Genomic DNA, 72,089 nt, shown 5'->3' on the forward strand with positions numbered 1-72,089 from the left:
ACAACAGTGTTTCCATCATATAACAGGAATAATTTCGACCAGTTTGAAAGTGATGGCCAATTCTACGGTCCGGGCAACCTAGACTTCACTCCAGGGCGTTGCTCCACCAGACCGAATAGTTACGGCCTAAGAAGTGAACGCCAGAAGCATAAAATACGATATAAATACAACAGCTTTTCCATCGTATAAAACGAATAATTGCAACCAGTGTGAAAGTAATGATCATTTCTACGTTCCGAGCACCCTAGACCTCACTCTAGGGCGTTGTTCCACCACATCTAATAGCTACGGCCTTAGAAGTCAACGCCAGAGGCATAAAGTACAATATAAATACAACAGCGTTTCCATCGTATAAAACGAATAATTGCAACCAGTGTGAATGTTATGGTCAGTTCTCCATTCCGTACAACCTAGGATTCACTCTAGGGCGTTGCTGCACCAGATCGAATAGTTAGGTCCTCAGAAGTAAACGCCAGAAGCATAAAATACGATATAAATACAACAGCGTTTGCATCGTATAAAACGAATATTTGCAACCAGTGTGAAAGTTATGGTCATTTCTACATTCCGAGCAACCTAGGCTTCACTCTAGGGCGTGGCTCCACTAGATCGAACAGCTAGGGCCTTAGAAGTCAACGCCAGAAGCATAAAATACAATATAAATACAACAGTTTGTCCATCGTATAAAACGAATAATTGCAACCAGTATGAAACTTATGGTCATTTCTACTTTCCGAGCAACCTAGGCTTCACCCTAGGGCGTTGCTCCAACAGATTGAATAGTTAGGGCCTTAGAAGTCAACGCCCGAAGCATAAAATGCAATAAAAATACAACAGTGTTTCCATAATATAACAGGAATAATTGCAACCAGTGTGAAAGTTATGGTCATTTCCATATTCCGAGCAACCTAGGCTTCACTCTAGGGCGTTGCTCCACCAGATCGAATAGTTAGGTCCTTAGAAGTAAACGCCAGAAGCATAAAATACGATATAAATACGACAGCTTTTCCATGGTATAAAAGGATTAATTGCAACCAGTATGAAACTTATGGTCATTTCTACTTTCCAAGCAACCTAGGCTTCACCCTAGGGCGTTGCTCCAACAGATTGAATAGTTAGGGCCTTAGAAGTCTACGCCCGAACCATAAAATGCAAAAAAAATACAACAGTGTTTCAATCATATAACAGGAATAATTGCGACCAGTTTGAAAGTGATGGCCAATTCTACGTTCCGGGCAACCTTGGCTTCACTCTATGGCGTTGCTCCACTAGATCGAATAGTTAGTGCCTTAGAAGTCAACGCCAGAAGCATAAAATACAATATAAATACAACAGTTTCTCCATCGTATAAAACGAATAATTGCAACCAGTATGAAACTTATGGTCATTTCTATTTTCCGAGCAACCTAGTCTTCACCCTAGGGCGTTGCTCCAACAGATTGAATAGTTAGGACCTTAGAAGTCAACGCCCGAAGCATAAAATGCAATAAAAATACAGCAGTGTATCCATCATATAACAGGAATAATTGCAACCAGTTTGAAAGTGATGGCCAATTCTACGTTCCGGGCAACCGAGGCTTCACTCTAGGGCGTTGCTCCACCAGATCGAATAGTTAGTGCCTTACAAGTCAACGCCAGAAGCATAAAATACAATACAAGTACAACAGTTTTTCCATCGTATAAAACGAATAATTGCAACCAGTATGAAACTTATGGTCATTCCTATTTTCCGAGCAACGTAGGCTTCACCCTAGGGCGTTGCTCCAACAGATTGAATAGTTAGGGCCTTAGAAGTCTACGCCCGAACCATAAAATGCAAGAAAAATACAACAGTGTTTCCATCATATAACAGGAATAATTGCAACCAGATTGAAAGTGATGGCCAATTCTACGTTCCGGGCAACCTAGGCTTCACCCTAGGGCGTTGCTCCACCAGATCGAATAGTTAGTGCCTTAGAAGTCTACGCCAGAAGCATAAAATGCAATATAAATACAACAGTTCTTCCATCGCATAAAACGAATAATTGCAACCAGTTTGAAAGTGATGGCCAATTCTACCTTCCGGGCAACCTAGGCTTCACTCTACGGCGTTGCTCCACTAGATCGAACAGCTAGGGCCTTAGAAGCCAACGCCAGAAGCATAAAATACAATATAAATACAACAGTTTTTCCATCGTATAAAACGAATAATTGCGACCAGTATGAAACTTATGGTCATTTCTACTTTCGGAGCAACCTAGGCTTCACCCTAGGGCGTTGCTCCAACAGATTGAATAGTTAGGGCCTTAGAAGTCTACGCCCGAACCATAAAATGCAAAAAAAATACAACAGTGTTTCCATCATATAACAGGAATAATTTCGACCAGTTTGAAAGTGATGGCCAATTCTACGGTCCGGGCAACCTAGACTTCACTCCAGGGCGTTGCTCCACCAGATCGAATAGTTAGTGCCTTAGAAGTCTACGCCAGAAGCATAAAATGCAATATAAATACAACAGTTCTTCCATCGCATTAAACGAATAATTGCAACCAGTTTGAAAGTGATGGCCAATTCTACCTTCCGGGCAACCTAGGCTTCACTCTACGGCGTTGCTCCACTAGATCGAACAGCTAGGGCCTTAGAAGTCAACGCCAGAAGCATAAAATACAATATAAATACAACAGTTTTTCCATCGTATAAAACGAATAATTGCAACCAGTATGAAACTTATGGTCATTTCTACTTTCGGAGCAACCTAGGCTTCACCCTAGGGCGTTGCTCCAACAGATTGAATAGTTAGGGCCTTAGAAGTCTACGCCCGAACCATAAAATGCAAAAAAAATACAACAGTGTTTCCATCATATAACAGGAATAATTTCGACCAGTTTGAAAGTGATGGCCAATTCTACGGTCCGGGCAACCTAGACTTCACTCTAGGGCGTTGCTCCACCAGATCGAATAGTTAGTGCCTTAGAAGTCAACGCCAGAAGCATAAAATACAATATAAATACAACAGTTTTTCCATCGTATGAAACAAATAATTGCAACCAGTATGAAGCATATGGTCATTTCTACTTTCCGAGCAACCTAGGTTTCACCCTAGGGCGTTGCTCCAACGGATTGAATAGTTGGGGCCTTAGAAGTCAACGCCCGAACCATAAAATGCAAAAAAAATACAACAGTGTTTCCATCATATAACAGGAATAATTGCAACCAGTTTGAAAGTGATGGCCAATTCTACGATCCGGGCAACCTAGGTTTCACTCCAGGGCGTTGCTCCACCAGACCGAATAGTTACGGCCTAAGAAGTGAACGCCAGAAGCATAAAATACGATATAAATACAACAGGTTTTCCATGGTATAAAAGGATTAATTGCAACCAGTATGAAACTTATGGTCATTCCTATTTTCCGAGCAACCTAGGCTTCACCCTAGGGCGTTGCTCCAACAGATTGAATAGTTAGGGCCTTAGAAGTCAACGCCCGAACCATAAAATGCAAGAAAAATACAACAGTGTTTCCATCATATAACAGGAATAATTGCAACCAGATTGAAAGTGATGGCCAATTCTACGTTCCGGGCAACCTAGGCTTCACCCTAGGGCGTTGCTCCACCAGATCGAATAGTTAGTGCCTTAGAAGTCTACGCCAGAAGCATAAAATGCAATATAAATACAACAGTTCTTCCATCGCATTAAACGAATAATTGCAACCAGTTTGAAAGTGATGGCCAATTCTACCTTCCGGGCAACCTAGGCTTCACTCTACGGCGTTGCTCCACTAGATCGAACAGCTAGGGCCTTAGAAGTCAACGCCAGAAGCATAAAATACAATATAAATACAACAGTTTTTCCATCGTATAAAACGAATAATTGCAACCAGTATGAAACTTATGGTCATTCCTATTTTCCGAGCAACCTAGGCTTCACCCTAGGGCGTTGCTCCAACAGATTGAATAGTTAGGGCCTTAGAAGTCAACGCCCGAACCATAAAATGCAAGAAAAATACAACAGTGTTTCCATCATATAACAGGAATAATTGCAACCAGATTGAAAGTGATGGCCAATTCTACGGTCCGGGCAACCTAGACTTCACTCTAGGGCGTTGCTCCACCAGATCGAATAGTTAGTGCCTTAGAAGTCAACGCCAGAAGCATAAAATACAATATAAATACAACAGTTTTTCCATCGTATGAAACAAATAATTGCAACCAGTATGAAGCATATGGTCATTTCTACTTTCCGAGCAACCTAGGTTTCACCCTAGGGCGTTGCTCCAACGGATTGAATAGTTGGGGCCTTAGAAGTCAACGCCCGAACCATAAAAGGCAAAAAAAATACAACAGTGTTTCCATCATATAACAGGAATAATTGCAACCAGTTTGAAAGTGATGGCCAATTCTACGATCCGGGCAACCTAGGTTTCACTCCAGGGCGTTGCTCCACCAGACCGAATAGTTACGGCCTAAGAAGTGAACGCCAGAAGCATAAAATACGATATAAATACAACAGCTTTTCCATCGTATAAAACGAATAATTGCAACCAGTGTGAAAGTAATGGTCATTTCTACGTTCCGAGCACCCTAGGCCTCACTCTAGGGCGTTGTTCCACCACATCTAATAGCTACGGCCTTAGAAGTCAACGCCAGAGGCATAAAGTACAATATAAATACAACAGCGTTTCCATCGTATAAAACGAATAATTGCAACCAGTGTGAATGTTATGGTCAGTTCTACATTCCGAGCAACCTAGGATTCACTCTAGGGCGTTGCTGCACCAGATCGAATAGTTAGGTCCTCAGAAGTAAACGCCAGAAGCATAAAATGCGATATAAATACAACAGCGTTTGCATCGTATAAAACGAATATTTGCAACCAGTGTGAAAGTTATGGTCATTTCTACATTCCGGGCAACCTAGGCTTCACTCTAGGGCGTGGCTCCACTAGATCGAACAGCTAGGGCCTTAGAAGTCAACGCCAGAAGCATAAAATACAATATAAATACAACAGTTTGTCCATCGTATAAAACGAATAATTGCAACCAGTATGAAACTTATGGTCATTTCTACTTTCCGAGCAACCTAGGCTTCACCCTAGAGCGTTGCTCCAACAGATTGAATAGTTAGGGCCTTAGAAGTCAACGCCCGAAGCATAAAATGCAATAAAAATACAACAGTGTTTCCATAATATAACAGGAATAATTGCAACCAGTGTGAAAGTTATGGTCATTTCCATATTCCGAGCAACCTAGGCTTCACTCTAGGGCGTTGCTCCACCAGATCGAATAGTTAGGTCCTTAGAAGTAAACGCCAGAAGCATAAAATACGATATAAATACAACAGCTTTTCCATGGTATAAAAGGATTAATTGCAACCAGTATGAAACTTATGGTCATTTCTACTTTCCAAGCAACCTAGGCTTCACCCTAGGGCGTTGCTCCAACAGATTGAATAGTTAGGGCCTTAGAAGTCTACGCCCGAACCATAAAATGCAAAAAAAGTACAACAGTGTTTCAATCATATAACAGGAATAATTGCGACCAGTTTGAAAGTGATGGCCAATTCTACGTTCCGGGCAACCTTGGCTTCACTCTAGGGCGTTGCTCCACTAGATCGAATAGTTAGTGCCTTAGAAGTCAACGCCAGAAGCATAAAATACAATATAAATACAACAGTTTTCCATCGTATAAGACGAATAATTGCAACCAGTATGAAACTTATGGTCATTTCTACTTTCCGAGCAACCTAGGCTTGACCCTAGGGCGTTGCTCCACCAGATCGGATAGTTAGTGCCTTAGAAGTCAGCGCCAGAAGCATAAAATACAATATAAATACAACAGTTTCTCCATCGTATAAAACGAATAATTGCAACCAGTATGAAACTTATGGTCATTTCTATTTTCCGAGCAACCTAGTCTTCACCCTAGGGCGTTGCTCCAACAGATTGTATAGTTAGGACCTTAGAAGTCAACGCCCGAAGCATAAAATGCAATAAAAATACAGCAGTGTATCCATCATATAACAGGAATAATTGCAACCAGTTTGAAAGTGATGGCCAATTCTACGTTCCGGGCAACCGAGGCTTCACTCTAGGGCGTTGCTCCACCAGATCGAATAGTTAGTGCCTTACAAGTCAACGCCAGAAGCATAAAATACAATACAAGTACAACAGTTTTTCCATCGTATAAAACGAATAATTGCAACCAGTATGAAACTTATGGTCATTCCTATTTTCCGAGCAACCTAGGCTTCACCCTAGGGCGTTGCTCCAACAGATTGAATAGTTAGGACCATAGAAGTCAACGCCCGAACCATAAAATGCAAAAAAAATACCACAGTGTTTCCATCATATAACAGGAATAATTGCAACCAGTTTGAAAGTGATGGCCAATTCTACGTTCCGGGCAACCTAGGCTTCACTCTATTGCGTTGCTCCACCAGATCGAATAGTTAGTGCCTTAGAAGTCAACGCCAGAAGCATAAAATACAATATAAATACAACAGTTTTTCCATCGTATGAAACAAATAATTGCAACCAGTATGAAGCATATGGTCATTTCTACTTTCCGAGCAACCTAGGTTTCACCCTAGGGCGTTGCTCCAACGGATTGAATAGTTGGGGCCTTAGAAGTCAACGCCCGAACCATAAAATGCAAGAAAAATACAACAGTGTTTCCATCGTATATCAGGAATAATTGCAACCAGTTTGAAAGTGATAGCCTATTCTACGTTCCGGGCAACCTAGGTTTCACTCCAGGGCGTTGCTCCACCAGACCGAATAGTTACGGCCTAAGAAGTCAACGCCAGAAGCATAAAATACGATATAAATACAACAGCTTTTCCATCGTATAAAACGAATAATTGCAACCAGTATGAAACTTATGGTCATTTCTACTTTCCGAGCAAGCTGGGCTTCACCCTAGGGCGTTGGTCCAACAGATTGAATAGTTAGGGCCTTAGAAGTCAACGCCCCAAGCATAAAATGCAATAAAAATACAACAGTGTATCCATCATATAACAGGAATAATTGCAACCAGTTTGAACGTGATGGTCACTTCTCGTTTCCGGGCAACCTAGGCTTCACTCTACGGCGTTGCTCCACCAGATCGAATAGTTAGTGCCTTAGAAGTCAACGCCAGAAGCATAAAATACAATATAAATACAACAGCTTTTCCAGCGTATAAAACGAATAATTGCAACCAGTATGAAACTTATGGTCATTTCTACTTTCCGAGCAACCTAGGCTTCACCCTAGGGCGTTGCTCCAACAGATTGAGTAGTTAGGGCCTTAGATGTCAACGCCCGAACCATAAAATGCAAAAAAAAATACAACAGTGTTTCCATCATATCTCAGGAATAATTGCAACCAGTTTGAAAGTGATGGCCAATTCTACGTTCCGGGCAACCTAGGCTTCAGTCTAGGGCGTTGCTTCACCAGATCGAATAGTTAGTGCCTTAGAAGTCTACGCCAGAAGCATAAAATGCAATATAAATACAACAGTTCTTCCATCGCATAAAACGAATAATTGCAACCAGTTTGAAAGTGATGGCCAATTCTACCTTCCGGGCAACCTAGGCTTCACTCTACGGCGTTGCTCCACTAGATCGAACAGCTAGGGCCTTAGAAGTCAACGCCAGAAGCATAAAATACAATATAAATACAACAGTTTTTCCATCGTATAAAACGAATAATTGCAACCAGTATTAAACTTATGGTCATTTCTACTTGCGGAGCAACCTAGGCTTCACCCTAGAGCGTTGCTCCAACAGATTGAATAGTTAGGGCCTTAGAAGTCTACGCCCGAACCATAAAATGCAAGAAAAATACAACAGTGTTTCCATCATATAACAGGAATAATTTCGACCAGTTTGAAAGTGATGGCCAATTCTACGTTCCGGGCAACCTAGGCTTCACTCTAGGGCGTTGCTCCACCAGATCGAATAGTTAGTGCCTTAGAAGTCAACGCCAGAAGCATAAAATACAATATAAATACAACAGTTTCTCCATCGTATGAAACAAATAATTGCAACCAGTATGAAGCATATGGTCATTTCTACTTTCCGAGCAACCTAGGCTTCACCCTAGGGCGTTGCTCCAACGGATTGAATAGTTAGGGCCTTAGAAGTCAACGCCCGAACCATAAAATGCAAAAAAAATACAACAGTGTTTCCATCATATAACAGGAATAATTGCAACCAGTTTGAAAGTGATGGCCAATTCTACGTTCCGGGCAACCTAGGTTTCACTCCAGGGCGTTGCTCCACCAGACCGAATAGTTACGGCCTAAGAAGTCAACGCCAGAAGCATAAAATACGATATAAATACAACAGCTTTTCCATCGTATGAAACGAATAATTGCAACCAGTGTGAAAGTAATGGTCATTTCTACGTTCCGAGCACCCTAGGCCTCACTCTAGGGCGTTGCTCCACCACATCTAATAGCTACGGCCTTAGAAGTCAACGCCAAAGGCATAAAGTACAATATAAATACAACAGCGTTTCCATCGTATAAAACGAATAATTGCAACCAGTGTGAATGTTATGGTCAGTTCTACATTCCGAGCAACCTAGGATTCACTCTAGGGCGTTGCTGCACCAGATCGAATAGTTAGGTCCTCAGAAGTAAACGCCAGAAGCATAAAATACGATATAAATACAACAGCGTTTGCATCGTATAAAACGAATATTTGCAACCAGTGTGAAAGTTATGGTCATTTCTACATTCCGGGCAACCTAGGCTTCACTCTAGGGCGTGGCTCCACTAGATCGAACAGCTAGGGCCTTAGAAGTCAACGCCAGAAGCATAAAATACAATATAAATACAACAGTTTGTCCATCGTATAAAACGAATAATTGCAACCAGTATGAAACTTATGGTCATTTCTACTTTCCGAGCAACCTAGGCTTCACCCTAGGGCGTTGCTCCAACATATTGAATAGTTAGGGCCTTAGAAGTCAACGCCCGAAGCATAAAATGCAATAAAAATACAACAGTGTTTCCATAATATAACAGGAATAATTGCCACCAGTTTGAAAGTGATGGCCAATTCTACGTTCCGGGCAACCTAGGCTTCACTCTAGGGCGTAGCTCCTCCAGATCGTATAGTTAGTGCCTTAGAAGTCAACGACAGACACATAAAATACAATATAAATACAACAGCTTTTCCATCGTATAAAACGAATAATTGCAACCAGTATGAAACTTATGGACATTTCTACTTTCCGAGCAACCTAGGCTTCACCCTAGGGCGTTGCTCTAACAGATTGAATAGTTAGGGCCTTAGAAGTCAACGCCCGAACCATAAAATGCAAGAAAAATACAACAGTGTTTCCATCGTATATCAGGAATAATTGCAACCAGTTTGAAAGTGATGGCCAATTCTACGTTCCGGGCAACCTAGGTTTCACTCCAGGGCGTTGCTCCACCAGACCGAATAGTTACGGCCTAAGAAGTCAAAGCCAGAAGCATAAAATACGATATAAATACAACAGCTTTTCCATCGTATAAAACGAATAATTGCAACCAGTATGAAACTTATGGTCATTTCTACTTTCCGAGCAAGCTAGGCTTCACCCTAGGGCGTTGGTCCAACAGATTGAATAGTTAGGGCCTTAGAAGTCAACGCCCCAAGCATAAAATGCAATAAAAATACAACAGTGTATCCATCATATAACAGGAATAATTGCAACCAGTTTGAACGTGATGGTCACTTCTCGTTTCCGGGCAACCTAGGCTTGACCCTAGGGCGTTGCTCCACCAGATCGGATAGTTAGTGCCTTAGAAGTCAACGCCAGAAGCATAAAATACAATATAAATACAACAGTTTTTCCATCGTATAAAATGAATAATTGCAACCAGTATGAAACTTATGGTCATTTCTATTTTCCGAGCAACCTAGTCTTCACCCTAGGGCGTTGCTCCAACAGATTGAATAGTTAGGACCTTAGAAGTCAACGCCCGAAGCATAAAATGCAATAAAAATACAGCAGTGTATCCATCATATAACAGGAATAATTGCAACCAGTTTGAAAGTGATGGCCAATTCTACGTTCCGGGCAACCTAGGCTTCACTCTATTGCGTTGCTCCACCAGATCGAATAGTTAGTGCCTTAGAAGTCAACGCCAGAAGCATAAAATACAATATAAATACAACAGTTTTTCCATCGTATAAAACGAATAATTGCAACCAGTATGAAACTTATGGACATTTCTACTTTCCGAGCAACCTAGGCTTCACCCTAGGGCGTTGCTCTAACAGATTGAATAGTTAGGGCCTTAGAAGTCAACGCCCGAACCATAAAATGCAAGAAAAATACAACAGTGTTTCCATCGTATATCAGGAATAATTGCAACCAGTTTGAAAGTGATGGCCAATTCTACGTTCCGGGCAACCTAGGTTTCACTCCAGGGCGTTGCTCCACCAGACCGAATAGTTACGGCCTAAGAAGTCAACGCCAGAAGCATAAAATACGATATAAATACAACAGCTTTTCCATCGTATAAAACGAATAATTGCAACCAGTATGAAACTTATGGTCATTTCTACTTTCCGAGCAAGCTAGGCTTCACCCTAGGGCGTTGGTCCAACAGATTGAATAGTTAGGGCCTTAGAAGTCAACGCCCCAAGCATAAAATGCAATAAAAATACAACAGTGTATCCATCATATAACAGGAATAATTGCAACCAGTTTGAACGTGATGGTCACTTCTCGTTTCCGGGCAACCTAGGCTTCACTCTAGGGCGTTGCTCCACTAGATCGAACAGCTAGGGCCTTAGAAGTCAACGCCAGATGCATAAAATACAATATAAATACAACAGTTTTTCCATCGTATAAAACGAATAATTGCAACCAGTATGAAACTTATGGTCATTTCTACTTTCCGAGCAACCTAGGCTTCACCCTAGGGCATTGCTCCAACAGATTCAATAGTTAGGGCCTTAGAGGTCAACGCCCGAAGCATAAAATGCAATAAAAATACAACAGTGTTTCCACAATATAACAGGAATAATTGCGACCAGTTTGAAAGTGATGGCCAATTCTACGTCCCGGGCAACCTAGGCTTCACTCTAGGGCGTTGCTCAACCAGATCGAATAGTTAGTGCCTTAGAAGTCAACGCCAGAAGCATAAAATACAATATAAATACAACAGCTTTTCCAGCGTATAAAACGAATAATTGCAACCAGTATGAAACTTATGGTCATTTCTACTTTCCAAGCAACCTAGGCTTCACCCTAGGGCGTTGCTCCAACAGATTGAATAGTTAGGGCCTTATAAGTCTACGCCCGAACCATAAAATGCAAAAAAAATACAACAGTGTTTCAATCATATAACAGGAATAATTGCGACCAGTTTGAAAGTGATGGCCAATTCTACGTTCCGGGCAACCTAGACTTCACTCTAGGGCAATGCTCCACCAGGCCGAATAGTTACGGCCTAAGAAGTCAACGCCAGAAGCATAAAATACGATATAAATACAACAGCTTTTCCATCGGATAAAACGAATAATTGCAACCAGTATGAAACTTATGGTCATTTCTACTTTCCGAACAAGCTAGGCTTCACCCTAGGGCGTTGCTGCAACAGATTGAATAGTTGGGGCCTTAGAAGTCAACGCCCGAAGCATAAAATGCAATAAAAATACTACAGTGTTTCCATCATATAACAGGAGTAATTGCAACCAGATTGAAAGTGATGGCCAATTCTACGTTCCGGGCAACCTAGGCTTCAGTCTAGGGCGTTGCTCCACCAGATCGAATAGTTAGTGCCTTAGAAGTCTACGCCAGAAGCATAAAATGCAATATAAATACAACAGTTCTTCCATCGCATAAAACGAATAATTGCAACCAGTTTGAAAGTGATGGCCAATTCTACCTTCCGGGCAACCTAGGCTTCACTCTACGGCGTTGCTCCACTAGATCGAACAGCTAGGGCCTTAGAAGTCAACGCCAGAAGCATAAAATACAATATAAATACAACAGTTTTTCCATCGTATAAAACGAATAATTGCAACCAGTATTAAACTTATGGTCATTTCTACTTGCGGAGCAACCTAGGCTTCACCCTAGAGCGTTGCTCCAACAGATTGAATAGTTAGGGCCTTAGAAGTCTACGCCCGAACCATAAAATGCAAGAAAAATACAACAGTGTTTCCATCATATAACAGGAATAATTTCGACCAGTTTGAAAGTGATGGCCAATTCTACGTTCCGGGCAACCTAGGCTTCACTCTAGGGCGTTGCTCCACCAGATCGAATAGTTAGTACCTTAGAAGTCAACGCCAGAAGCATAAAATACAATATAAATACAGCAGTTTTTCCATCGTATGAAACAAATAATTGCAACCAGTATGAAGCATATGGTCATTTCTACTTTCCGAGCAACCTAGGCTTCACCCTAGGGCGTTGCTCCAACGGATTGAATAGTTAGGGCCTTAGAAGTCAACGCCCGAACCATAAAATGCAAAAAAAATACAACAGTGTTTCCATCATATAACAGGAATAATTGCAACCAGTTTGAAAGTGATGGCCAATTCTACGTTCCGGGCAACCTAGGTTTCACTCCAGGGCGTTGCTCCACCAGACCGAATAGTTACGGCCTAAGAAGTCAACGCCAGAAGCATAAAATACGATATAAATACAACAGCTTTTCCATCGTATGAAACGAATAATTGCAACCAGTGTGAAAGTAATGGTCATTTCTACGTTCCGAGCACCCTAGGCCTCACTCTAGGGCGTTGCTCCACCACATCTAATAGCTACGGCCTTAGAAGTCAACGCCAGAGGCATAAAGTACAATATAAATGCAACAGCGTTTCCATCGTATAAAACGAATAATTGCAACCAGTGTGAATGTTATGGTCAGTTCTACATTCCGAGCAACCTAGGATTCACTCTAGGGCGTTGCTCCAACAGATTGAGTAGTTAGGGCCTTAGATGTCAACGCCCGAACCATAAAATGCAAAAAAAAATACAACAGTGTTTCCATCATATATCAGGAATAATTGCAACCAGTTTGAAAGTGATGGCCAATTCTACGTTCCGTGCAACCTAGGTTTCACTCCAGGGCGTTGCTCCACCAGACCGAATAGTTACGGCCTAAGAAGTCAACGCCAGAAGCATAAAATACGATATAAATACAACAGCTTTTCCATCGTATAAAACGAATAATTGCAACCAGTATGAAACTTATGGTCATTTCTACTTTCCGAGCAAGCTAGGCTTCACCCTAGGGCGTTGGTCCAACAGATTGAATAGTTAGGGCCTTAGAAGTCAACGCCCCAAGCATAAAATGCAATAAAAATACAACAGTGTATCCATCATATAACAGGAATAATTGCAACCAGTTTGAACGTGATGGTCACTTCTCGTTTCCGGGCAACCTAGGCTTCACTCTAGGGCGTTGCTCCACCAGATCGAATAGTTAGTGCCTTAGAAGTCAACGCCAGAAGCATAAAATACAATATAAATTCAACAGCTTTTCCAGCGTATAAAACGAATAATTGCAACCAGTATGAAACTTATGGTCATTTCTACTTTCCGAGCAACCTAGGCTTCACCCTAGGGCGTTGCTCCAACAGATTGAGTAGTTAGGGCCTTAGATGTCAACGCCCGAACCATAAAATGCAAAAAAAAATACAACAGTGTTTCCATCATATATCAGGAATAATTGCAACCAGTTTGAAAGTGATGGCCAATTCTACGTTCCGGGCAACCTAGACTTCACTCTAGGGCAATGCTCCACCAGGCCGAATAGTTACGGCCTAAGAAGTCAACGCCAGAAGCATAAAATACGATATAAATACAACAGCTTTTCCATCGGATAAAACGAATAATTGCAACCAGTATGAAACTTATGGTCATTTCTACTTTCCGAACAAGCTAGGCTTCACCCTAGGGCGTTGCTCCAACAGATTGAATAGTTGGGGCCTTAGAAGTCAACGCCCGAAGCATAAAATGCAATAAAAATACTACAGTGTTTCCATCATATAACAGGAGTAATTGCAACCAGATTGAAAGTGATGGCCAATTCTACGTTCCGGGCAACCTAGGCTTCAGTCTAGGGCGTTGCTCCACCAGATCGAATAGTTAGTGCCTTAGCAGTCTACGCCAGAAGCATAAAATGCAATATAAATACAACAGTTCTTCCATCGCATAAAACGAATAATTGCAACCAGTTTGAAAGTGATGGCCAATTCTACCTTCCGGGCAACCTAGGCTTCACTCTACGGCGTTGCTCCACTAGATCGAACAGCTAGGGCCTTAGAAGTCAACGCCAGAAGCATAAAATACAATATAAATACAACAGTTTTTCCATCGTATAAAACGAATAATTGCAACCAGTATTAAACTTATGGTCATTTCTACTTGCGGAGCAACCTAGGCTTCACCCTAGAGCGTTGCTCCAACAGATTGAATAGTTAGGGCCTTAGAAGTCTACGCCCGAACCATAAAATGCAAGAAAAATACAACAGTGTTTCCATCATATAACAGGAATAATTTCGACCAGTTTGAAAGTGATGGCCAATTCTACGTTCCGGGCAACCTAGGCTTCACTCTAGGGCGTTGCTCCACCAGATCGAATAGTTAGTGCCTTAGAAGTCAACGCCAGAAGCATAAAATACAATATAAATACAACAGTTTTTCCATCGTATGAAGCAAATAATTGCAACCAGTATGAAGCATATGGTCATTTCTACTTTCCGAGCAACCTAGGCTTCACCCTAGGGCGTTGCTCCAACGGATTGAATAGTTAGGGCCTTAGAAGTCAACGCCCGAACCATAAAATGCAAAAAAAATACAACAGTGTTTCCATCATATAACAGGAATAATTGCAACCAGTTTGAAAGTGATGGCCAATTCTACGTTCCGGGCAACCTAGGTTTCACTCCAGGGCGTTGCTCCACCAGACCGAATAGTTACGGCCTAAGAAGTCAACGCCAGAAGCATAAAATACGATATAAATACAACAGCTTTTCCATCGTATGAAACGAATAATTGCAACCAGTGTGAAAGTAATGGTCATTTCTACGTTCCGAGCACCCTAGGCCTCACTCTAGGGCGTTGCTCCACCACATCTAATAGCTACGGCCTTAGAAGTCAACGCCAGAGGCATAAAGTACAATATAAATACAACAGCGTTTCCATCGTATAAAACGAATAATTGCAACCAGTGTGAATGTTATGGTCAGTTCTACATTCCGAGCAACCTAGGATTCACTCTAGGGCGTTGCTGCACCAGATCGAATAGTTAGGTCCTCAGAAGTAAACGCCAGAAGCATAAAATACGATATAAATACAACAGCGTTTGCATCGTATAAAACGAATATTTGCAACCAGTGTGAAAGTTATGGTCATTTCTACATTCCGGGCAACCTAGGCTTCACTCTAGGGCGTGGCTCCACTAGATCGAACAGCTAGGGCCTTAGAAGTCAACGCCAGAAGCATAAAATACAATATAAATACAACAGCTTTTCCATCGTATAAAACGAATAATTGCAACCAGTATGAAACTTATGGTCATTTCTACTTTCCGAGCAACCTAGGCTTCACCCTAGGGCATTGCTCCAACAGATTCAATAGTTAGGGCCTTAGAGGTCAACGCCCGAAGCATAAAATGCAATAAAAATACAACAGTGTTTCCACAATATAACAGGAATAATTGCGACCAGTTTGAAAGTGATGGCCAATTCTACGTCCCGGGCAACCTAGGCTTCACTCTAGGGCGTTGCTCCACCAGATCGAATAGTTAGTGCCTTAGAAGTCAACGCCAGAAGCATAAAATACAATATAAATACAACAGCTTTTCCAGCGTATAAAACGAATAATTGCAACCAGTATGAAACTTATGGTCATTTCTACTTTCCGAGCAACCTAGGCTTCACCCTAGGGCGTTGCTCCAACAGATTGAGTAGTTAGGGCCTTAGATGTCAACGCCCGAACCATAAAATGCAAAAAAAAATACAACAGTGTTTCCAACATATCTCAGGAATAATTGCAACCAGTTTGAAAGTGATGGCCAATTCTACGTTCCGGGCAGCCTAGGTTTCACTCCAGCCCGTTGCTCCACCAGACCGAATAGTTACGGCCTAGGAAGTCAACGCCAGAAGCATAAAATACGATATAAATACAACAGCTTTTACATCGTATAAAACGAATAATTGCAACCAGTATGAAACTTATGGCAATTTCTACTTTCCGAGCAAGCTAGGCTTCACCATAGGGCGTTGCTCCAACAGATTGAATAGTTAGGGCCTTAGAAGTCAACGCCCGAAGCATAAAATGCAATAAAAGTACAACAGTGTATCCATCATATAACAGTAATAATTACAACTAGTTTGAAAGTGATGGCTAATTCTACGTTCTGGGCAACCTAGGCTTCACTCTAGGGCGTTGCTCCACCAGATCGAATAGTTAGTGCCTTAGAAGTCAACGCCAGAAGCATAAAATACAATATAAATACAACAGTTTTTCCATCGTATAAAACGAATAATTGCAACCAGTATGAAACTTATGGTCATTTCTACTTTCCGAGCATCCTAGGCTTTACCCTAGGGCGTTGCTCCAACAGATTGAATAGTTAGGGCCTTAGAAGTCAACGGCCGAACCATAAAATGCAAAAAAAATACAACAGTGTTTCCATCATATATCAGGTATAATTGCAACCAGTTTGAAAGTGATGGCCAATTCTACGTTCCGGGCAACCTAGACTTCACTCTAGGGCAATGCTCCACCAGGCCGAATAGTTACGGCCTAAGAAGTCAACGCCAGAAGCATAAAATACGATATAAATACAACAGCTTTTCCATCGGATAAAACGAATAATTGCAACCAGTATGAAACTTATGGTCATTTCTACTTTCCGAACAAGCTAGGCTTCACCCTAGGGCGTTGCTCCAACAGATTGAATAGTTAGGGCCTTAGAAGTCAACGTCCAAAGCATAAAATGCAATAAAAATACTACAGTGTTTCCATCATATAACAGGAGTAATTGCAACCAGATTGAAAGTGATGGCCAATTCTACGTTCCGGGCAACCTAGGCTTCAGTCTAGGGCGTTGCTCCACCAGATCGAATAGTTAGTGCCTTAGAAGTCTACGCCAGAAGCATAAAATGCAATATAAATACAACAGTTCTTCCATCGCATAAAACGAATAATTGCAACCAGTTTGAAAGTGATGGCCAATTCTACCTTCCGGGCAACCTAGGCTTCACTCTACGGCGTTGCTCCACTAGATCGAACAGCTAGGGCCTTAGAAGTCAACGCCAGAAGCATAAAATACAATATAAATACAACAGTTTTTCCATCGTATAAAACGAATAATTGCAACCAGTATTAAACTTATGGTCATTTCTACTTGCGGAGCAACCTAGGCTTCACCCTAGAGCGTTGCTCCAACAGATTGAATAGTTAGGGCCTTAGAAGTCTACGCCCGAACCATAAAATGCAAGAAAAATACAACAGTGGTTCCATCATATAACAGGAATAATTTCGACCAGTTTGAAAGTGATGGCCAATTCTACGTTCCGGGCAACCTAGGCTTCACTCTAGGGCGTTGCTCCACCAGATCGAATAGTTAGTGCCTTAGAAGTCAACGCCAGAAGCATAAAATACAATATAAATACAACAGCTTTTCCATCGTATGAAACAAATAATTGCAACCAGTATGAAGCATATGGTCATTTCTACTTTCCGAGCAACCTAGGCTTCACCCTAGGGCGTTGCTCCAACGGATTGAATAGTTAGGGCCTTAGAAGTCAACGCCCGAACCATAAAATGCAAAAAAAATACAACAGTGTTTCCATCATATAACAGGAATAATTGCAACCAGTTTGAAAGTGATGGCCAATTCTACGTTCCGGGCAACCTAGGTTTCACTCCAGGGCGTAGCTCCTCCAGACCGAATAGTTACGGCCTAAGAAGTCAACGCCAGAAGCATAAAATACGATATAAATACAACAGCTTTTCCATCGTATGAAACGAATAATTGCAACCAGTGTGAAAGTAATGGTCATTTCTACGTTCCGAGCACCCTAGGCCTCACTCTAGGGCGTTGCTCCACCACATCTAATAGCTACGGCCTTAGAAGTCAACGCCAGAGGCATAAAGTACAATATAAATGCAACAGCGTTTCCATCGTATAAAACGAATAATTGCAACCAGTGTGAATGTTATGGTCAGTTCTACATTCCGAGCAACCTAGGATTCACTCTAGGGCGTTGCTGCACCAGATCGAATAGTTAGGTCCCCAGAAGTAAACGCCAGAAGCATAAAATACGATATAAATACAACAGCGTTTGCATCGTATAAAACGAATATTTGCAACCAGTGTGAAAGTTATGGTCATTTCTACATTCCGGGCAACCTAGGCTTCACTCTAGGGCGTGGCTCCACTAGATCGAACAGCTAGGGCCTTAGAAGTCAACGCCAGATGCATAAAATACAATATAAATACAACAGTTTGTCCATCGTATAAAACGAATAATTGCAACCAGTATGAAACTTATGGTCATTTCTACTTTCCGAGCAACCTAGGCTTCACCCTAGGGCGTTGCTCCAACATATTGAATAGTTAGGGCCTTAGAAGTCAACGCCCGAAGCATAAAATGCAATAAAAATACAACAGTGTTTCCATAATATAACAGGAATAATTGCCACCAGTTTGAAAGTGATGGCCAATTCTACGTTCCGGGCAACCTAGGCTTCACTCTAGGGCGTAGCTCCTCCAGATCGTATAGTTAGTGCCTTAGAAGTCAACGACAGACACATAAAATACAATATAAATACAACAGCTTTTCCATCGTATAAAACGAATAATTGCAACCAGTATGAAACTTATGGTCATTTCTACTTTCCGAGCAACCTAGGCTTCACCCTAGGGCGTTGCTCCAACAGATTGAATAGTCAGGGCCTTAGAAGTCTACGCCCGAACCATAAAATGCAAAAAAAATACAACAGTGTTTCCATCATATTACAGGAATAATTGCTACCAGTGGGAAAGTTATGGTCATTTCCACGTTCCGCGCAACCTGGGCTTTACTCTAGGGCGTTGTTCCACCAGATGGAATAGTTAGGGCCTAAGAAGTCAACGCCAGAAGCATAAAATACGATATAAACACAACAGCTATTCCATCGCATAAAACAAATAATTGCAACCAGTGTGAAAGTTATGATCAGTTCTACGTTCCGGGCAACCTAGGCTTCACCCAAGGCCGTTGTTCCACCAGATCCAATAGTTAGGGCCTAAGAAGTGAACGTCAGAAGCATAAAATGCAATAAAAGTACAACAGTTTTTCCATCATATAGCAGGAATAATTTGCAACCAGCGTGATAGTAGTGGTCATTTCTACGTTCCGGGCAACCCAGGTTTCACTCCAGGGCGTTGCTCCACCAGATCGAATAGTTACGGCCTAAGAAGTCAACGCCAGAAGCATAAAATACAATAAAGATGCAACAGTTTTTCCATCGTATAAAACGAATTATTGCAATCAGTGTGAAAGTTATGGTCATTTCTACTTTCTGAGCAACCTAGGCTTCACCCTAGGGCGTTGCTCCAACGGATTGAATAGCTAGGGCCTTAGATGTCAACGCCCGAACCATAAAATGCAAAAAAAATACAAGAGTGTTTCCATCATATAACAGGAATAATTGCAACCAGTTTGAAAGTGATGGCCAATTCTACGTTCCGGGCAACCTAGGTTTCACTCCAGGGCGTTGCTCCACCAGACCGAATAGTTACGGCCTAAGAAGTCAACGCCAGAAGCATAAAATACGATATAAATACAACAGCTTTTCCATCGTATAAAACGAATAATTGCAACCAGTGTGAAAGTAATGGTCATTTCTACGTTCCGAGCACCCAAGGCCTCACTCTAGGGCGTTGCTCCACCACATCTAATAGCTACGGCCTTAGAAGTCAACGCCAGAGGCATAAAGTACAATATAATTACAACAGCGTTTCCATCGTATAAAACGAATAATTGCAACCAGTGTGAATGTTATGGTCAGTTCTACATTCCGAGCAACCTAGGATTCACTCTAGGGCGTTGCTGCACCAGATCGAATAGTTAGGTCCTCAGAAGTAAACGCCAGAAGCATAAAATACGATATAAATACAACAGTTTTTCCATCGTATAAAACGAATAATAGCAACCAGTGTGAAAGTTATGGTCACTTCTACGTTCCGGCAACCTAGGCTTCTCCCCAGGGCGTTGTTCCACCAGATCGAATAGTTAGGGCCTCAGAAGTCAACGCCCGAAGCATAAAATACAAAATAAATAGAACAGTTTTTCCATCGTATAAAACGAATAATAGCAACCAGTGTGAAAGTTATGGTCATTTCTACGTTCCGGGCAACCTAGGCTTCACTCTATGGCGTTCTTCCACCACATCGAATAGCTGCGGCCTCAGAAGACAACGCCTGAAGCATAAAATACAATAGAAATGCAACAATCTTTCCATCCTATAACAGGAATAATTGCAACCCTTGTGAAAGTGATGGTCATTTGTACGTTCCAGGCAACCTAGGCTTCACTCTGGGGCGTTGTTCCACCAGATCGAATTGTTAGGGCCTAAGTGGTCAACGCCAGAAGCATAAGGTACAATATAAATATAACAGTTTTTCCATCGTACAGAACGAATAATGGCAACCAGTGTGAAAGTTATGGTCACTTCTACGTTCCGGCAACCTAGGCTTCTCCCCAGGGCGTTGTTCCACCATATCGAATAGCTACGGCCTTAGAAGCCTTCGCCTGAAGCATAAAATACAATACAAATACAACAGCCTTTTCATCGTATAACAGGAATAATTTCAACAAGCGTGAAAGTAATGATCATTTCGGCGTTTCGGGCACCCTAGACCTAACTCTGAGGCATTGCTCCACCAGATCGAATAGTTAGGGCCTAAGAAGTCAACGCCAGAAGCATAAAATACAATATAAATACAACAGTTTTTCCATCGTATAAAACGAATAATTGCAACCAGTATGAAACTTCTGGTCATTTCTACTTTCCGAGCAACCTAGGCTTCAACCCTAGGGCGTTGCTCCAACAGATTGAATAGTACGGGCCTTAGAAGTAAACGCCCGAAGCATAAAATGCAATAAAAATACAACAGTGTTTCCATCATATAACAGGAATAATTGCAACCAGTTTGAAAGTGATGGCCAATTCTACGTTCCGGGCAACGCAGGCTTCACTCTATTGCGTTGTTCCACCAGATCGAATAGTTAGTGCCTTAGAAGTCGACGCCAGAAGCTTAAAATACAATATAAATAAAACAGTTTTTCCATCGTTTAAAACGAATAATTGCAACCAGTATGAAACTTATGGTCATTTCAACTTTCCGAGCAACCTAGGCTTCACCCTAGGGCGTTGCTCCAACAGGTTCAATAGTTAGGGCCGTAGATGTCAACGCCCGAACCATAAAATGCAAAAAAAATACAACGGTGTTACCATCATATAACAGGAATACTTGCAACCAGTTTGAAAGTGATGGCCAATTCTACGTTCCGGGCAACCTAGACTTCACTCTAGGGCAATGCTCCACCAGGCCGAATAGTTACGGCCTAAGAAGTCAACGCCAGAAGCATAAAATACGATATAAATACAACAGCTTTTCCATCGGATAAAACGAATAATTGCAACCAGTATGAAACTTATGGTCATTTCTACTTTCCGAACAAGCTAGGCTTCACCCTAGGGCGTTGCTCCAACAGATTGAATAGTTAGGGCCTTAGAAGTCAACGTCCGAAGCATAAAATGCAATAAAAATACTACAGTGTTTCCATCATATAACAGGAGTAATTGCAACCAGATTGAAAGTGATGGCCAATTCTACGTTCCGGGCAACCTAGGCTTCAGTCTAGGGCGTTGCTCCACCAGATCGAATAGTTAGTGCCTTAGAAGTCTACGCCAGAAGCATAAAATGCAATATAAATACAACAGTTCTTCCATCGCATAAAACGAATAATTGCAACCAGTTTGAAAGTGATGGCCAATTCTACCTTCCGGGCAACCTAGGCTTCACTCTACGGCGTTGCTCCACTAGATCGAACAGCTAGGGCCTTAGAAGTCAACGCCAGAAGCATAAAATACAATATAAATACAACAGTTTTTCCATCGTATAAAACGAATAATTGCAACCAGTATTAAACTTATGGTCATTTCTACTTGCGGAGCAACCTAGGCTTCACCCTAGAGCGTTGCTCCAACAGATTGAATAGTTAGGGCCTTAGAAGTCTACGCCCGAACCATAAAATGCAAGAAAAATACAACAGTGTTTCCATCATATAACAGGAATAATTTCGACCAGTTTGAAAGTGATGGCCAATTCTACGTTCCGGGCAACCTAGGCTTCACTCTAGGGCGTTGCTCCACCATATCGAATAGTTAGTGCCTTAGAAGTCAACGCCAGAAGCATAAAATACAATATAAATACAACAGCTTTTCCATCGTATGAAACAAATAATTGCAACCAGTATGAAGCATATGGTCATTTCTACTTTCCGAGCAACCTAGGCTTCACCCTAGGGCGTTGCTCCACCAGATCGAATTGTTAGGGCCAAAGAAGTCAACGCCCGAAGCATAAAATACAAAATAAAGAGAACAGTTTTTCCATCGTATAAAAGGAATAATTGCAAACAGTGTTAAAGTAATGGTCATTTCTACGTTCCGGGCAACCTAGGCTCCACTCTAGGGCGTTGCTCCACCAGATCAAACAGTTAGGGCCTTAGAAGTCAACGCCCGAAGCATAAAATACAAAATAAATAGAACAGCTTTTCCATTGTATAAAACGAATAAAAGCTACCAGTGTAAAAGTTATGGTCATTTCTACGTTCCGGGCAACCTAGGCTTCACTCTAGGGCGGTGCTCCACCATATCGAATAGCTACGGCCTTAGAAGCCTACGCCTGAAGCATAAAATACAATAAAAATACAACAGTCTTTTCATCGTAAAACCGGAACAATTGCAACATGCGTGAAAGTAATGATCATTTCGGCGTTTCGGGCATCCTAGACTTAACTCTGAGGCATTGCTGCACCAGATTGAATAGTTAGGGCCTAAGGAGTCAACGCCAGAAGCATAAAATACAATATAAATGCAACAGCTTTGCCACCGTATAAAATGAATAATTGCTAACAGTGTGAACGATATGGACACTTCTACGTTCCGGGCAACCTAGGCTTCACTCTATGGCGCTCTTCCACCACATCGAATAGCTACGGCCTCAGAAATCAACGCCTGAAGCATAAAATACATCGTAAATAAAGCAGTTTTTCCATCGTATAAAACGAATAATAGCAACCAGTGTGATAGTTATGGTCATTTCTACGTTCCAGGCAACCTAGGCTTCACTCTAGGGCGTTGCTCCACCAGATCAAACAGTTAGGGCCTTAGAAGCCAACGCCCGAAGCATTAAATACAAAATAAATAGAACAGTTTTTCCATTGTATAAAACGAATAATTGCTACCAGTGTAAAAGTTATGGTCATTTCTACGTTCCGGGCAACATAGGCTTCACCCTAGGGCGTTGTTCCACCAGATCGAATAGTTAGGGCCTAAGAAGTGAACGCCAGAAGCATAAAATACAATATAAATACAACAGTTTTTCCATCGTATAAAACGAATAATTGCAACCAGTGTGAAAGCTATGGTCATTTGTACATTCCGAGCAACATGGGCTTCACTCTAGGGCGTTGCTCCAACAGATTGAATAGTCAGGGCCTTAGAAGTCAACGCCCGAAGCATAAAATACAAAATAAATAGAACAGTTTTTCCATTGTATAAAACGAGTAATTGCTACCAGTGTAAAAGTTATGGTCATTTCTACGTTCCGGGCAACCTAGGCTTCACCCTAGGGCGTTGTTCCACCAGATCGAATAGTTAGGGTCTAAGAAGTGAACGCCAGAAGCATAAAATGCAATAAAAATACAACAGCCTTTCCATCCTATAACAGGAATAATTGCAATCCGTGTGAAAGTGATTGTCATTTATACGTTCCAGGCAACGTAGGCTTCACTCTAGGGCGTTGCTCCACCAGATCGAATTGTTAGGGCCAAAGAAGTCAACGCCCGAAGCATAAAATACAAAATAAAGAGAACAGTTTTTCCATCGTATAAAAGGAATAATTGCAAACAGTGTTAAAGTAATGGTCATTTCTACGTTCCGGGCAACCTAGGCTCCACTCTAGGGCGTTGCTCCACCAGATCAAACAGTTAGGGCCTTAGAAGTCAACGCCCGAAGCATAAAATACAAAATAAATAGAACAGCTTTTCCATTGTATAAAACGAATAAAAGCTACCAGTGTAAAAGTTATGGTCATTTCTACGTTCCGGGCAACCTAGGCTTCACTCTAGGGCGGTGCTCCACCATATCGAATAGCTACGGCCTTAAAAGCCTACGCCTGAAGCATAAAATACAATAAAAATACAACAGTCTTTTCATCGTATAACCGGAACAATTGCAACATGCGTGAAAGTAATGATCATTTCGGCGTTTCGGGCATCCTAGACTTAACTCTGAGGCATTGCTGCACCAGATTGAATAGTTAGGGCCTAAGGAGTCAACGCCAGAAGCATAAAATACAATATAAATGCAACAGCTTTGCCACCGTATAAAATGAATAATTGCTAACAGTGTGAACGATATGGACACTTCTACGTTCCGGGCAACCTAGGCTTCACTCTATGGCGCTCTTCCACCAGATCGAATAGTTAGGGCCTAAGAAGTGAACGCCAGAAGCATAAAATACAATATAAATACAACAGTTTTTCCATCGTATAAAGCGAATAATTGCAACCAGTGTGAAAGCTATGGTCATTTCTACATTCCGAGCAACCTGGGCTTCACTCTAGGGCGTTGCTCCAACAGATTGAATAGTCAGGGCCTTAGAAGTCAACGCCCGAAGCATAAAATACAAAATAAATAGAACAGTTTTTCCATTGTATAAAACGAACAATTGCTACCAGTGTAAAAGTTATGGTCATTTCTACGTTCCGGGCAACCTAGGCTTCACCCTAGGGCGTTGTTCCACCAGATCGAATAGTTAGGGCCTAAGAAGTGAACGCCAGAAGCATAAAATGCAATAAAAATACAACAGCCTTTCCATCCTATAACAGGAATAATTGCAATCCGTGTGAAAGTGATTGTCATTTATACATTCCAGGCAACGTAGGCTTCACTCTAGGGCGTTGCTCCACCAGATCGAATTGTTAGGGCCAAAGAAGTCAACGCCCGAAGCATAAAATACAAAATAAATAGAACAGTTTTTCCATCGTATAAAAGGAATAATTGCAAACAGTGTTAAAGTAATGGTCATTTCTACGTTCCGGGCAACCTAGGCTCCACTCTAGGGCGTTGCTCCACCAGATCAAACAGTTAGGGCCTTAGAAGTCAACGCCCGAAGCATAAAATACAATATAAATACAACAGTTTTTCCATCGTATAAAACGAATAATTGCAACCAGTGTGAAAGCTATGGTCATTTCTACATTCCGAGCAACCTGGGCTTCACTCTAGGGCGATGCTCCAACAGATTGAATAGTCAGGGCCTTAGAAGTCAACGCCCGAAGCATAAAATACAAAATAAATAGAACAGTTTTTCCATTGTATAAAACGAGTAATTGCTACCAGTGTAAAAGTTATGGTCATTTCTACGTTCCGGGCAACCTAGGCTTCACCCTAGGGCGTTGTTCCACCAGATCGAATAGTTAGGGCCTAAGAAGTGAACGCCAGAAGCATAAAATGCAATAAAAATACAACAGCCTTTCCATCCTATAACAGGAATAATTGCAATCCGTGTGAAAGTGATTGTCATTTATACGTTCCAGGCAACGTAGGCTTCACTCTAGGGCGTTGCTCCACCAGATCGAATTGTTAGGGCCAAAGAAGTCAACGCCCGAAGCATAAAATACGAAATAAAGAGAACAGTTTTTCCATCGTATAAAAGGAATAATTGCAAACAGTGTTAAAGTAATGGTCATTTCTACGTTCCGGGCAACCTAGGCTCCACTCTTGGGCGTTGCTCCACCAGATCAAACAGTTAGGGCCTTAGAAGTCAACGCCCGAAGCATAAAATACAAAATAAATAGAACAGCTTTTCCATTGTATAAAACGAATAATCGCTACCAGTGTAAAAGTTATGGTCATTTCTACGTTCCGGGCAACCTAGGCTTCACTCTAGGGCGGTGCTCCACCATATCGAATAGCTACGGCCTTAGAAGCCTACGCCTGAAGCATAAAATACAATAAAAATACAACAGTCTTTTCATCGTATAACCGGAATAATTGCAACATGCGTGAAAGTAATGATCATTTCGGCGTTTCGGGCATCCTAGACTTAACTCTGAGGCATTGCTGCACCAGATTGAATAGTTAGGGCCTAAGGAGTCAACGCCAGAAGCATAAAATACAATACAAATGCAACAGCTTTGCCACCGTATAAAATGAATAATTGCTAACAGTGTGAACCATATGGACACTTCTACGTTCCGGGCAACCTAGGCTTCACTCTATGGCGCTCTTCCACCACATCGAATAGCTACGGCCTCAGAAATCAACGCCTGAAGCATAAAATACAATGTAAATAAAGCAGTTTTTCCATCGTATAAAACGACTAATAGCAACCAGTGTGATAGTTATGGTCATTTCTACGTTCCGGGCAACCTAGGCTTCACTCTAGGGCGTTGCTCCACCAGATCAAACAGTTAGGGCCTTAGAAGCCAACGCCCGGAGCATTAAATACAAAATAAATAGAACAGTTTTTCCATTGTATAAAACGAATAATTGCTACCAGTGTAAAAGTTATGGTCATTTCTACGTTCAGGGCAACATAGGCTTCACCCTAGGGCGTTGTTCCACCAGATCGAATAGTTAGGTCCTAAGAAGTGAACGCCAGAAGCATAAAATACAATATAAATACAACAGTTTTTCCATCGTATAAAGCGAATAATTGCAACCAGTTTTAAAGTAATGGTCATTTCTACGTTCCGGGCAACCTAGGCTCCACTCTAGGGCGTTGCTCCACCAGATCAAACAGTTAGGGCCTTAGAAGTCAACGCCCGAAGCATAAAACACAAAATAAATAGAACAGCTTTTCCATTGTATAAAACGAATAATCGCTACCAGTGTAAAAGTTATGGTCATTTCTACGTTCCGGGCAACCTAGGCTTCACTCTAGGGCGGTGCTCCACCATATCGAATAGCTACGGCCTTAGAAGCCTACGCCTGAAGCTTAAAATACAATAAAAATACAACAGTCTTTTCATCGTATAACCGGAATAATTGCAACATGCGTGAAAGTAATGATCATTTCGGCGTTTCGGGCATCCTAGACTTAACTCTGAGGCATTGCTCCACCAGATCGAATAGTTAGGGCCTAAGAAGTCAACGCCAGAAGCATAAAACACAATATAAATACAACAGTTTTCCATTGTATAAAACGAATAATTGCTACCAGTGTAAAAGTTATGGTCATTTCTACGTTCCGGGCAACCTAGGATTCACCCTAGGGCGTTGTTCCACCAGATCGAATAGATAGGGCCTAAGAAGTGAACGCCAGAAGCATAAAATACAATATAAATACAACAGTTTTTCCATCGTATAAAACGAATAATTGCAACCAGTGTGAAAGTTATGGTCATTTCTACATTCCGAGCAACCTAGGCTTCACTCTAGGGCGTTGCACCAACAGATTGAATAGTTAGGGCCTTAGAAGTCAACGCCCGAAGCATAAAATACAAAATAAAAAGAACAGTTTTTCCATTGTATAAAACGAATAATTGCTACCAGTGTAAAAGTTATGGTCATTTCTACGTTCCGGGCAAACTAGGCTTCAGCCTAGGGTGTTGTTCCACCAGATCGAATAGTTAGGGCCCAAGAAGTGAACGCCAGAAGCATAAAATACAATAAAAATACAACAGTTGTTCCATCGTATAAAACGAATAATTGCAACCAGTGTGAAAGTTATGGTCATTTCTACATTTCGAGCAACCTAGGCTTCACTCTAGGGCGTTGTTCCACCAGATCGAATCGTTAGGGCCCAAGAAGTCAACACCAGAAGAATAAAATACAAAATAAATACAACAGCCTTTACACCGTATAAAACGAATAATTGCTACCAGTGTAAATGTTATGGTCATTTCTACGTTCCGGGCAAACTAGGCTTCACCCTAGGGCGTTGTTCCACCAGATCGAATAGTTAGGACCCAAGAAGTGAACGCCAGAAGCATAAAATACAATAAAAGTACAACAGTTTTTCCATCGTATAAAACGAATAATTGCAACCAGTGTGAAAGTTATGGTCATTTCTACATTCCAAGCAACCTAGGCTTCACTCTAGGGCGTTGCTCCACCAGATCGAATAGTTAGGTCCTTAGAAGTAAACGCCAGAAGCATAAAATACGATATAAATACAGCAGCTTTTCCATCGTATAAAACGAATAATTGCAACCTGTGTGAAGGTTATGGTCATATCTACGTTCCGGGCAACCTAGGCTTCACTGTAGGGCGTTGCTCCACCAGATCGAAGTGTTAGGGCCTAAGAAGTGAACGCCAGAAGCATAAAATGCAATAAAAATACAACAGTTTTTCCATCGTATAAAAGGAATAATTGCAGACAGTGTGAAAGTAATGGTCATTTCTACGTTCCGGGCAACCTAGGCTTCACCCTAGGGCGTTGATCCACCAGATCGAATAGTTAGGGCCTTAGAAGACAACGCCAGAAGCATAAAATACAATATACATACAACAGTTTTTCCAATGTATAAAATGAATAATTGCAAACAGTTTGGAAGTAATTGTCATTTCTACGTACCGGGCCACCTAGGCTTCACTCTAGGGCGTTCGTCCGCCAGATCCAATAGATAGGGCCTAAAAGGTCAACACCAGAAGCACCAAATTGAAAACAAATACAACATTTTTCCCATCGTATAAAACGAATAATTGTAACCAGTGTGAAAGTAATGGTCATTTCTACGCTCCGGGCAGGCTAGGTTACGCTCTAGATCGTTGCTCCACCACACCGAATAGTTAGTGCCTTAGAAGTCTCCTCCAGAAGCAAAAAACACAATATAAATACAACAGTTTTTCAACTATATAAAATGAATAATTGCAAACAGTTTGGAGGTAATGGTCATTTCTACGTTCCGGGCAACCGAGGCATCACTCTAGGGCGTTGCTCGACCACATCCAATAGCAACTGCCTTAGAAGTCAACGCCAGAGTCATAAAATACAATATAAATACAACAGCTTTTCCATCGTAAAAAACGAATAATTGCAACCAGTGTGAATGTTGTAGTTATTTCTACATTCCGAGCAACCTAGGCTTCACTCTAGGGCGTTGCTCCACCAGATCGAATAGTTAGGTCCTTAGAAGTCACCGCCAGAAGCATAAAATACGATATAAATACAACAGCTTTTGCATCGTATAAAAGGAATAATTGCAAACAGTGTGAAAGTAATTGTCATTTCTACGTTCCGGGCAACCTAGGCTTCACTCTAGGGCGTTGCTCTACCAGATCAAACAGTTAGGTCCTTAGAAGTCAACGCCCGAAGCATAAAATACAAAATAAATAGAACAGTTTTCCCATCGTATAAAAAGGATAATTGCTACCAGTGTAAAAGTCATGGTCATTTCTACGTTCCAGGCAACCTAGGCTTCACCCTAGGGCGTTGCTCCACCAGATTGAATTGTTAGGGCCAAAGAAGTCAACGCCCGAAGCATAAAATACAAAATAAATAGAACAGTTTTTCCATTGTATAAAACGAATAATTGCTACCAGTGTAAAAGTGATGGTCATTTCTACGTTCCGGGCAACCTAGGCTTCATCCTAGGGCATTGTTCCATCAGATCGAACAGATAGGCCCTAAGAAGTGAACGCCAGAAGCATAAAATACAATATAAATACAACAGTTTTTCCATCGTAGAAAACGAATACTTGCAACCAGTATGAAAGTTATGGTCATTTGTATATTCCGAGCAACCTAGGCTTCACTCTAGGGCGGTGCTCCACCATATCGAATAGCTACGGCCTTAGAAGCCTACGCATGAAGCATAAAATACAATAAAAATACAACGGTCTTCTCATCGTATAACAGGAATAATTGCAACAAGCGTGAAAGTAATGATCATTTCGGCGTTTCGGGCATCCTAGACTTAACTCTGAGGCATTGCTCCACCAGATCGAATAGTTAGGGCCTAAGAAGTCAACGCCAGAAGCATAAAATACAATATAAATACAACAGTTTTTCCATTGTATCAAACGAATAATTGCTACCAGTGTAAAAGTTATGGTCATTTCTACGTTCCGGGCAACCTAGGCTTCACCCTAGGGTGTTGCTCCACCAGATGGAATAGCTAGGGACTTAGAATTCAATGCCAGAGGCATAATATGCAATATAAATCTAACAGCTTTTCCACCGTATAACAGGAATAATTGCAACCAGTGTGAATGTAATGGTCATTTCTACGTTCCGGGCAACCTAGGTTTCACTCTAGAGCGTTGCTCCACCAGGTCGAATAGTTAGGGCCTAAGAAGTCAACGCCAGAAGCATAAAATACGATATAAATACAACATCTTTTCCATCGTGTAAAACGAATAATTGCAACCAGTGTAAGAGTTCTGGTCATTTCGACGTTCCGGCAACCTAGGCTTCACTCTAGGGTGTCGCTCCACCAGATCGAATAGTTAGGGTCTTAGAAGTCAACGCCAGGAGCATAAGATACAATAAAAATACAACAGTCTTTTCATCGTATTACAGGAATAATTGCAATAAGCGTGAAGGTAATGATCATTTCGGCGTTTCGGGCATCCTAGACTAAACTCTGGGGCATTGCGCCTCCAGATCGAATAGTTAGGGCCTAAGAAGTCAATGCCAAAAGCATAAAATACAATATAAGTACAACAGCTTTGCCATCGAATAAAATGAATAATTGCAAACAGTGTGAAAGATATGGTCATTTGTATATTCCGAGCAACCTAGGCTTCACTCTAGGGCGGTGCTCCACCATATCGAATAGCTACGGCCTTAGAAGCCTACGCATGAAGCATAAAATACAATAAAAATACAACGGTCTTCTCATCGTATAACAGGAATAATTGCAACAAGCGTGAAAGTAATGATCATTTCGGCGTTTCGGGCATCCTAGACTTAACTCTGAGGCATTGCTCCACCAGATCGAATAGTTAGGGCCTAAGAAGTCAACGCCAGAAGCATAAAATACAATATAAATACAACAGTTTTTCCATTGTATCAAACGAATAATTGCTACCAGTGTAAAAGTTATGGTCATTTCTACGTTCCGGGCAACCTAGGCTTCACCCTAGGGTGTTGCTCCACCAGATGGAATAGCTAGGGACTTAGAATTCAATGCCAGAGGCATAATATGCAATATAAATCTAACAGCTTTTCCATCGTATAACAGGAATAATTGCAACCAGTGTGAATGTAATGGTCATTTCTACGTTCCGGGCAACCTAGGTTTCACTCTAGAGCGTTGCTCCACCAGGTCGAATAGTTAGGGCCTAAGAAGTCAACGCCAGAAGCATAAAATACGATATAAATACAACATCTTTTCCATCGTGTAAAACGAATAATTGCAACCAGTGTGAGAGTTCTGGTCATTTCGACGTTCCGGGCAACCTAGGCTTCACTCTAGGGCGGTGCTCCACCAGATCAAATAGTTACGGCCTAAGAAGTCAACGCCAGAAGCATAAATTACAATATAAGTGCAACAGCTTTTCCATCGTATATAATGTATATTTGCAAACAGTGTGGAAGTAATGGTCATTTCTACATTCCGGGCAACCTAGGCTTCACGCTAGGGTGTTGCTCCACCAGATGGAATAGCTAGGGCCTTAGAAGTCAACGCCCGAAGCATAAAATGCAAAATAAATAGAACAGTCTTTCCATTGTATAAAACGAATAACTGCAACCAGTGTGAAGATAATGGTCATTTCTACGTTCCGTGCAACCTAGGCTTCACGCTAGGGCGTTGCTCCACCAGATCAAGCAGATAGGTCCTTAGATGTCAACGCCAGAAGCATACAATACGACATAAATACAACAGCTTTTCAATGGTATAACAGGATTAATTGCAACCAGTTTGAAAGTGATGGTCATTTCGACGTTCCGGGCAACCTAGACTTCACTCTAGGGCGTTGCTCCACTAGATCGAATAGCTAGGGCCTTAGAAGACAACGCCAGAGGCATAAAATACAGTATAAATACAACAGCTTTTCCATTGTAAAAAACGAATAATTGCAACCAGTGTGAAAGTTATGGTTATTTCTACATTCCGAGCAACCTAGGCTTCACTCTAGGGCGTTGCTCCACCAGATCGAATAGTTAGGTCCTTAGAAGTCAACGCCAGAAGCATAAAATACGATATAAATACAACAACTTTTGCGTCGTATAAAAGGAATTATTGCAAACAGTGTGAAAGTAATTGTCATTTCTACGTTCCGGGTACTCTAGGATACACCCTAGGGCGTTGCTCCAACAGATGGAATAGTTAGGGCCTAAGAAGTCAACGCCAGAAGCATAAAATACGATATAAATTCAACAGCTTTTCCATCGTATAAAACGAATAATGGTAACCAGTGTGAAAGTTATGGTCATTTCTACGTTCCGGTCAACCTAGGCTTCACTCTAGGACGTTGCTCCACCAGATCGAATAGTGAGGGCCTATGAAGTCAACGCCAGAAGCATAAAATACAATAAAGGGGCAACAGTTTTTCCATCGTATAACAGGAATAATTGCAACCAGTGTGAAGGTAATGGTATGTTCTACGTTCCGGTCAACCTAGGCGTCACTCTAGGGCGTTGCTCCACCACGTCTAATAGCTACGGCCTTAGAAGTCAACGCCAGGAGCATAAAATACAATATAAATACAACAGCTTTTCCATCGTATAAAATGAATAACTGCAAACAGTGCGAAGGTAATGGTCATTTCTACGTTCCGAGCAACCTAGGCTTCACTCTAGGGCGTTGCTCCACCAGTTCGAATAGTTATGGCCTTAGAAGTCAGCGCCAGAAGCATAAAATACAATAAAGATGCAACAGTTTTTCCATCGTATAACCGGAATAATTGCAAACAGTGTGAAGGTAATGGTATGTTCTACGTTCCGGGCAACCTAGGCTTCACGCTAGGGTGTTGCTCCACCAGATGGAATAGCTAGGGACTTAGAATTCAATGCCAGAAGCATAATATGCAATATAAATATAACGGCATTTCCATCGTATAAAACGAATAATAGCAACCAGTGTGAAAGTTATGGTCATTTCTACTTCCCGGGCAACCTAGGCTTCACTCTAGGGCTTTGCTCCTCCAGGTCAAATAGTTAGGGCCTTAGAAGTCAACGCCCCAAGCATAAAATGCAAAATAAATCGAACAGTTTTTCCATCGGATAAAACGAATAACTGCAACCAGTGTGAAAGTACTGATCATTTCTACGTTCCGGGCAACCTAGTCTTCACCCTAGGGCGTCGTTCCACCAGATGGAATAGTTAGGGCCTTAGAAGTCAACGCCAAAAGCATAAACTACAAAATAAATACAACAGTCTTTCCTTCGTATAAATCGAATAATTGCAACCTGTGTGATGGTTATGGACATATCTACGTTCCGGGCAACCTAGGCTTCACTGTAGGGCGTTGCTCCACCAGATCGAATAGTTAGGGCCTTAGAAGTCAACGCCCGAAGCATAAAATGCAAAATACATAGAACAGTTTTTCCATTGTATAAAACGATTAACTGCAACCAGTGTGAAGGTGCTGGTCATTTCTGCGTTCCGGGCAACCTAGGCATCAGCGTAGGGCGTTGTTCCACCAGATGGAATAGTTAGGGCCTAAGAAGTCAACGCCAGAAGCATAAAATACGATATAAATACAACAGCTTTCCCATCGTATAAAACGAATAATGGTAACCAGTGTGAAAGTTATGGTCTTTTCTACGTTCCGAGCAACCTAGGCTTCACTCTAGGGCGTTGCTCCACCAGTTCGAATAGTTATGGCCTTAGAAGTCAGCGCCAGAAGCATAAAATACAATAAATATGCAACAGTTTTTCCATCGTATAACCGGAATAATTGCAAACAGTGTGAAGGTAATGGTGTGTTCTACGTTCCGGGCAACCTAGGCGTCACTCTAGGGCGGTGCTCCACCAGATAAAATAGTTAGGGCCTAAGAAGTCAACGCCAGAAGCATAAATTACAATATAAGTACAACAGCTTTTCCATCGTATATAATGTATATTTGCAAACAGTGTGGAAGTAATGGTCACTTCTACGTTCCGGGCAACCTAGGCTTCACTCTAGGGTGTTGCTCCACCAGATGGAATATCTGGGGACTGAGAATTCAATGCCAGAAGCATAAAATGCAATATAAATTTAACAGCTTTTCCATCGTATAAAAGCAACAATAGCAACCAGTGTGAAAGTTATGGTCATTTCAACGTTCCGGGCAACCTAGGCATCACGCTAGGGCGTTGCTCCACCAGATGGAATAGCTAGAGACTTAGAATTCAATGCCAGAAGCATAATATGCAATATAAATATAACAGCTTTTCCATCGTATAAAACGAATAATAGCAACCAGTGTGAAAGTTATGGTCATTTCTACTTCCCGGGCAACCTAGGCTTCACTCTAGGACGTTGCTCCACCAGTTCGAATAGTTAGGTCCATAGAAGTCAACGCCAGAAGAATAAAATACAATATAAGTACAACAGTTTTTCCATCGAATAAAATGAATATTTGCAAACATTGTGAAAGTAATGGTCATTTCTACGTTCCCGGCAACCCATGCGACACTCTAGGGCGTTGCTCCACCACATCTAATACCTACGGCCTTCAAAGTCAATGCCAGAAGCATAAAATACGATATAACTACAACAGCTTTTCCATCATATAAAACGAATAATGGTAACCAGTGTGAAAGTTAATGTCATTTCTACGTTCCGGTCAACGTAGGCTTCACTCTAGGACGTTGATCCACCAGGTCGAATAGTTAGGGCCTAAGAAGTCAACGCCAGAAGCATAAAATACGATATAAATACAACAGCTTTTCCATCGTGTAAAACGAATAATTGCAACCAGTGTGAGAGTTCTGGTCATTTCGACGTTCCGGCAACCTAGGCTTCACTCTAGGGTGTCGCTCCACCAGACCGAATAGTTAGGGTCTTAGAAGTCAACGCCAGGAGCATAAGATACAATAAAAATACAACAGTCTTTTCATCGTATTGCAGGAATAATTGCAATAAGCGTGAAAGTAATGATCATTTCGGCGTTTCGGGCATCCTAGACTAAACTCTGGGGCATTGCGCTTCCAGATCGAATAGTTAGGGCCTAAGAAGTCAATGCCAAAAGCATAAAATACAATATAAATACAACAGCTTTGCCATCCAATAAAATGAATAATTGCAAACAGTGTGAAAGATATGGTCATTTCTACGTTCCGGGCAACCCAGGCGTCACTCTAGGGCGTTGCTCCACCACATCTAATAGCTACGGCCTTAGAAGTCAACGCCAGAAGGTAAAATACAATAAAGATGCAACAGCTTTTGCATCGTATAAAACGAATAATTGCAACCAGTGTGAAAGTTATGGTCGTTTCTACTTTCCGGGCAACCTAGGCTTCACCCTAGGGCGTTGCTCCAACAGATTGAATAGATAGGACCTTAGAGGTCAATGCCCGAAGCATAAAATGCAATAAAAGTACAACAGTTTTTCCATCATATAACAGGAATAATTGCAACCAGTTCGAAAGTGATGGTCATTTCTTCGTTCCGGGCAACTTAGGCTTCACTCTAGGGCGTTGTTCCACCATATCGAACAGTTAGGGCCAAAGAAGTCAACGCCAGAAGCTTAAAATACAAAATAAATAGAACATTTTTTCCATCGTATAAAACGAATAATTGCTACCAGTGTGAATGTTATGGTCATTTCTACGTTCCGAGCAACCTAGGCTTCACTCTAGGGCGTTGCTCCACCAGTTCGAATAGTTATGGCCTTAGAAGTCAGCGCCAGAAGCATAAAATACAATAAAGATGCAACAGTTTTTCCATCGTATAACCGGAATAATTGCAAACAGTGTGAAGGTAATGGTATGTTCTACGTTCCGGGCAACCTAGGCTTCACGCTAGGTTGTTGCTCCACCAGATGGAATAGCTAGGGACTTAGAATTCAATGCCAGAAGCATAATATGCAATATAAATATAACAGCATTTCCATCGTATAAAACGAATAATAGCAACCAGTGTGAAAGTTATGGTCATTTCTACTTCCCGGGCAACCTAGGCTTCACTCTAGGGCGTTGCTCCTCCAGGTCAAATAGTTAGGGCCTTAGAAGTCAACGCCCCAAGCATAAAATGCAAAATAAATAGAACAGTTTTTCCATCGGATAAAACGAATAACTGCAACCAGTGTGAAAGTACTGATCATTTCTACGTTCCGGGCAACCTAGGCTTCACCCTAGGGCGTTGCTCCACCAGATCGAATAGCTAGGGCCCTAGAAGTCAACGTCAGAAGCATAAAATACAAAATAAATAAAACAGATTTTCCATCGTATAAAACGAATAATTGCTACCAGTGTGAATGTTATGGTCATTTCTACGTTCCGCGCAACCTAGGCTTCACTCTAGGGCGGTGCTCCACCAGATCAAATAGTTAGGGTCTAAGAAGTCAACTCCCGTAGCATAAAATACAACATAAATACAACAGATTTTCCATCGTATATAATGTATATTTGCAAACAGTGTGAAGGTAATGGTCATTCCTACGTTCCAGGCAACCTAGGCTTCACCCAAGGGCGTTGTTCCACCAGATGGAATAGTTAGGGCCTAAGAAGTCAACGCCAGAAGCATAAAACACTATATAAATACAACAGATTTTCCATCATATAAAACGAATAATTGCAACCAGGATTAAAGTTATGGTCATTTCTACTTTCCGGGCAACCGAGGCTTCACCCTAGGGCGTTGCTGCAACAGATTGAGTAGTTAGGGCCTTAGAGGTCAATGCCCGAAGCATAAAATACAATATAAAGTTCCATCGTATAAAACGTATAATTGCAACCAGTGTGAAAGTTATGGTCATTTCTACTTTCCGGGCATCCTAGGCTTCACCCTAGGACGTTGTTCCACCAGATCGAACATTTAGGGCCTAAGAAGTCAACGCCAGAAGCATAAAATACAAAATAAATAGATCAGTTTTTCCATCGTATAAAACGAATAATTGCAACCAGTGTGAAGGTAATGGTCTTTTCTACGTTCCGGGCAACCTAGGCTTCACTCTAGGGCGGTGCTCCACCAGATCAAATAGTTACGGCCTAAGAAGTCAACGCCAGAAGCATAAATTACAATATAAGTACAACAGCTTTTCCATCGTATATAATGTATATTTGCAAACAGTGTGGAAGTAATGGTCATTTCTACGTTCCGGGCAACATAGGCTTCACGCTAGGGTGTTGCTCCACCAGATGGAACAGCTAGGGCCTTAGAAGTCAACGCCCGAAGCATAAAATGCAAAATAAATAGAACAGTCTTTCCATTGTATAAAACGAATAACTGCAACCAGTGTGAAGCTAATGGTCATTTCTACGTTCCGTGCAACCTAGGCTTCACGCTAGGGCGTTGCTCCACCAGATCAAACAGATAGGTCCTTAGATGTCAACGCCAGAAGCATACAATACGACATAAATACAACAGCTTTTCCATGCTATAACAGGATTAATTGCAACCAGTTTGAAAGTGATGGTCATTTCGACGTTCCGGGCAACCTAGACTTCACTATAGGGCGTTGCTCCACTAGATCGAATAGCTAGGGCCTTAGAAGACAACGCCAGAGGCATAAAATACAATATAAATACAACAGCTTTTCCATTGTAAAAAACGAATAATTGCAACCAGTGTGAAAGTTATGGTTATTTCTACATTCCGAGCAACCTAGGCTTCACTCTAGGGCGTTGCTCCACCAGATCGAATAGTTAGGTCCTTAGAAGTCAACGCCAGAAGCATAAAATACGATATAAACACAACAACTTTTGCGTCGTATAAAACGAATAATGGTAACCAGTGTGAAAGTTATGGTCTTTTCTACGTTCCGAGCAACCTAGGCTTCACTCTAGGGCGTTGCTCCACCAGTTCGAATAGTTATGGCCTTAGAAGTCAGCGCCAGAAGCATAAAATACAATAAATATGCAACAGTTTTTCCATCGTATAACCGGAATAATTGCAAACAGTGTGAAGGTAATGGTGTGTTCTACGTTCCGGGCAACCTAGGCTTCACTCTAGGGCGGTGCTCCACCAGATCAAATAGTTAGGGCCTAAGAAGTCAACGCCAGAAGCATAAATTACAATATAAGTACAACAGCTTTTCCATCGTATATAATGTATATTTGCAAACAGTGTGGAAGTAATGGTCACTTCTACGTTCCGGGCAACCTAGGCTTCACTGTAGGGTGTTGCTCCACCAGATGGAATTGCTAGGGACTGAGAATTCAATGCCAGAAGCATAAAATGCAATATAAATTTAACAGCTTTTCCATCGTATAAAAGCAACAATAGCAACCAGTGTGAAAGTTATGGTCATATCAACGTTCAGGGCAACCTAGGCATCACGCTAGGGCGTTGCTCCACCAGATGGAATAGCTAGGGACTTAGAATTCAATGCCAGAAGCATAATATGCAATATAAATATAACAGCTTTTCCATCGTATAAAACGAATAATAGCAACCAGTGTGAAAGTTATGGTCATTTCTACTTCCCGGGCAACCTAGGCTTCACTCTAGGGCGTTGCTCCACCAGATCGAATAGTTAGGTCCTTAGGAGTCAACGCCAGAAGAATAAAATACAATATAAGTACAACAGTTTTTCCATCGAATAAAATGAATATTTGCAAACATTGTGAAAGTAATGGTCATTTCTACGTTCCCGGCAACCCATGCGACACTCTAGGGCGTTGCTCCACCACATCTAATACCTACGGCCTTCAAAGTCAATGCCAGACGCATAAAATACGATATAAATACAACAGCTTTTCCATCATATAAAACGAATAATGGTAACCAGTGTGAAAGTTAATGTCATTTCTACGTTCCGGTCAACCTAGGCTTCACTCTAGGGCGTTGCTCCACCAGATCGAATAGTTAGGGCCTTAGAAGTCAACGCCCGAAGCATAAAATACAAAATAAATAAAACAGATTTTCCATCGTATAAAACGAATAATTGCTACCAGTGTGAATGTTATGGTCATTTCTACTTTCCGGGCAACCTAGGCTTCAATCTAGGGCGTTGCTCCACCAGATCGAATAGCTAGGGACTTAGAATTCAATGCCAGAAGCATAATATGCAATATAAATATAACAGCTTTTCCATCGTATAAAACGAATAATAGCAACCAGTGTGAAAGTTATTGTCATTTCTACTTCCCGGGCAACATAGGCTTCACTCTAGGGCGTTGCTCCACCAGATCGAATAGTTAGGGCCTTAGAAGCCAGCGCCCGAAGCATAAAATGCAAAATACATAGAAAAGTTTTTCCATTGTATAAAACGATTAACTGCAACCAGTGTGAAAGTACTGGTCATTTCTGCGTTCCGGGCAACCTAGGCTTCACCATAGAGCGTTGTTCCACCAGATGGAATAGTTAGGGCCTAAGAAGTCAACGCCAGAAGCATAAAATACGGTATAAATACAACAGCTTTTCCATCGTATAAATCGAATAATGGTAACCAGTGTGAAAGTTATGGTCATTTCTACGTTCCGGTCAACCTAGGCTTCACTCTAGGACGTTGCTCCACCAGATCGAATAGTTAGGGCCTATGAAGTCAACGCCAGAAGCTAAAATACAATAAAGGTGCAACAGTTTTTCCATCGTATAACAGGAATAATTGCAAGCAGTGTGAAGGTAATGGTATGTTCTACGTTCCGGGCAACCTAGGCTTCACTCTAGGGCGGTGCTCCACCAGATCAAATAGTTAGGGCCTAAGAAGTCAACGCCAGAAGCTTAAATTACAATATAAGTACAACAGCTTTTCCATCGTATATAATGTATATTTGCAAACAGTGTGGAAGTAATGGTCACTTCTACGTTCCGGGCAACCTAGGCTTCACTCTAGGGTGTTGCTCCACCAGATGGAATTGCTAGGGAGTGAGAATTCAATGCCAGAAGCTTAAAATACAATATAAATATGACAGTTTTTCCATTGTATAAAACGAATAATAGCAACCAGTGTGAAAGCTATGGTCACTTCTTCGTTCCGGGCAACCTCGGCTTCACACTAGGGCGTTGCTCCACCAGATCGAAAAGTTAGGGCCTTAGAAGTCAACGCCCGAAGCATAAAATACAAAATAAATAAAACAGATTTTCCATCGTATAAAACGAATAATTGCAACCAGTGTGGATGTAATGGACATTTCTACGTTCCGGGCAATCTAGGCTTCACTCTAGGGCGTTGCTCCACCAGATCGAATAGTTAGGGCCTTACAAATCAACGCCAGAAGCATAAGATACAATAAAGATGCAACAGTTTTTCCATCATATAACAGGAATAACTGCAAACAGTGTGAAAGTAATTGTTATTTCTACGTTCCCGGCAACCTAGGCTTCACTCTAGGGCGCTGTTCCACCAGATCGAATAGTTAGGGCCTAAGAAGTCAACGTCAGAAGCATAAAATACAATATAAATATAACAGTTTTTCCATCGTATAAAACGAATAATAGCAACCAGTGTGAAAGTTATGGTCATTTCGACGTTCCGGGCAACCTAGGCTTCACCCTAGGAAGTTGTTCCACCAGACCGAATAGTTAGGTCCTTAGAAGTCGACGCCCGAAGCATAAAATACAAAATAAATAGAACAGTTTTTCCATCGTATAAAACGAATAATTGCTACCAGTGTGAATGTTATGGTCGTTTCTACTTTCCGGGCAACCTAGGCTTCACCCTAGGGCGTTGCTCCAACAGATTGAATAGATAGGAACTTAGAGGTCAATGCCCGACGCATAAAATGCAATAAAAGTACAACAGTTTTTCCATCATATATCAGGAATAATTGCAACCAGTTCGAAAGTGATGGTCATTTCTTCGTTCCGGGCAACTTAGGCTTCACTCTAGGGCGTTGTTCCACCATATCGAACAGTTAGGGCCAAAGAAGTCAACGCCAGAAGCTTAAAATACAATATAAATATGACAGTTTTTCCATTGTATAAAACGAATAATAGCAACCAGTGTGAAAGCTATGGTCACTTCTTCGTTCCGGGCAACCTAGGCTTCACACTAGGGCGTTGCTCCACCAGATCGAATAGTTAGGGCCTTAGAAGTCAACGACCGAAGCATAAAATACAAAATAAATAAAACAGATTTTCCATCGTATAAAACGAATAATTGCAACCAGTGTGGATGTAATGGTCATTTCTACGTTCCGGGCAATCTAGGCTTCACTCTAGGGCGTTGCTCCACCAGATCGAATAGTTAGGGCCTTACAAATCAACGCCAGAAGCATAAGATACAATAAAGATGCAACAGTTTTTCCATCATATAACAGGAATAACTGCAAACAGTGTGAAAGTAATTGTTATTTCTACGTTCCCGGCAACCTAGGCTTCACTCTAGGGCGCTGTTCCACCAGATCGAATAGTTAGGGCCTAAGAAGTCAACGTCAGAAGCATAAAATACAATATAAATATAACAGTTTTTCCATCGTATAAAACGAATAATAGCAACCAGTGTGAAAGTTATGGTCATTTCGACGTTCCGGGCAACCTAGGCTTCACCCTAGGAAGTTGTTCCACCAGATCGAATAGTTAGGTCCTTAGAAGTCAACGCCCGAAGCATAAAATACAAAATAAATAGAACAGTTTTTCCATCGTATAAAACGAATAATTGCTACCAGTGTGAATGTTATGGTCATTTCTACTTTCCGGGCAACCTAGGCTTCACCCTAGGGCGTTGTTCCACCAGATGGAATAGTTAGGGCCTAAGAAGTCAACGCCAGAAGCATAAAATAGAATAAAGATGCAACAGTTATTCCATCGTATAACAGGAATAACTGCAAACGGTATGAAAGTACTGGTCATTTCTACGTTCCGGGTAACCTAGGTTTCACTCTAGGGCGTTGCTCCACCAGATCAATCAGTTAGGGCGTTAGAAGTCAACGCCCGAAGCATAAAATGCAAAATAAATAGAACAGCTTTTCCATTGTATAAAACGAATAATTGCTACCAGTTTAAACGTTATGGCCATTTCTACGTTCCGGGCAACCTAGGCTTCACCCTAGGGCGTTGTTCCACCAGATGGAATAGTTAGGGACTAAGAAGTCAACGCCAGAAGCATAAAATACAATATAAATATAACAGTTTTTCCATCGTATAAAACGTATGATAGCAACCAGTGTGAAAGTTATGGTCATTTCTACGTTCCGGACAACCAAGGCTTCACTCTAGGGCGTTGCGCCACCAGATCGAATAGTTAGGGCCTTAGAAGTCAACGCCCGAAGCATAAAATACAACATAAATACAACAGATTTTCCATCGTATATAATGTATATTTGCAAACAGTGTGAAGGTAATGGTCATTTCTACGTACCGGGCAACCTAGGCTCCGCTCTCGGGCGTTGCTCCACCAAACCGAATAGCTAGGGCCTTAGAAGTCAACGCCAGAAGCATAAAATACAATAAAGATGCAAAAGTTTTTCCATCGTATAAAACGAATAATTGCAATCATTGTGAAGGTAATGGTCCTTTCTACGTCCCGGGCTACCTAGGCTTCACTCTATGGCGTTGCTCGACCAGATCGAATAGCTGGGGCCTTAGAAGTCAACATCTGAAGTATAAAATGCAATAAAAATGCAACAGTCTTTCCATCCTATAACAGGAATAATTGCAACCCGTGTGAAAGTGATGGTCATTCCTACGTTCCAGGCAACCTAGGCTTCACCCAAGGGCGTTGTTCCACCAGATGGAATAGTTAGGGCCTAAGAAGTCAACGCCAGAAGCATAAAACACTATATAAATACAACAGATTTTCCATCATATAAAACGAATAATTGCAACCAGGATTAAAGTTATGGTCATTTCTACTTTCCGGGCAACCTAGGCTTCACCCTAGGGCGTTGCTGCAACAAATTGAGTAGTTAGGGCCTTAGAGGTCAATGCCCGAAGCATAAAATACAATATAAAGTTCCATCGTATAAAACGTATAATTGCAACCAGTGTGAAAGTTATGGTCATTTCTACTTTCCGGGCATCCTAGGCTTCACCCTAGGACGTTGTTCCACCAGATCGAACATTTAGGGCCTAAGAAGTCAACGCCAGAAGCATAAAATACAAAATAAATAGATCAGTTTTTCCATCGTATAAAACGAATAATTGCAACCAGTGTGAAGGTAATGGTCTTTTCTACGTTCCGGGCAACCTAGGCTTCACTCTATGGCGGTGCTCCACCAGATCAAATAGTTAGGGCCTTAGAAGTCAACGCCGGAAGCATAAAATCCCAAATAAATAAAACAGTTTTACCATCGTATAAAACGAATAATTGCTACCAGTGTGAAAGTTATGGTCATTTCTACGTTCCGCGCAACCTAGGCTTCACCCTAGGGCGTTGTTCCACCAGATGGAATAGTTAGGGACTAAGAAGTCAACGCCAGAAGCATAAAATGCGATATAAATACAACAGCTTTTCCATCGTATAAAGCGAATAATTGCAACCAGTGTGGAAGTTATCGTCATTTCTACGTTCCGGGCAACCTAGGCTTCACACTAGGTCGTTGCTCGACCAGATCGAATAGCTAGGGCCTTAGAAGTCAACGCCCGAAGCATAAAATACAAAATAAATAGAACAGTTTTTCCATCGTGTAAAACGAATAATTGCTACCAGTGTGAAAGTTATTGTCATTGCTACGTTCCGCGCTACCTAGGCTTCACCCAAGGGCGTTGTTCCACCAGATGGAATAGTTAGGGCCTAAGATGTCAACGCCAGAAGCATAAGATACGATATAAATACAACAGCATTTCCATCGTATAAAACGAATAATTGCAACCAGGGTGAATGTAATGGTCATTTCTACGTTCCGGGCAACCTAGGCTTCACTCTAGGGCGTTGCTCCACCAGACCGAATAGTTAGGGCCTTAGAAATCAACGCCAGAAGCATAAAATACAATAAAGATGCAACAGTTTTTCCATCGTAAAACAGGAATAATTGCAACCAGTGTGAAGGCAATGGTCTTTTCTACGTTCCGGGCAACCTAGGCTTCACTCTAGGGCGGTGCTCCACCAGATCAAATAGTTAGGGTCTAAGAAGTCAACGCCCGAAGCATAAAATACAACATAAATACAACAGATTTTCCATCGTATATAATGTATATTTGCAAACAGTGTGAAGGTAATGGTCATTTCTACATACCGGGCAACCTAGGCTCCGCTCTCGGGCGTTGCTCCACCAAACCGAATAGCTGGGGCCTTAGAAGTCAACGCCAGAAGCATAAAATACAATAAAGGTGCAAAAGTTTTTCCATCGTATAACAGGAATAACTGAAAACAGTGTGAAAGTAATGGTCATTTCCATGTTCCGGGCAACCTAGTCTTCAATCTAGGGCGTTGTTCCACCAGATCGAAAAGTTAGGGCCTAAGAAGTCAACGCCAGAAGCATAAAATACAATATAAATATAACAGTTTTTCCATCGTATAAAACGTATGATAGCAACCAGTGTGAAAGTTATGGTCATTTCTACGTTCCGGACAACCAAGGCTTCACCCTAGGGCGTTGCGCCACCAGATCGAATAGTTAGGGCCTTAGAAGTCAACGCCCGAAGCATAAAATACAACATAAATACAACAGATTTTCCATCGTATATAATGTATATTTGCAAACAGTGTAAAGGTAATGGTCATTTCTACGTACCGGGCAACCTAGGCTCCGCTCTCGGGCGTTGCTCCACCAAACCGAATAGCTAGGGCCTTAGAAGTCAACGCCAGAAGCATAAAATACAATAAAGATGCAAAAGTTTTTCCATCGTATAAAACGAATAATTGCAATCAGTGTGAAGGTAATGGTCCTTTCTACGTCCCGGGCTACCTAGGCTTCACTCTATGGCGTTGCTCGACCAGATCGAATAGCTGGGGCCTTAGAAGTCAACATCTGAAGTATAAAATGCAATAAAAATGCAACAGTCTTTCCATCCTATAACAGGAATAATTGCAACCCGTGTGAAAGTGATGGTCATTCCTACGTTCCAGGCAACCTAGGCTTCACCCAAGGGCGTTGTTCCACCAGATGGAATAGTTAGGGCCTAAGAAGTCAACGCCAGAAGCATAAAACACTATATAAATACAACAGATTTTCCATCATATAAAACGAATAATTGCAACCAGGATTAAAGTTATGGTCATTTCTACTTTCCGGGCAACCTAGGCTTCACCCTAGGGCGTTGCTCCAACAGATTGAGTAGTTAGGGCCTTAGAGGTCAATGCCCGAAGCATAAAATACAATATAAATACAACAGTTTTTCCATCGTATAAAACGAATAATTGCAACCAGTATGAAAGTTAACGTCATTTCTACTTTCCGGGCAACCTAGGCTTCACCCTAGGGCGTTGCACCAACAGATTGAATAGTTAGGGCCTTAGAAGTCAACGCCCGAAGAATAAAATACAAAATAAACAGAACAGTTTTACCATCGTGTATAATGTATATTTGCAAACAGTGTGAAAGCTATGGTCATTTCTCCGTTCCGGGCAACCTAGGCTTCACTCTAGGGCGTTGCTCCACCAGATCGAATAGTTAGGGCCCTAGAAGTCAACGTCAGAAGCATAAAATACAACATAAATACAACAGATTTTCCATCGTATATAATGTATATTTGCAAACAGTGTGAAGGTAATGGTCATTTCTACGTACCGGGCAACCTAGGCTCCGCTCTCGGGCGTTGCTCCACCAAACCGAATAGCTAGGGCCTTAGAAGTCAACGCCAGAAGCATAAAATACAATAAAGATGCAAAAGTTTTTCCATCGTATAAAACGAATAATTGCAATCAGTGTGAAGGTAATGGTCCTTTCTACGTCCCGGGCTACCTAGGCTTCACTCTATGGCGTTGCTCGACCAGATCGAATAGCTGGGGCCTTAGAAGTCAACGCCCGAAGCATAAAATACAACATAAATACAACAGTCTTTCCATCCTATAACAGGAATAATTGCAACCCGTGTGAAAGTGATGGTCATTTCTACGTTCCAGGCAACCTAGGCTTCACCCTAGGGCGTTGTTCCACCAGATGGAATAGTTAGGGCCTTAGAAGTCAACGCCCGAAGCATAAAATACAAAATAAATGGAACAGCTTTTCCATCGTATAAAACGAATAATTGCAACCAGTGTGAAATTAATAGTCATTTCTACGTTCCGGGCAACGTAGGTTTCACTCTAGGGCGTTGATCCGCCAGAGGGAATAGTTAGGGCATAAGAAGTCAACGCCAGAAGCATAAAATACAAAATAAATAAAACAGTTTTTCCATCGTATAAAACGAATAATTGCAACCAGTGTGAAGGTAATGGGCATTTCTACTTTCCGGGCAACTTGGGCGTCACTCTAGTGCGTTGCTCCACCACATCTAATAGCTACGGCCTTAGAAGTCAACCCCAGACGAATAAAATACAATAAAGATGCCACAGCTTTTCCATCGTATAAAACGAATAATTGCAGCCAGTGTGAAAGTTATGGTCGTTTCTACTTTCCGGGCATCCTAGGCTTCACCCTAGGACGTTGTTCCACCAGATCGAACAGTTAGGGCCTAAGAAGTCAACGCCAGAAGCATAAAATACAAAATAAATAGATCAGTTTTCCATCGTATAAAACAAATAATTGCAACCAGTGTGAAGGTAATGGTCTTTTCTACGTTCCGGGCAACCTAGGCTTCACTCTAGGGCGGTGCTCCACCAGATCAAATAGTTAGGGCCTTAGAAGTCAACGCCGGAAGCATAAAATCCCAAATAAATAAAACAGTTTTACCATCGTATAAAACGAATAATTGCTACCAGTGTGAAAGTTATGGTCATTTCTACGTTCCGCGCAACCTAGGCTTCACCCGACGGCGTTGTTCCACCAGATGGAATAGTTAGGGCCTAAGAGGTCAATGCCAGAAGCATAAAATACGATATAAATACAACAGCTTTTCCATCGTATAAAACGAATAATTGCAACCAGTGTGGAAGTTATGGTCATTTCTACGTTCCGGGCAACCTAGGCTTCACTCTAGGGCGTTGCTCGACCAGATCGAGTAGCTAGGGCCTTAGAAGCCAACGCCTGAAGTATAAAATACAATAAAAGTACAACAGTCTTTCCATCCTATAACAGGAATAATTGCAACCCGTGTGAAGGTGATGGTCATTTCTACGTTCCAGGCAACCTAGGCTTCACCCTAGGGCGTTGTTCCACCAGATGGAATAGTTAGGGCCTTAGAAGTCAACGCCCGAAGCATAAAATACAAAATAAATGGAACAGCTTTTCCATCGTATTAAACGAATAATTGCAACCAGTGTGAAAGTAATAGTCATTTCTACGTTCCGGCAACGTAGGCTTCACTCTAGGGCGTTGTTCCACCAGATCGAATAGTTAGGGCCTAAGAAGTCAACGTCAGAAGCATAAAATACAATATAAACTTAACAGTTTTTCCATCGTATAAAACGAATAATAGCAACCAGTGTGAAAGTTATGGTCATTTCTACGTTCCGGGCAACCTAGGCTTCACCCTAGGGCGCTGTTCCACCAGATCGAATAGTTAGGGCCAATGAAGTGAACGCCAGAAGCAAAAAATACAATATAAATCCAACAGTTTCTCCATCATATAAAACGAGTAATTGCAACCAGGATGAATTTATGGTCATTTCCACTTTCCGAGCAACCTAGGCTTCACCCTAGGGCGTTGCTCCAACAGATTGAATAGTTACGGCCTTAGAAGTCAGTGCCCGAAGCATAAAAGGCAATAATAGTCCAACAGTTCTTCCATCATATAACAGGAATAATTGCAACCAGTTTGAATGTGATGGTCATTTCTACCTTCCGGGCAACCTAGGTTTCACTCTAGGGCGTTGTTCCACCAGATCGAATAGTTAGGGCCTAAGAAGTCAACGCCAGAAGAATAAAATCAATATAAGTACAACAGTTTTTTAAATCGTATAAAATGAACAATTGCAAACATTGTGAAAGTAATGGTCATTTCTACGTTCCGGGCAACCTAGGCGTCACTCTAGGGCGTTGCTCCACCACATCTAATAGCTACGGCCTTAGAAGTCAACGCCAGAAGAATTAAATACAATAAAGATGCAACAGCCTTTCCGTCGTATAAAACGAATGATTGCTACCAGTGTGAAATTTATGGTCATTCCTACATTCCGAGCTACCTAGGCTTCACTCTAGAGCGTTGCCCCACAAGATCGAATAGTTGGGTCCTTAGACGTCAACGCCAGAAGCATAAAATACGATATAATTACAACAGTTTGCCCATCGTAGAACAGGAATAATTATAACCAGTGTGAAAGTTATGGTCATTTCTACGTTCCGGGCAACCGAGGCTTCACTCTAGGGCGTGGCTCCACCAGATCAAACAGTTAGGGCCTTAGAAGTCAACGCCCGAAGCATAAAATACAAAATAAATGGAACAGTTTTTCCATTGTATAAAACGAATAATTGCTACCAGTGTGAAAGTTATGGTCATTTCTACGTTCCGGGCAACCTAGGCTTCACCCTAGGGCGTTGTTTCACCAGTTCGAATAGTTAGGGCCTAAGAAGTGAACGCCAGAAGCATAAAATACAATATAAATACAACAGTTTTTTCATCGTATAGAACGAATAATTGCACCCAGTGTGATAGTTATGGACATTTCTACGTTCCGGGCAACCTAGGCTTCACCCTAGGGCGTTGCTCCACCTGACCGAATAGTTAGGGCCTTAGCAGTCAACGCCAAAAGCATAAAATGCAATAAAGATGCAACAGTTTTTCCATCGTATAACAGGAATAACTGCAAACAGTGTGAAAGTGCTGGTCATTTCTTCGTTCCGGGCAACCTAGGCGTCACTCTAGGGCGTTGCTCCACCTGATCGAATAGTTAGGGCCTTAGAAGTCAACGCCAGAAGCATAAAATGCAATAAAGATGCAACAGTTTTTCCATCGTATAACAGGAATAACTGCAAACAGTGTGATAGTACTGGTCATTTCAACGTTCCGGGCAATCTAGGCTTCACTCTAGGGCGTTGCTCCACCAGATCAATCAGTAAGGTCCTTAGAAGTCAACGCCCGAAGCATAAAATGCAAAATAAATAGAACAGTTTTCCCATTGTATAAAACGAATAATTGCTACCAGTGTAAAAGTTATGGTCATTTCTACGTTCCGGGCAACCTAGGCTTCACTCTAGGGAGTTGCTCCACCAGATCGAATAGTTAGGGCCTAAGAAGTCCACGCCCGAAGCATAAAATACAATAAAGATGCAACAGTTTTTCCATCGTATAAAACGAATGATTGCTACCAGTGTGAAATTTATGGTCATTCCTACATTCCGAGCTACCTAGGCTTCACTCTAGAGCGTTGCCCCACAAGATCGAATAGTTGGGTCCTTAGACGTCAACGCCAGAAGCATAAAATACGATATAATTACAACAGTTTGCCCATCGTAGGACAGGAATAATTATAACCAGTGTGAAAGTTATGGTCATTTCTACGTTCCGGGCAACCGAGGCTTCACTCTAGGGCGTGGCTCCACCAGATCAAACAGTTAGGGCCTTAGAAGTCAACGCCCGAAGCATAAAATACAAAATAAATGGAACAGTTTTTCCATTGTATAAAACGAATAATTGCTACCAGTGTGAAAGTTATGGTCATTTCTACGTTCTGGGCAACATAGGCTTCACCCTAGGGCGTTGTTTCACCAGTTCGAATAGTTAGGGCCTAAGAAGTGAACGCCAGAAGCAAAAAATACAATATAAATCCAACAGTTTCTCCATCATATAAAACGAATAATTGCAACCAGTTTGAAAGTGATGGTCATTTCTTCGTTCCGGGCAACTTACGCTTCACTCTAGGGCGTTGTTCCACCATATCGAACAGTTAGGGCCAAAGAAGTCAACGCCAGAAGCATAAAATACAATATAAATATGACAGTTTTTCCATTGTATAAAACGAATAATAGCAACCAGTGTGAAAGTTATGGTCATTTCTTCGTTCCGGGCAACCTAGGCTACACACTAGGACGTTGCTCCACCAGATCGAATAGTTAGGGCCTTAGAAGTCAACGCGCGAAGCATAAAATACAAAATAAATAAAACAGCTTTTCCATCGTATAAAACGAATAATTGCAACCAGTGTGGATGTAATGGTCATTTCTACGTTCCCGGGAACCTAGGCTCACTCTAGGGCGTTGCTCCACCAGATCCAATAGTTAGGGACTTAGAAATCAACGCCAGAAGCATAAAATACAATATAAATATAACAGTTTTTCCATCGTATAAAACGAATAATAGCAACCAGTGTGAAAGTTATGGCCATTTCTACGTTCCGGGCAACCTAGGCTTCACCCTAGGTTGCTGTTCCACCAGATCGAATAGTTAGGGCCTAAGAAGTGAACGCCAGAAGCATAAAATACAATATAAATACAACAGTTTTTCCATCATATAAAACGAATAATTGCAACCAGTGTGATAGTTATGGACATTTCTACATTGCGGCCAACCTAGGCTTCACCCTAGGGCGTTGCTCCACCTGACCGAATAGTTAGGGCCTTAGAAGTCAACGCCAGAAGCATAAAATACAATAAAGATGCAACAGTTTTTCCATCGTATAAAACGAATGATTGCTACCAGTGTGAAATTTATGGTCATTCCTACATTCCGAGCTACCTAGGCTTCACTCTAGAGCGTTGCCCCACAAGATCGAATAGTTGGGTCCTTAGACGTCAACGCCAGAAGCATAAAATACGATATAATTACAACAGTTTGCCCATCGTAGAACAGGAATAATTATAACCAGTGTGAAAGTTATGGTCATTTCTACGTTCCGGGCAACCGAGGCTTCACTCTAGGGCGTGGCTCCACCAGATCAAACAGTTAGGGCCTTAGAAGTCAACGCCCGAAGCATAAAATACAAAATAAGTGGAACAGTTTTTCCATTGTATAAAACGAATAATTGCTACCAGTGTGAAAGTTATGGTCATTTCTACGTTCCGGGCAACCTAGGCTTCACCCTAGGGCGTTGTTTCACCAGTTCGAATAGTTAGGGCCTAAGAAGTGAACGCCAGAAGCATAAAATACAATATAAATACAACAGTTTTTTCATCGTATAGAACGAATAATTGCACCCAGTGTGATAGTTATGGACATTTCTACGTTCCGGGCAACCTAGGCTTCACCCTAGGGCGTTGCTCCACCTGACCGAATAGTTAGGGCCTTAGCAGTCAACGCCAAAAGCATAAAATGCAATAAAGATGCAACAGTTTTTCCATCGTATAACAGGAATAACTGCAAACAGTGTGAAAGTGCTGGTCATTTCTTCGTTCCGGGCAACCTAGGCGTCACTCTAGGGCGTTGCTCCACCTGATCGAATAGTTAGGGCCTTAGAAGTCAACGCCAGAAGCATAAAATGCAATAAAGATGCAACAGTTTTTCCATCGTATAACAGGAATAACTGCAAACAGTGTGATAGTACTGGTCATTTCAACGTTCCGGGCAATCTAGGCTTCACTCTAGGGCGTTGCTCCACCAGATCAATCAGTAAGGTCCTTAGAAGTCAACGCCCGAAGCATAAAATGCAAAATAAATAGAACAGTTTTCCCATTGTATAAAACGAATAATTGCTACCAGTGTAAAAGTTATGGTCATTTCTACGTTCCGGGCAACCTAGGCTTCACTCTAGGGAGTTGCTCCACCAGATCGAATAGTTAGGGCCTAAGAAGTCCACGCCCGAAGCATAAAATACAATAAAGATGCAACAGTTTTTCCATCGTATAAAACGAATGATTGCTACCAGTGTGAAATTTATGGTCATTCCTACATTCCGAGCTACCTAGGCTTCACTCTAGAGCGTTGCCCCACAAGATCGAATAGTTGGGTCCTTAGACGTCAACGCCAGAAGCATAAAATACGATATAATTACAACAGTTTGCCCATCGTAGAACAGGAATAATTATAACCAGTGTGAAAGTTATGGTCATTTCTACGTTCCGGGCAACCGAGGCTTCACTCTAGGGCGTGGCTCCACCAGATCAAACAGTTAGGGCCTTAGAAGTCAACGCCCGAAGCATAAAATACAAAATAAATGGAACAGTTTTTCCATTGTATAAAACGAATAATTGCTACCAGTGTGAAAGTTATGGTCATTTCTACGTTCCGGGCATCATAGGCTTCACCCTAGGGCGTTGTTTCACCAGTTCGAATAGTTAGGGCCTAAGAAGTGAACGCCAGAAGCATAAAATACAATATAAATACAACAGCTTTTCATCGTATAGAACGAATAATTGCAACCAGTGTGATAGTTATGCTCGTTTCTACGTTCCGGGCAACCTAGGCTTCACCCTAGGGCGTTGCTCCACCACATCTAATAGCTACGGCCTTAGAAGTCAACCCCAGATGAATAAAATACAATAAAGGTGCCACAGCTTTTCCATCGTATTAAACGAATAATTGCAGCCAGTGTGAAGGTTATGGTCATTTCTACTTTCCGGGCAACCTAGGCTTCACCCTAGGGCGTTGTTTCACCAGTTCGAATAGTTAGGGCCTAAGAAGTGAACGCCAGAAGCATAAAATACAATATAAATACAACAGTTTTTTCATCGTATAGAACGAATAATTGCAGCCAGTGTGAAAGTTATGGTCATTTCTACGTTCTGGGCAACCTAGGCTTCACTCTCGGGCGTTGCTCCACCAAATCGAATAGCTAGGGCCTTAGAAGTCTACGCCAGAAGCATAAAATACAATATAAATACAACAGTTTTTTCATCGTATAAAACGAATAATTGCTACCAGTGTGAAAGTTATGGTCATTTCTACGTTCCGCGCAACCCAGGCTTCACCCGACGGCGTTGTTCCACCAGATGGAATAGTTAGGGCCTAAGCGGTGAACGCCAGAAGCATAAAATACGATATAAATACAACAGCTTTTCCATCGTATAAAACGAATAATTGCAATCAGTGTGGAAGTTATGGCCATTTCTACGTTCCGGGCAACATAGGCGTCACTCCAGGGCGTTGGTCCACCACATCTAATAGCTACGGCCTTAGAAGTCAACCCCAGATGAATAAAATACAATAAAGGTGCCACAGCTTTTCCATCGTATTAAACGAATAATTGCAGCCAGTGTGAAGGTTATGGTCATTTCTACTCTCCGGGCATCCTAGGCTTCACCCTAGGACGTTGTACCACCAGATCGAATAGTTAGGGAATAAGAAGTCAACGCCAGAAGCATAAAATACAATGTAAATACAACAGTCTTTCCATCCTATAACAGGAATAATTGCAACCCGTGTGAAAGTGATGGTCATTTCTACGTTCCAGGCAACCTAGGCTTCACCCTAGGGCGTTGTTCCACCAGATGGAATGGATAGGGCCTAGGAAGTTAACGCCAGAAGCATAAAACCCTATATAAATACAACAGTTTTTCCATCATATAGAACGAATAATTACAACCAGGATGAAAGTTATGATCATTTCTACTTTCGGGGCAACCTAGGCTCCACTCTAGGGCGTTGCCCCACCAGATCGAATAGTTAGGGCCTTAGAAGTCAACGCCCGAAGCATAAAACGCAAAATAAATAAAACAGTTTTTCCATCGCATAAAACGAATAATTGCAACCAGTATGAAAGTTAACGTCATTTCTACTTTCCCGGCAACGTAGGCTTCACCCTTGGGCGTTGCACCAACAGATTGAATAGTTAGGGCCTTAGAAATCAACGCCCGAAGCATAAAATACAATATAAATATAACAGTTTTTCCATCGTATAAAACGAATGATAGCAGCCAGTGTGAAAGTTATGGTCATTTCTACGTTCCGGCAACCTAGGCTTCACTCTCGGGCGTTGCTCCACCAAATCGAATAGCTAGGGCCTTAGAAGTCTACGCCAGAAGCATAAAGTACAATAAAGATGCAAAAGCTTTTCCATCGTATAACAGGAATAACTGCAAACAGTGCGAAAGTTATGGTCATTTCTACGTTCCGGGCAACCTCGGCCACACTCTAGGGCGTTCCGGCACCAGATCGAATAGTTAGGGCCTTAGAAGTCAACGCTCGAAGCATAAAATACAAAATAAATAGAACAGTTTTTCCATCGTGTAAAACGAATAATTGCTACCAGTGTGAAGGTAATGGTCATTTCTACGTTCCGGGCAACATAGGCGTCACTCCAGGGCGTTGCTCCACCACATCTAATAGCTACGGCCTTAGAAGTCAACCCCAGATGAATAAAATACAATAAAGGTGCCACAGATTTTCCATCGTATTAAACGAATAATTGCAGCCAGTGTGAAGTTTATGGTCATTTCTACTTTCCGGACATCCTAGGCTTCACCCTAGGACGTTGTTCCACCAGATCGAATAGTTAGGGAATAAGAAGTCAACGCCAGAAGCATAAAATACAATGTAAATACAACAGTCTTTCCATCCTATAACAGGAATAATTGCAACCCGTGTGAAAGTGATGGTCATTTCTACGTTCCAGGCAACCTAGGCTTCACCCTAGGGCGTTGTTCCACCAGATGGAATAGATAGGGCCTAGGAAGTTAACGCCAGAAGCATAAAACCCTATATAAATACAACAGTTTTTCCATGATATAGAACGAATAATTACAACCAGGATGAAAGTTATGATCATTTCTACTTTCCGGGCAACCTAGGCTTCACTCTAGGGCGTTGCCCCACCAGATCGAATAGTTAGGGCCTTAGAAGTCAACGCCCGAAGCATAAAACACAATATAAATACAACAGCTTTTCAATCGTATAGAACGAATAATTGCAACCAGTGTGATAGTTATGCTCATTTCTACGTTCCGGGCAACCTAGGCTTCACCCTAGGGCGTTGCTCCAACAGATCGAATAGTAAGGGCCTTAAAAGTCAATGCCCGAAGCATAAAACACAATATAAATACAACAGCTTTTCAATCGTATAAAACGAATAATTGCAACCAGTGTGAAAGTTATAGACATTTCTACATTGCGGCCAACCTAGGCTTCACCCTAGGGCGTTGCGCCACCTGACCGAATAGTTAGGGCCTTAGAAGTCAACGCCAAAAGCATAAAATGCAATAAAGATGCAACAGTTTTTCCATCGTATAACAGGAATAACTGCAAACAGTGTGAAAGTGCTGGTCATTTCTTCGTTCCGGGCAACCTAGGCGTCACTCTAGGGCGTTGCTTCACCTGATCGAATAGTTAGGGCCTTAGAAGTCAAAGCCAGAAGCATAAAATGCAATAAAGGTGCAACAGTTTTTCCATCGTATAACAGGAATAACTGCAAACAGTGTGAAAGTGATGGTCATTTCCACGTTCCGGGCAACCTAGGCTTCACTCTGGGGCGTTGATCCACCAGATGGAATAGCTAGGGCCTTAGAAGTCAACGCCCGAAGCATAAAATACAAAATAAATAGTACAGTTTTTCCATCGTATAAAACGAATAATTGCTACCAGTGTGGAAGTTATCGTCATTTCTACGTTCCGTGCAACCTAGGCTTCACCCTAGGGCGTTGTTTCACCAGTTCGAATAGTTAGGGCCTAAGAAGTGAACGCCAGAAGCATAAAATACAATATAAATACAACAGTTTTTTCATCGTATAGAACGAATAATTGCACCCAGTGTGATAGTTATGGACATTTCTACGTTCCGGGCAACCTAGGCTTCACCCTAGGGCGTTGCTCCACCTGACCGAATAGTTAGGGCCTTAGCAGTCAACGCCAAAAGCATAAAATGCAATAAAGATGCAACAGTTTTTCCATCGTATAACAGGAATAACTGCAAACAGTGTGAAAGTGCTGGTCATTTCTTCGTTCCGGGCAACCTAGGCGTCACTCTAGGGCGTTGCTCCACCTGATCGAATAGTTAGGGCCTTAGAAGTCAACGCCAGAAGCATAAAATGCAATAAAGATGCAACAGTTTTTCCATCGTATAACAGGAATAACTGCAAACAGTGTGATAGTACTGATCATTTCAACGTTCCGGGCAATCTAGGCTTCACTCTAGGGCGTTGCTCCACCAGATCAATCAGTAAGGTCCTTAGAAGTCAACGCCCGAAGCATAAAATGCAAAATAAATAGAACAGTTTTCCCATAGTATAAAACGAATAATTGCTACCAGTGTAAAAGTTATGGTCATTTCTACGTTCCGGGCAACCTAGGCTTCACTCTAGGGAGTTGCTCCACCAGATCGAATAGTTAGGGCCTAAGAAGTCCACGCCCGAAGCATAAAATACAATATAAATACAACAGTTTTTTCATCGTATAGAACGAATAATTGCAACCAGTGTGATAGTTATGCTCATTTCTACGTTCCGGGCAACCTAGGCTTCACCCTAGGGCGTTGCTCCAACAGATCGAATAGTAAGGGCCTTAAAAGTCAATGCCCGAAGCATAAAACACAATATAAATACAACAGCTTTTCAATCGTATAAAACGAATAATTGCAACCAGTGTGAAAGTTATAGACATTTCTACATTGCGGCCAACCTAGGCTTCACCGTAGGGCGTTGCGCCACCTGACCGAATAGTTAGGGCCTTAGAAGTCAACGCCAAAAGCATAAAATGCAATAAAGATGCAACAGTTTTGCCATCGTATAACAGGAATAACTGCAAACAGTGTGAAAGTGCTGGTCATTTCTTCGTTCCGGGCAACCTAGGCGTCACTCTAGGGCGTTGCTCCACCTGATCGAATAGTTAGGGCCTTAGAAGTCAAAGCCAGAAGCATAAAATGCAATAAAGATGCAACAGTTTTTCCATCGTATAACAAGAATAGCTGCAAACAGTGTGAAAGTAATGGTCATTTCAACGTTCCGGGCAATCTAGGCTGCACTCTAGGGCGTTGCTCCACCAGATCAATCAGTTAGGGCCTTAGAAGTCAACGCCCGAAGCATAAAATGCAAAATAAATAGAACAGTTTTTCCATTATATAAAACGAATAATTGCTACCAGTGTAAAAGTTATGGTCATTTCTACGTTCCGGGCAACCTGGGCTTCACTCTAGGGAGTTGCTCCACCAGATCGAATAGTTAGGGCCTAAGAAGTCCACGCCCGAAGCATAAAATACGATAAAGATGCAACAGTTTTTCCATCGTATAAAACGAATGATTGCAACCAGTGTGAAATTTATCGTCATTCCTACATTCCGAGCTACCTAGGCTTCACTCTAGAGCGTTGCCCCACAAGATCGAATAGTTGGGTCCTTAGACGTCAACGCCAGAAGCATAAAATACGATACAATTACAACAGTTTGCCCATCGTAGAACAGGAATAATTATAACCAGTGTGAAAGTTATGGTCATTTCTACGTTCCGGGCAACCGAGGCTTCACTCTAGGGCGTGGCTCCACCAGATCAAACAGTTAGGGCCTTAGAAGTCAACGCCCGAAGCATAAAATACAAAATAAATGGAACAGTTTTTCCATTGTATAAAACGAATAATTGCTACCAGTGTGAAAGTTATGGTCATTTCTACGTTCCGGGCAACATAGGCTTCACCCTAGGCCGTTGTTTCACCAGTTCGAATAGTTAGGGCCTAAGAAGTGAACGCCAGAAGCATAAAATACAATATAAATACAACAGTTTTTTCATCGTATAGAACGAATAATTGCAACCAGTGTGATAGTTATGCTCATTTCTACGTTCCGGGCAACCTAGGCTTCACCCTAGGGCGTTGCTCCAACAGATCGAATAGTAAGGGCCTTAAAAGTCAATGCCCGAAGCATAAAACACAATATAAATACAACAGCTTTTCAATCGTATAAAACGAATAATTGCAACCAGTGTGAAAGTTATAGACATTTCTACATTGCGGCCAACCTAGGCTTCACCGTAGGGCGTTGCGCCACCTGACCGAATAGTTAGGGCCTTAGAAGTCAACGCCAAAAGCATAAAATGCAATAAAGATGCAACAGTTTTTCCATCGTATAACAGGAATAACTGCAAACAGTGTGAAAGTGCTGGTCATTTCTTCGTTCCGGGCAACCTAGGCGTCACTCTAGGGCGTTGCTCCACCTGATCGAATAGTTAGGGCCTTAGAAGTCAAAGCCAGAAGCATAAAATGCAATAAAGATGCAACAGTTTTTCCATCGTATAACAAGAATAGCTGCAAACAGTGTGAAAGTAATGGTCATTTCAACGTTCCGGGCAATCTAGGCTGCACTCTAGGGCGTTGCTCCACCAGATCAATCAGTTAGGGCCTTAGAAGTCAACGCCCGAAGCATAAAATGCAAAATAAATAGAACAGTTTTTCCATTATATAAAACGAATAATTGCTACCAGTGTAAAAGTTATGGTCATTTCTACGTTCCGGGCAACCTGGGCTTCACTCTAGGGAGTTGCTCCACCAGATCGAATAGTTAGGGCCTAAGAAGTCCACGCCCGAAGCATAAAATACGATAAAGATGCAACAGTTTTTCCATCGTATAAAACGAATGATTGCAACCAGTGTGAAATTTATGGTCATTCCTACATTCCGAGCAACCTAGGCTTCACTCCAGAGCGTTGCCCCACAAGATCGAATAGTTAGGTCCTTAGACGTCAACGCCAGAAGCATAAAATACGATATAAATACAACAGTTTGTCCATCGTAGAATAGGAATAATTGCAACCAGTGTGAAAGTTATGGTCATTTCTACGTTCCAGGCAACCTAGGCTTCACACTAGGGCGTTGCTCGACCAGATCGAATAGCTAGGGCCTTAGAAGTCAACGCCCGAAGCATAAAATACAAAATAAATAGAACAGTTTTTCCATCGTGTAAAACGAATAATTGCTACCAGTGTGAAGGTAATGGTCATTTCTACGTTCCGGGCAACATAGGCGTCACTCCAGGGCGTTGCTCCACCACATCTAATAGCTACGGCCTTAGAAGTCAACCCCAGATGAATAAAATACAATAAAGGTGCCACAGCTTTTCCATCGTATTAAACGATTAATTGCAGCCAGTGTGAAGCTTATGGCCATTTCTACTTTCCGGGCATCCTAGGCTTCACCCTAGGACGTTGTTCCACCAGATCGAATAGATAGGGAATAAGAAGTCAACGCCAGAAGCATAAAATACAAAATAAATGGAACAGTTTTTCCATCGTATAAAACGAATAATTGCTACCAGTGTGAAAGTTATGGTCATTTCTACGTTCCGCGCAACCTATGCTTCACCCGACGGCGTTGTTCCACCAGATGGAATAGTTAGGGCCTAAGCGGTCAACGCCAGAAGCATAAAACACTATATAAATACAACAGATTTTCCATCATATAAAACGAATAATTGCAGCCAGGATCAAAGTTATGGTCATTTCTACTTTCCGGGCAACCTAGGCTACACCCTAGGGCGTTGCTCCAACAGATTGAGTAGTTAGGGCCTTCGAGGTCAATGCCCGAAGCATAAAATACAATATAAATACAACAGTTTTTCCTTCGTATAAAACGAATAATTGCAACCAGTATGAAAGTCAACGTCATTTCTACTTTCCGGGCAACCTAGGCTTCACCCTAGGGCGTTGCACCAACAGATTGAATAGTTAGGGCCTTAGAAGTCAACGCCCGAAGAATAAAATACAAAATAGACAGAACAGTTTTACCATCGTATAAAACGAATAATTGCTACCAGTGTGAAAGTTATGGTCATTTCTACGTTCCGCGCAACCTAGGCTTCACCCTAGGGCGTTGTTCCACCAGATCGAATAGTTAGGGCCTTAGAAGTGAACGCCAGAAGCATAAAATACAATATAAATACAACAGTTTTTTCATCGTATAGAACGAATAATTGCAACCAGTGTGATAGTTATGCTCATTTCTACGTTCCGGGCAACCTAGGCTTCACCCTAGGGCTTTGCTCCAACAGATCGAATAGTAAGGGCCTTAAAAGTCAATGCCCGAAGCATAAAACACAATATAAATACAACAGCTTTTCAATCGTATAAAACGAATAATTGCAACCAGTGTGAAAGTTATAGACATTTCTACATTGCGGCCAACCTAGGCTTCACCCTAGGGCGTTGCGCCACCTGACCGAATAGTTAGGGCCTTAGAAGTCAACGCCAAAAGCATAAAATGCAATAAAGATGCAACAGTTTTTCCATCGTATAACAGGAATAACTGCAAACAGTGTGAAAGTGCTGGTCGTTTCTTCGTTCCGGGCAACCTAGGCGTCACTCTAGGGCGTTGCTTCACCTGATCGAATAGTTAGGGCCTTAGAAGTCAAAGCCAGAAGCATAAAATGCAATAAAGATGCAACAGTTTTTCCATCGTATAACAGGAATAATTGCTACCAGTGTGGAAGTTATGGTCATTTCTACTTTCCGGGCAACCTAGGCTTCACCCTAGGGCGTTGTTCCACCAGATGGAATAGTTAGGGACTAAGAAGTCAACGCCAGAAGCATAAAATGCGATATAAATACAACAGCTTTTCCATCGTATAAAACGAATAATTGCAACCAGTGTGGAAGTTATCGTCATTTCTACGTTCCCTGCAACCGAGGCTTCACACTAGGGCGTTGCTCGACCAGATCGAATAGCTAGGGCCTTAGAAGTCAACGCCCGAAGCATAAAATACAAAATAAATAGAACAGTTTTTCCATCGTGTAAAACGAATAATTGCTACCAGTGTGAAGGTAATGGTCATTTCTACGTTCCGGGCAACATAGGCGTCACTCCAGGGCGTTGCTCCACCACATCTAATAGCTACGGCCTTAGAAGTCAACCCCAGATGAATAAAATACAATAAAGGTGCCACAGCTTTTCCATCGTATTAAACGAATAATTGCAGCCAGTGTGAAGGTTATGGTCATTTCTACTTTCCGGGCAACCTAGGCTTCACCCTAGGGCGTTGTTTCACCAGTTCGAATAGTTAGGGCCTAAGAAGTGAACGCCAGAAGCATAAAATACAATATAAATACAACAGTTTTTTCATCGTATAGAACGAATAATTGCAGCCAGTGTGAAAGTTATGGTCATTTCTACGTTCTGGGCAACCTAGGCTTCACTCTCGGGCGTTGCTCCACCAAATCGAATAGCTTGGGCCTTAGAAGTCTACGCCAGAAGCATAAAATGCGATATAAATACAACAGCTTTTCCATCGTATAAAACGAATAATTGCAACCAGTGTGGAAGTTATCGTCATTTCTACGTTCCCTGCAACCGAGGCTTCACACTAGGGCGTTGCTCGACCAGATCGAATAGCTAGGGCCTTAGAAGTCAACGCCCGAAGCATAAAATACAAAATAAATAGAACAGTTTTTCCATCGTGTAAAACGAATAATTGCTACCAGTGTGAAGGTAATGGTCATTTCTACGTTCCGGGCAACATAGGCGTCACTCCAGGGCGTTGCTCCACCACATCTAATAGCTACGGCCTTAGAAGTCAACCCCAGATGAATAAAATACAATAAAGGTGCCACAGCTTTTCCATCGTATTAAACGAATAATTGCAGCCAGTGTGAAGGTTATGGTCATTTCTACTTTCCGGGCAACCTAGGCTTCACCCTAGGGCGTTGTTTCACCAGTTCGAATAGTTAGGGCCTAAGAAGTGAACGCCAGAAGCATAAAATACAATATAAATACAACAGTTTTTTCATCGTATAGAACGAATAATTGCAGCCAGTGTGAAAGTTATGGTCATTTCTACGTTCTGGGCAACCTAGGCTTCACTCTCGGGCGTTGCTCCACCAAATCGAATAGCTAGGGCCTTAGAAGTCTACGCCAGAACCATATAGTACAATAAAGATGCAAAAGCTTTTCCATCGTATAACAGGAATAACTGCAAACAGTGCGAAAGTTATGGTCATTTCTACGTTCCGGGCAACCTCGGCCTCACTCTAGGGCGTTCCGGCACCAGATCGAATAGTTAGGGCCTTAGAAGTCAACGCCCGAAGCATAAAATACAAAATAAATAAAACAGTTTTTCAATCGTATAAAACGAGTAATTGCAACAAGTATGAAAGTTAACGTCATTTCTACTTTCCGGGCAACATAGCTTCACCCTTGGGCGTTGCACCAACAGATTGAATAGTTAGGGCCTTAGAAGTCAACGCCCGAAGCGTAAAATACAAAATAAATGGAACAGTTTTTCCATCGTATAAAACGAATAATTGCAATCAGTGTGAAGGTAATGGTCGTTTCTACGTTCCGGGCAACCTAGGCCTCATTCTAGGGCGGTGCTCCACCAGATCAAATAGTTAGGGCCTTAGAAGTCAACGCCCGAAGCGTAAAATACAAAATAAATGGAACAGTTTTTCCATCCTATAAAACGAATAATTGCTACCAGTGTGAAAGTTATGGTCATTTCTACGTTCCGCGCAACCTAGGCTTCACCCGACGGCGTTGTTCCACCAGATGGAATAGTTAGGGCCTAAGCGGTGAACGCCAGAAGCATAAAATACGATATAAATACAACAGCTTTTCCATCGTATAAAACGAATAATTGCAATCAGTGTGGAAGTTATGGCCATTTCTACGTTCCGGGCAACCTAGGCTTCACTCTGGGGCGTTGCTCGACCAGATCGAATAGTTAGGGCCATAGAAGTCAACGCCCGAAGCGTAAAATACAAAATAAATGGAACAGTTTTTCCATCGTATAAAACGAATAATTGCTACCAGTGTGAAAGTTATGGTCATTTCTACGTTCCGCGCAACCCAGGCTTCACCCGACGGCGTTGTTCCACCAGATGGAATAGTTAGGGCCTAAGCGGTGAACGCCAGAAGCATAAAATACGATATAAATACAACAGCTTTTCCATCGTATAAAACGAATAATTGCAATCAGTGTGGAAGTTATGGCCATTTCTACGTTCCGGGCAACATAGGCGTCACTCCAGGGCGTTGCTCCACCACATCTAATAGCTACGGCCTTAGAAGTCAACCCCAGATGAATAAAATACAATAAAGGTGCCACAGCTTTTCCATCGTATTAAACGAATAATTGCAGCCAGTGTGAAGGTTATGGTCATTTCTACTCTCCGGGCATCCTAGGCTTCACCCTAGGACGTTGTACCACCAGATCGAATAGTTAGGGAATAAGAAGTCAACGCCAGAAGCATAAAATACAATGTAAATACAACAGTCTTTCCATCCTATAACAGGAATAATTGCAACCCGTGTGAAAGTGATGGTCATTTCTACGTTCCAGGCAACCTAGGCTTCACCCTAGGGCGTTGTTCCACCAGATGGAATGGATAGGGCCTAGGAAGTTAACGCCAGAAGCATAAAACCCTATATAAATACAACAGTTTTTCCATCATATAGAACGAATAATTACAACCAGGATGAAAGTTATGATCATTTCTACTTTCCGGGCAACCTAGGCTCCACTCTAGGGCGTTGCCCCACCAGATCGAATAGGTAGGGCCTTAGAAGTCAACGCCCGAAGCATAAAACGCAAAATAAATAAAACAGTTTTTCCATCGCATAAAACGAATAATTGCAACCAGTATGAAAGTTAACGTCATTTCTACTTTCCCGGCAACGTAGGCTTCACCCTTGGGCGTTGCACCAACAGATTGAATAGTTAGGGCCTTAGAAATCAACGCCCGAAGCATAAAATACAATATAAATATAACAGTTTTTCCATCGTATAAAACGAATGATAGCTGCCAGTGTGAAAGTTATGGTCATTTCTACGTTCCGGCAACCTAGGCTTCACTCTCGGGCGTTGCTCCACCAAATCGAATAGCTAGGGCCTTAGAAGTCTACGCCAGAAGCATAAAGTACAATAAAGATGCAAATGCTTTTCCATCGTATAACAGGAATAACTGCAAACAGTGCGAAAGTTATGGTCATTTCTACGTTCCGGGCAACCTCGGCCATACTCTAGGGCGTTCCGGCACCAGATCGAATAGTTAGGGCCTTAGAAGTCAACGCTCGAAGCATAAAATACAAAATAAATAGAACAGTTTTTCCATCGTGTAAAACGAATAATTGCTACCAGTGTGAAGGTAATGGTCATTTCTACGTTCCGGGCAACATAGGCGTCACTCCAGGGCGTTGCTCCACCACATCTAATAGCTACGGCCTTAGAAGTCAACCCCAGATGAATAAAATACAATAAAGGTGCCACAGATTTTCCATCGTATTAAACGAATAATTGCAGCCAGTGTGAAGTTTATGGTCATTTCTACTTTCCGGACATCCTAGGCTTCACCCTAGGACGTTGTTCCACCAGATCGAATAGTTAGGGAATAAGAAGTCAACGCCAGAAGCATAAAATACAATGTAAATACAACAGTCTTTCCATCCTATAACAGGAATAATTGCAACCCGTGTGAAAGTGATGGTCATTTCTACGTTCCAGGCAACCTAGGCTTCACCCTAGGGCGTTGTTCCACCAGATGGAATAGATAGGGCCTAGGAAGTTAACGCCAGAAGCATAAAACCCTATATAAATACAACAGTTTTTCCATGATATAGAACGAATAATTACAACCAGGATGAAAGTTATGATCATTTCTACTTTCCGGGCAACCTAGGCTTCACTCTAGGGCGTTGCCCCACCAGATCGAATAGTTAGGGCCTTAGAAGTCAACGCCCGAAGCATAAAACACAATATAAATACAACAGCTTTTCAATCGTATAGAACGAATAATTGCAGCCAGTGTGATAGTTATGCTCATTTCTACGTTCCGGGCAACCTAGGCTTCACCCTAGGGCGTTGCTCCAACAGATCGAATAGTAAGGGCCTTAGAAGTCAACGCCAAAAGCATAAAATGCAATAAAGGTGCAACAGTTTTTCCATCGTATAACAGGAATAACTGCAAACAGTGTGAAAGTGATGGTCATTTCTACGTTCCGGGCAACATAGGCGTCACTCCAGGGCGTTGCTCCGCCACATCTAATAGGTACGGCCTTAGAAGTCAACCCCAGATGAATAAAATACAATAAAGGTGCCACAGCTTTTCCATCGTATTAAACGAATAATTGCAGCCAGTGTGAAGTTTATGGTCATTTCTACTTTCCGGGCATCCTAGGCTTCACCCTAGGACGTTGTTCCACCAGATCGAATAGTTAGGGAATAAAAAGTCAACGCCAGAAGCATAAAATACAATGTAAATACAACAGTCTTTCCATCCTATAACAGCAATAATTGCAGCCAGTGTGAAGGTTATGGTCATTTCTACTTTCCGGGCAACCTAGGCTTCACCCTAGAGCGTTGTTCCAACGGATTGAATAGTTAGGGCCTTAGAAGTCAACGCCCGAAATATAAAATGCAAAAAAAATACAACAGTGTTCCCATCATATAACAGCAATAATTGCAACCAGTTTGAAAGTGATGGCCACTTCTACGTTCCGGGCAACCTAGGTTTCACTCCAGGGCGTTGCTCCACCAGACCGAATAGTTACGGCCGAAGAAGTCAACGCCAGAAGCATAAAATACGATATAAATACAACAGCTTTTCCATCGTATAAAACGAATAATTGCAACCAGTGTGGAAGTTATCGTCATTTCTACGTTCCGTGCAACCGAGGCTTCACACTAGGGCGTTGCTCGACCAGATCGAATAGCTAGGGCCTTAGAAGTCAACGCCCGAAGCATAAAATACAAAATAAATAGAACAGTTTTTCCATCGTGTAAAACGAATAATTGCTACCAGTGTGAAGGTAATGGTCATTTCTACGTTCCGGGCAACATAGGCGTCACTCCAGGTTGTTGCTCCACCACATCTAATAGCTACGGCCTTAGAAGTCAACCCCAGATGAATAAAATACAATAAAGGTGCCACAGCTTTTCCATCGTATTAAACGAATAATTGCAGCCAGTGTGAAGGTTATGGTCATTTCTACTTTCCGGGCATCCTAGGCTTCACCCTAGGACGTTGTTCCACCAGATCGAATAGTTAGGGAATAAGAAGTCAACGCCAGAAGCATAAAATACAATGTAAATACAACAGTCTTTCCATCCTATAACAGGAATAATTGCAACCCGTGTGAAAGTGATGGTCATTTCTACGTTCCAGGCAACCTAGGCTTCACCCTAGGGCGTTGTTCCACCAGATGGAATAGATAGGGCCTAGGAAGTTAACGCCAGAAGCATAAAACCCTATATAAATACAACAGTTTTTCCATCATATAGAACGAATAATTACAACCAGGATGAAAGTTATGATCATTTCTACTTTCCGGGCAACCTAGGCTTCACTCTAGGGCGCTGCCCCACCAGATCGAATAGTTAGGGCCTTAGAAGTCAACGCCCGAAGCATAAAACGCAAAATAAATAAAACAGTTTTTCCATCGCATAAAACGAATAATTGCAACCAGTATGAAAGATAACGTCATTTCTACTTTCCCGGCAACATAGGCTTCACCCTTGGGCGTTGCACCAACAGATTGAATAGTTAGGGCCTTAGAAATCAACGCCCGAAGCATAAAATACAATATAAATATAACAGTTTTTCCATCGTATAAAACGAATGATAGCAGCCAGTGTGAAAGTTATGGTCATTTCTACGTTCCGGGCAACCTAGGCTTCACTCTCGGGCGTTGCTCCACCAAATCGAATAGCTAGGGCCTTAGAAGTCTACGCCAGAAGCATAAAGTACAATAAAGATGCAAAAGCTTTTCCATCGTATAACAGGAATAACTGCAAACAGTGCGAAAGTTATGGTCATTTCTACGTTCCGGGCAACCTCGGCCTCACTCTAGGGCGTTCTGGCACCAGATCGAATAGTTAGGGCCTTAGAAGTCAACGCCCGAAGCATAAAATACAAAATAAATGGAACAGTTTTTCCATTGTATAAAACGAATAATTGCTACCAGTGTGAAAGTTATGGTCATTTCTACGTTCCGGGCAACCTAGGCTTCACCCTAGGGCGTTGTTTCACCAGTTCGAATAGTTAGGGCCTAAGAAGTGAACGCCAGAAGCATAAAATACAACATAAATACAACAGTTTTTTCATCGTATAGAACGAATAATTGCAACCAGTGTAATAGTTATGCTCATTTCTACGTTCCGGGCAACCTAGGCTTCACCCTAGGGCGTTGCTCCAACAGATCGAATAGTAAGGGCCTTAAAAGTCAATGCCCGAAGCATAAAACACAATATAAATACAGCTTTTCAATCGTATAAAACGAATAATTGCAACCAGTGTGAAAGTTATAGACATTTCTACATTGCGGCCAACCTAGGCTTCACCCTAGGGCGTTGCGCCACCTGACCGAATAGTTAGGGCCTTAGAAGTCAACACCAAAAGCATAAAATGCAATAAAGATGCAACCGTTTTTCCATCGTATAACAGGAATAACTGCAAAATGTGTGAAAGTGCTGGTCATTTCTTCGTTCCGGGCAACCTAGGCGTCACTCTAGGGCGTTGCTTCACCTGATCGAATAGTTAGGGCCTTAGAAGTCAAAGCCAGAAGCATATAATGCAATAAAGATGCAACAGTTTTTCCACCGTATAACAGGAATAACTGCAAACAGTGTGAAGGTTATGGTCATTTCTACTTTCCGGGCAACCTAGGCTTCACCCTAGAGCGTTGTTCCAACGGATTGAATAGTTAGGGCCTTAGAAGTCAACGCCCGAAATATAAAATGCAAAAAAAATACAACAGTGTTCCCATCATATAACAGCAATAATTGCAACCAGTTTGAAAGTGATGGCCACTTCTACGTTCCGGGCAACCTAGGTTTCACTCCAGGGCGTTGCTCCACCAGACCGAATAGTTACGGCCGAAGAAGTCAACGCCAGAAGCATAAAATACGATATAAATACAACAGCTTTTCCATCGTATAAAACGAATAATTGCAACCAGTGTGGAAGTTATCGTCATTTCTACGTTCCGTGCAACCGAGGCTTCACACTAGGGCGTTGCTCGACCAGATCGAATAGCTAGGGCCTTAGAAGTCAACGCCCGAAGCATAAAATACAAAATAAATAGAACAGTTTTTCCATCGTGTAAAACGAATAATTGCTACCAGTGTGAAGGTAATGGTCATTTCTACGTTCCGGGCAACATAGGCGTCACTCCAGGTTGTTGCTCCACCACATCTAATAGCTACGGCCTTAGAAGTCAACCCCAGATGAATAAAATACAATAAAGGTGCCACAGCTTTTCCATCGTATTAAACGAATAATTGCAGCCAGTGTGAAGGTTATGGTCATTTCTACTTTCCGGGCATCCTAGGCTTCACCCTAGGACGTTGTTCCACCAGATCGAATAGTTAGGGAATAAGAAGTCAACGCCAGAAGCATAAAATACAATGTAAATACAACAGTCTTTCCATCCTATAACAGGAATAATTGCAACCCGTGTGAAAGTGATGGTCATTTCTACGTTCCAGGCAACCTAGGCTTCACCCTAGGGCGTTGTTCCACCAGATGGAATAGATAGGGCCTAGGAAGTTAACGCCAGAAGCATAAAACCCTATATAAATACAACAGTTTTTCCATCATATAGAACGAATAATTACAACCAGGATGAAAGTTATGATCATTTCTACTTTCCGGGCAACCTAGGCTTCACTCTAGGGCGCTGCCCCACCAGATCGAATAGTTAGGGCCTTAGAAGTCAACGCCCGAAGCATAAAACGCAAAATAAATAAAACAGTTTTTCCATCGCATAAAACGAATAATTGCAACCAGTATGAAAGATAACGTCATTTCTACTTTCCCGGCAACATAGGCTTCACCCTTGGGCGTTGCACCAACAGATTGAATAGTTAGGGCCTTAGAAATCAACGCCCGAAGCATAAAATACAATATAAATATAACAGTTTTTCCATCGTATAAAACGAATGATAGCAGCCAGTGTGAAAGTTATGGTCATTTCTACGTTCCGGGCAACCTAGGCTTCACTCTCGGGCGTTGCTCCACCAAATCGAATAGCTAGGGCCTTAGAAGTCTACGCCAGAAGCATAAAGTACAATAAAGATGCAAAAGCTTTTCCATCGTATAACAGGAATAACTGCAAACAGTGCGAAAGTTATGGTCATTTCTACGTTCCGGGCAACCTCGGCCTCACTCTAGGGCGTTCTGGCACCAGATCGAATAGTTAGGGCCTTAGAAGTCAACGCCCGAAGCATAAAATACAAAATAAATGGAACAGTTTTTCCATTGTATAAAACGAATAATTGCTACCAGTGTGAAAGTTATGGTCATTTCTACGTTCCGGGCAACCTAGGCTTCACCCTAGGGCGTTGTTTCACCAGTTCGAATAGTTAGGGCCTAAGAAGTGAACGCCAGAAGCATAAAATACAACATAAATACAACAGTTTTTTCATCGTATAGAACGAATAATTGCAACCAGTGTAATAGTTATGCTCATTTCTACGTTCCGGGCAACCTAGGCTTCACCCTAGGGCGTTGCTCCAACAGATCGAATAGTAAGGGCCTTAAAAGTCAATGCCCGAAGCATAAAACACAATATAAATACAGCTTTTCAATCGTATAAAACGAATAATTGCAACCAGTGTGAAAGTTATAGACATTTCTACATTGCGGCCAACCTAGGCTTCACCCTAGGGCGTTGCGCCACCTGACCGAATAGTTAGGGCCTTAGAAGTCAACACCAAAAGCATAAAATGCAATAAAGATGCAACCGTTTTTCCATCGTATAACAGGAATAACTGCAAAATGTGTGAAAGTGCTGGTCATTTCTTCGTTCCGGGCAACCTAGGCGTCACTCTAGGGCGTTGCTTCACCTGATCGAATAGTTAGGGCCTTAGAAGTCAAAGCCAGAAGCATATAATGCAATAAAGATGCAACAGTTTTTCCACCGTATAACAGGAATAACTGCAAACAGTGTGAAAGTGATGGTCATTTCCACGTTCCGGGCAACCTAGGCTTCACCCTGGGGCGTTGATCCACCAGATGGAATAGCTAGGGCCTTAGAAGTCAACGCCCGAAGCATAAAATACAAAATAAATAGTACAGTTTTTCCATCGTATAAAACGAATAATTGCTACCAGTGTGGAAGTTATGGTCATTTCTACATTCCGGGCAACCTAGGCTTCACCCTAGGGCGTTGTTCCACCAGATGGAATAGTTAGGGACTAAGAAGTCAACGCCAGAAGCATAAAATGCGATATAAATACAACAGCTTTTCCATCGTATAAAACGAATAATTGCAACCAGTGTGGAAGATATCGTCATTTCTACGTTCCGTGCAACCGAGGCTTCACACTAGGGCGTTGCTCGACCAGATCGAATAGCTAGGGCCTTAGAAGTCAACGCCCGAAGCATAAAATACAAAATAAGTAGAACAGTTTTTCCATCGTGTAAAACGAATAATTGCTACCAGTGTGAAGGTAATGGTCATTTCTACGTTCCGGGCAACATAGGCGTCACTCCAGGGCGTTGCTCCACCACATCTAATAGCTACGGCCTTAGAAGTCAACCCCAAATGAATAAAATACAATAAAGGTGCCACAGCTTTTCCATCGTATTAAACGAATAATTGCAGCCAGTGTGAAGGTTATGGTCATTTCTACTTTCCGGGCATCCTAGGCTTCACCCTAGGACGTTGTTCCACCAGATCGAATAGTTAGAGAATAAGAAGTCAACGCCAGAAGCATAAAATACAATGTAAATACAACAGTCTTTCCATCCTATAACAGGAATAATTGCAACCCGTGTGAAAGTGATGGTCATTTCTACGTTCCAGGCAACCTAGGCTTCACCCTAGGGCGTTGTTCCTCCAGATGGAATAGATAGGGCTTAGGAAGTTAACGCCAGAAGCATAAAACCCTATATAAATACAACAGTTTTTCCATCATATAGAACGAATAATTACAACCAGGATGAAAGTTATGATCATTTCTACTTTCCGGGCAACCTAGGCTTCACTCTAGGGCGTTGCCCCACCAGATCGAATAGTTAGGGCCTTAGAAGTCAACGCCCGAAGCATAAAACGCAAAATAAATAAAACAGTTTTTCCATCGCATAAAACGAATAATTGCAACCAGTATGAAAGTTAACGTCATTTCTACTTTCCCGGCAACATAGGCTTCACCCTTGGGCGTTGCACCAACAGATTGAATAGTTAGGGCCTTAGAAATCAACACCCGAAGCATAAAATACAATATAAATATAACAGTTTTTCCATCGTATAAAACGAATGATAGCAGCCAGTGTGAAAGTTATGGTCATTTCTACGTTCCGGGCAACCTAGGCTTCACTCTCGGGCGTTGCTCCACCAAATCGAATAGCTAGGGCCTTAGAAGTCTACGCCAGAAGCATAAAGTACAATAAAGATGCAAAAGCTTTTCCATCGAATAACAGGAATAACTGCAAACAGTGCGAAAGTTATGGTCATTTCTACGTTCCGGGCAACCTCGGCCTCACTCTAGGGCGTTCCTGCACCAGATCGAATAGTTAGGGCCTTAGAAGTCAACGCCCGAAGCATAAAATACAAAATAAATAAAACAGTTTTTCCATCGTATAAAACGAGTAATTGCAACCAGTATGAAAGTTAACGTCATTTCTACTTTCCGGGCAACATAGCTTCACCCTTGGGCGTTGCACCAACAGATTGAATAGTTAGGGCCTTAGAAGACAACGCCCGAAGCGTAAAATACAAAATAAATGGAACAGTTTTTCCATCGTATAAAACGAATAATTGCAATCAGTGTGAAGCTAATTGTCGTTTCTACGTTCCGGGCAACCTAGGCTTCACTCTAGGGCGGTGCTCCACCAGATCAAATAGTTAGGGCCTTAGAGGTCAACGCCCGAAGCGTAAAATACAAAATAAATGGAACAGTTTTTCCATCGTATAAAATGAATAATTGCTACCAGTGTGAAAGTTATGGTCATTTCTACGTTCCGCGCAACCTAGGCTTCACCCGACGGCGTTGTTCCACCAGATGGAATAGTTAGGGCCTAAGCGGTCAACGCCAGAAGCATAAAATACGATATAAATACAACAGCTTTTCCATCGTATAAAACGAATAATTGCAATCAGTGTGGAAGTTATGGCCATTTCTACGTTCCGGACAACCTAG

The sequence above is a fragment of the Calliopsis andreniformis genome, unplaced genomic scaffold (assembly GCF_051401765.1).
Source record: "Calliopsis andreniformis isolate RMS-2024a unplaced genomic scaffold, iyCalAndr_principal scaffold0007, whole genome shotgun sequence".
NCBI lineage: Eukaryota > Metazoa > Arthropoda > Insecta > Hymenoptera > Andrenidae > Calliopsis > Calliopsis andreniformis.